We start from the raw sequence: 53,923 nt of genomic DNA, 5'->3' as shown, positions 1-53,923 counted from the left end.
TGTGTGTGTGTATGTTTTTTTTTATTGTTCTTATAAAATGTTGTGTAATTTCACAGTATGATTTAACATTAAATTCCAGTTGGGTATGAATAAATATTAAGATAAGTGTAATATTTAAAGTAGATTGTGTACTAGAAAAATGCAAACTGAAGAAGAACGAATAACATTAAAGGATAGAAGTGTGTCCAGGCAATGCAAAAGTTTAGGTTTTACTTATTCACAACACACACACACAAGTGCACATTACACCACTATTCCGCAGCCTGGTTTTGCAATTTGTAACGAAATGTATGTGTGTGTGTGTTTGTGTGTGTCTTTAAATGTAAGCATCATGTCTGCTACAATTAATGAATGTTGTTATGTCATCATGTAACATTATTAATGCAGTGTGAATCGAAGGTGGGGTGGGGGGATGATTTCCGGCGGCCGGACGCTTTGCACGTAGATGTGCGAAGTGATGCATCATGACAGACTGTATGTCGTGACAGATATATGATAAATGAGAAGTATGAATAAGTCTACTTGTACTTTTAATGGCAGTATAGATGAAACACAGCCATATACCACTGACAACTGCTAAAATATTTTTGCATTCCTGGAAATTATATATATATATATACTGTATATATCTATAGTTTTAGGGCAAAAGCTTTAAAAACGTCTTTTAAAAAATCTCCAAGCATCTTTAGATTCTGTTTATTCTGTTCATTGATTTTTTTTTTTATCTATGCAAACCTTGTATTTCCATTCTGTGTCAGTGTACAAAGGTGTTTCTTGTCAATTTTTCTTTTAAATTAAACCAGAAGAGATGTATTCTCGCTGTTTAGCATGCCTAGCAGCATTTTTTTTCCTTTTTATTTGAATGGTGAGTTTGTGTTGTGGTTTATATTTTATTAACTCATTAAATTAAAAGCATTTGCGGTGCAAACTTATGGTTTTGTCTTTTCGCCCTGTACAAGATCGTGTCTTATTCCACTCTAGGATTTTAGAGGATTTACATTTGGAATAAAAAAAAATGCAGATTTAACGTTCATGTAAAATACCATTGTCTTTAGATATTCTATTTTTATAGCAGACTGTTAACCCTTTCTTGCATTGTCTAGTAAATGCACATGTTGCAACTGCATATCAACATTACAGTGGACTCTGTTGCATCACTCCATACGTATCACTCCTAGTGGCCAGCAGTTGTAACTGCAACTAAGATTCATTTTAACCAACATGGCCGACAGACGGAAAAGTTTATCATGCCCTTAATTTCTAGCCATTGCTTCTTTTCTAAAAGACCCAAGGTTATATAAAAAAAAAGGCATGACATAAAATAACTTCTGATGATATTATTGTGTTTTATTTCAAGATTTAATTTTATGGAAGGAATACATTTGGGTTAAACATGAGTGACAAAGTGCATCACCAGCTAGAAGTCATTGTTGTAAATTTTTTGTTTTGGAAATACTTTGTTTTCAATATTTTTTTCGGTGTTGTTGTTGCTGTAAATCGTTTTAATTATGAAAAACGTTAGTTTTATTCGTGTAATAGTGTAGCCGTAGGCGCATTATACAAGTACTGCACGTGGAGATCTGATCAATGTAACACACGTAACGTGTGCATGACAATGTAACGTGTGCACGACAAACTTGTGTCCATGCCAAAACAATTTTTAAATCTGGCCACGACATCAAAGGAAATAAAGATCCTCCTAAAAAGTCATTCCTCACATACCCAAGATCAAGAATGAACTGGTCCTATGAGGAAGGACTTCATCTTGGTCTGATGGCAAATGCCATGCCTGTCAGGAGCCAGAAAATGCTCATTATTTCACAAAAAAATCAATGTTAAATACACTTGAAGTCTTCCATTCCGCAGTAGACCCTAAAGAATTGATGCTGCATGCACATGAAAGACCAAGTACACCTGCATACAATGTCTTGTGGCTTTGTGCTTTGGGGGCATTGCCAACTTTCACAGGATGTAAATATGACAACTGATATGAAGAGCCACTTAGACTAAAGATACTACTATATTGCTGAGTTTTATTTGAAAATGAGTATCTGGAGTCTCTTAATTTCTTGTTGATGAAAATAGATTTTGATCAGTTTTGAAATATGTTATAATTTTTGTTAAGCATTATTAAAACCCAATGATTGCCATGCCTTTTACATAATACACATTTCTATTGATTAGTTAACTTATACATTATCCTTTAAATAGAATTGTCAAGTGCTTGCAGTCAACCAGAGTGAACGTGTGACTTCCTGAATTTTTTTTTTAAATAAGTCCACAATTTATATTTTTTACATTACTCGAGAAGAATAAAAAAACATGAAAAATCTGGGAGTCAGAATGTCATAATTAATGCACAGGAGAAAAAAAAGAAGAAGAAGAAAAAAAAAAATATATATATATATATATACCGTATATATAGTGGTACCTCGGCATACAAATTTAATCCGTTCCGGGGGAATTTGGTATTGCGAAACGTACTTTCATACGAATAAATGCAAATAATCCGTTCCCGTCACCTAAAAATATTACAGATATTATCAATTTCCAAAACTATAATCAAATTTATGCATGAAAAAACAATTAAAACATTTAGAAAACACATATAAATGAAGTAAAATATGAAATGAATAGACATTAAACATAACGTAACCTTAATTTTTGATTCCTCTTGGCTCCGGCTGCTTTAAAAAACAAACTGAAAGTGCCTCCCTTTTCTTCTTGCTACCGTGCTTGATAACATTCTTGGGACCCATGAATGCAAAAAAAAAATTTAATTACTTCGCTTGGCTTTCCGCTGAAGCAAACAAACTTTAAACAGCGTATCTGCATCATCTTTAGTAACTGCCTGGTCAGGGTCCTGGTGGTTTAATTTAACCTACTGCTTGATTTTTTGGGAAACAGTACCAATTTTTTTTTATTATAAGAAATAGCACAAGCTTATACAAACTGTCTTGGTTAAAACATAGTATGAACTGGAGGCATTGTTCCAGTAGCAAGGTTGAAGAACTGTCTGCACCGAAAGTATGTGCACCCCAAGCATAGCTGTTGTAATGTGTGCCACTATTATCTTTTGCAAAGGCTTTCCACTAGATTTCGGAGCATACCTATGGGGATTTATGAAATTATGAGCTCAGGTGCTGATGTTTTGATGTTGAGGAGGCTTGAGTTCCACTCAGTTCATCTCACCGGTGATGGTCCAGAAAGGATGGGTTCAATCATGGCTTTGTGCTCTGCATGGACTCAAATTCCTCCTCTCTCACCTTAACACACCATGTCTGCACTGTACACTTTCGTCATGCTGGAACGTGAATGTTTTGGTCTCTTAGTTCGGGTAAAAGAAAATTATAATCATTATATACAATTATCTTCTGTTAACTTTGTTGTAGGAGTTGGGCAGGAACTCCAGGTGCACATTGGAACACAGCGGTACAGTGTAAACACCTAGGTAGACACCTAGTTTAGGCCATAACACGTCTAATTTCTGAACTACAGACTTTTTTTTTTTACAGTTCCTGGTTCCATCCTCTAAATAACATCCACAGTCTACCATCTAACTCTTGTTCATCTATACAAACAGCTTTGCCTGTTTCATTGTCATGTCTTCATTTTTTACAGCGTAAAGAATTACTGTCTAAATTGTAAATAGATTTACATTCGGAGTCGACTGTGACAAGACACAGCGATGACTTGATATTTAAATCTCCCTTCTGATTTTTGTAATTTTGTGGATCATAAACCCAGCATTGACCCCTGTTGCTGGTACTGGTGTTAATTAAACCGCCGAATGCCATCTGACAGATGTGATTTAAGACACGTCCTTGAATCGATTGCTCTCCTCTGTGAGGTCGTCGAGAGAGGGACTCGAGGGCCAGATTGTCTTTCCAAGCGAGACCTGTGCTAGAAAAGCAGACGTAAGAGAGAAATCCATTATAAATGATTGTCAAGATTATTGGACGCTGTTATCAGCTAAGCGTGCCTGGGTAAATTCCACAGTGTTGCAACTTCCTGCGTGTTGCACAGGGATTTTGTCATTTTAAAAAAAAAAAAAGAAAAGTCTAAAAATGCCCACCATGAGCTATGTTTATTATAGAAACCTCGAGGGACATTTGCTAAATTTGGTGAATAAAATGTCAGAATGAAAGCATCAGGGAAAGAAGGAATTTTTTTCCATTTTCAGCAATAAAACCAAGTTTCACACGAGTCCTTAAATACACTTAATGAGAGACGCTGACTCACAAAAAAAACATCAAAAGAGACTCATGTCTGGATTTCCTGCAAATCGAGCAACAACATCCTGAAGCTGACCAAACAAACGCTGGGACTTTTACAGACACTTACTGAGTTTTTTCATTACCACACACACACACACACACACACACATACACATACCAAGCCATTAAGCAAGCCAGTATTATCTAGGTCTGAATGTCTCCCTGTCTGAAAGTTTGCTTCGATTGTCTTTGCGATTCATCCACAGGTTGACATGTAATTGAGAACATTTTAGAAGAAGAACACAATGGTCACTGTGGTACTATGACCCAACACAAACACACACACACACACATGACTCTTCAAATTAAGTGGTACCATCAACACTACTTATTGTGCATTATATGCTGCTGATTTTTAGCTTGGGAAATGTTTTTCGATAAATCACTCGAGAGTTATTTACGAGAATTACGAAGACATGAAGAGACCAGAGAACACCTACAGTAGGCTATCATTTCCTCTAAAATCTGCCTCTGCACGTTATTGCAGCCTGGAGTCTCATGCCAGCAGACTGCATACTCAAGTCATTAAGTTTTACAACAGATTAAAGCCCTGAAGCTCTGGGAGCTGATGAAGGTTTCCAAAACAAACAAAAGAACAGCGAAGAGATTGAGCTTTAAAGGAGAGAACAAACAAAACCAGGCTCGTATCCTGATCCATGTTTTGTTATCATCTTGACAGGTCTGTAATTCAACACAATTTAAACATCTGTACAGGTGTTAAAGTATGCAAAGGAAGTATTCAATGAGGAAATACACTTGCCTGGACATAAAATAAAAAAGTCGCACGCAAATACATTAAGCTTTGGTTACAGAAAACACACCGCGGTGTTCAGTTCATCTGTGAAAATGATTCCTCATGCTCCCAGAACATGGAATATGCCAGGGAGAAAAAACTCCATCGATGTAATAACCTGGTGATTCAGTACATTCGGGTCGTCAGCTGACTTCATTTTATTGCCCCATAACATTGCTGAGTCTAGACCTGAGCGACTGATCAACCCCAGATCATAACACTGTCTCCAGAGGCTTGTACAGTGGACACTATGCATAATGGGAGCATCGCTTTATGTGTTTCCCTTCTTACCCTGACACGCCCATCACTCTGGCATAGGATCAATCTGGACTCATCAGGTCACATGACCTTTTTCCATCGCGTCAAAGTCCAATTTTTAAGCTCCCTAGCAAACTGAAGATTTTTTTCCTTATTAGTTTCACTAACAAGTGGTTCTCCTGTGAGTTCTTATCACATGGTGTGTCTTTATACAAATGCTTCTACTTACACTATTAAACATAGCTCTAAGCATAGTTTTCTACTGGTGATTTTTTTACCATTCAACTTTCGTCACCAGACGTTTAGGTGATCTACATTCCTCATTTTTTTACCAACCACATTTCCTCCATTAGATTGCGTGATGCAGCCCAATAATATAATTAAATTAGTTAGCTTTGGTCAAAATCTCCAGAACATCACCTGGTTTCAGCTCTACAGCGCTGTCTTTTGATTCACTTATTCAAACAGCTTTCAAAAAACATTTCTACCTATTAAAATGTTTTGTTTTACAGGCATTAAACCAAATCGAAACTGCAAAAATGAAGTTTTGTGATTTTAAAATGCAAATAAACATAAACACGGAATATAGCAGGAAATAATTCTCAAGTCATAATATGTTTTTTAGAGCTTTTTTTTGGAACTTGTCTTTACGATCATGGACACCAGTATGCTAAAATAATTGGAAATTGTTTTGGAGATATTACATTTCCTTACATCTGATTAGACAATTTTGATTCCGTCTTGGGTTCGTTGAATTAAATGCTCTCTGGAATGGTTATGTCTCATCCTGCCAGATGGTGCGAAGGTGTTCATTTGAAAGAGGCCAGAGTTTGGCAGATATAACAGAGTGTTTTACCCACTTGAAGCTGTTCAGTACATCAAATTGATAATTCTACTGCAGCTTCTCCATGTGTGAGGGTGAGTAATGTAATTGTTCAGAAGAGTCAGATGTCTCCTGATCATGACCCTGAAAATCTCCTTCACCATTAAGTTGCTCGACCTCAGCTCTAACACTTTTGCCATGACTCCAGAAAACACACACAGCGTCTTGTCATCTGGGATATCGTCCTGGATTACTGTAAGTGAGTGAGGAAATGTTTACACTTAAGAGAAAGGAGAGCTTCCACAGAAGAGAAACTACTAATACCCTGGAGCACTGTGAGGTTTAAAACATCTCTGGAAGCTTAAAAATGTAAACTCTGAACAAAAGGATAAATTATTATTTTAACATCTAAAGAACGACCAAAATGGCCTAAAAAGTCTCTACACTTTTACCAGCAATAAATATCTGTAAATATGCAGCCATAGACATGAGAATAAAAAAAATGTTTTAGTATAAACAAGCTAGTGATAAAAGTGTTTATCACTAGCTAGCTTAGTTTTATTATTTCTCTTTTTGCTATTATATTTTGGGGCTTTTATGAATTTGTTCTTTTTTAAATCAATGTGTGATTTTTGTGAATGTTTTTATTCCTTTCTATTTCTTTTTTTGTTGTTTTATTTGTAACATATTTCAGTAATTATTTTTATTACCATAAAAAGATGTACATTTGAATTTAAAAAAGTATTTAAAATAGTAATAATAATCTTTTAAAAAAATTACACACACACACACACACACACACATATATATATATTTTATTTTTTTTTACTTTTTGATTTTTAATTTGTAACACAGAAAAATATATATATATGCAGCTCGGTGCACTGTGGCCTCACACCTCCGGGGTTGAGGGTTCGATTTTGAGTTTGTTCTGCGCATGCTTCATGGGTTTCTCCCTGTGCTCTAGGTTTTCTGATTTTCTTGTCCAAAGACATGCATATTAGATTACTTGCCATTCCCACATTTTCAACAGTGTGTGCCCCGCCCAAAGTCTCCTGGGATGGACTCTGCCCCTGCACAGGATGATCGGGATAGAAGATGAATAAATGAATGGAAAAAACACATATAACAGAAAGAAGCCAGGCCAAACAGGGATCAAATGGAACTTGTGATTTTTAGTTTATTTCCCCAACAGCAGGTTTGATGATAGTAAACAAAATTACATTATCATCACAATCATCAACACCATTCCTCATTTCTCTTTGAGGATTTTTTTTTTCTTTGTGGTGTACAACAACATTATCCAAATTTATCCTGAAGAAGAGACTAAATTAGAATTGCTTATGTTTTTTAAATGATTATTTATTTATTTATTTATTTATTTATGTAATTAACAATAACTACAAGAGCAAAATCCAGGACTGTCTAAATTTTTAAATATGAACAATGACATATATCTCCACTGTGTCAGTTTCAACAGTGTCCCAGGCATTATTGTCCATTCTGGTTTTCCTTTGATTGAAGTGCTTTACATAAAAATCATAAATTAGTTTAGAATCCCAGCATTCAACTCTTTCTGTCCTGCCGGTGCAAAATGCTCCGCATCAGTGCTTCAGTAAACAGATCATTATTCACTCACAGAAACTCATTAATGGTGAGTGAGCTGGGCCCCTGCATTAGTGTTGAATGAAGAGTGGTAGTGCAGGAGTGCATTCTGGGAAATGTGTTGGTGAGAATCACTACCGATCATTACCGCTCTTTCGCAAGAGATCATTTCCTTGTTTGACATACAGTATCGTAATTCTTTAGTAATGGGACACCTGTAGTTTTAAATACACAAACAATTCTGATTACTGCAATCCCATACATTTAAGTTTTTTTGTGTTTTATGGCAATAAAAGTATTATATAGGTGTAATTTCTGAACTAATCATCTTTAAAACTAAATTTTATGAATACTTTATTAGTATAATATTTCCTCAAATCTGATATTTCCTGAATATTCCGGCTCAGGAAAAGTGGATTTGAATAAAATTTCTCATCTTTTACACGAGTCTCAGTGAAATCAGACAACCTGAAGATGATGGTGTCAAGGAAAAACTTTCCAAGACTACATGAAGAAGAACATTAACTCATATACAAACTTTATTTTTATAGCGCTTTTCACAATGGTCATTGTTGCAAAGCAGCTTTAATAAAATTATGAAAATGTGTCTGAAATGTGAGAAAATGTGTATGATCAACATTATTGATTAACAAGCCAAGGATGAGAGGGGTAAGGAAAAACTCCCTGAGATGGTAATAGGAAGAAACCTTGAGAGGAACCAGACTCAACAGGGAACCCATCCTCATCTGGGTGAAAACAGATAGCAGGGATTGTAGTGCAGTCATACGGTGTGTTAGGGGGGCTGGAAGTTCAGTATATCATCTGATGTCTTTAAGTTAAAATGTGGTTCAGTTTGTTATTAGAGGCTCAGGTAGACTGCAGTCACAAGTTCTCAGAGAACAGCTGTCTGCATTAACTGAACCTAGGACCGTCTTCATGGTAAAGTCAGGGGTAGCTCAGGTTCAGAAGATCCCAGGTTCAAACCCCACAACCACCAAGTTGCCACTGTTGGGTCTTTGAGCAAGGCCCTTAACCTTCTACTGCTCAGATGTGTAATGAGATAAAAAAATAATAAATAAATAAATGTAAGACGCTTTGAATAAGAGCATCTGCCTAAATGTAAATGTAAAGTGTAATTGTCCCCAGTCATCACACGCATTCCAAGCAGACCACACAGGGCCTCCATGCGACAAGATCTCCAGTCAGAAGTGGGGCACCAGAATAAATCAAACAGGTCCAGAGGGCAGAGGGGGACTGGATCACAGGCAGCTCAGAAGCGACATGTATAACTCAACAGAGAGAGACAGGGAGTGAGAAGAGAAGAGAAGAAAAGAGAAGAAGAGATAACAGTTATATATGGCAGGTCAGGAAGGTCCAGAAGGCAGAGAGAGTCAGGGAGATTACAGGGAGTCTTTGTGGATTCCAAATTCCCAAAGTTTCAACTTGTGCCGTTTTAGCAGTCTTGAAAATCATGCTAAAGCAATTCACATTATTTATTACATTATACAGTACATCTATTTATTTTAAATGCTATTTATGTGTACTTTAACATCTTTGATTCAGTTAAAACTCTCAATTAGGTCTACTGAAGGGTGGAGCCAATGGGTGGCCATGTCTAAAATATCATTGGACACAACACCAGTAAAATTGTTGTCTAGTTTATGACTACAATGCAAATCTTTTAATTCCCTTCAATAGCAATGAGTCATATTAAAAAAAGTAAGAAATCTGTCTTCTCAATAAGAATGATTTATCTAACATATATAGATAGCATGTTTGTCAATTAGCCTCAATATGTCAAGACATTCAGCTTTAAATTCAAGGGGGTTGACAAAAGTATGGCATTGAGAAATTACAGCTACTTTTAAACACACCCGTTTTTGTGGGCTCCTAAATATTGGAACTAGCTCACACATACACACATCGAGATTACCTTTAATATTTACATGAAAATCATTTGCAGTCGATGAAAATCGTTGGCAGTCTGGAACCCACTGTCATGACCAAATGCTGAGTTTCCTCCATATTGAAGCTTTGCCAGGGCTTTACTGCAGCTGCCTTCAGCTTCTGCTTGTTAGTCGGATTTTCTACCTTCAGTCTTGTTTTCATTAAGTTAAAAGCATGGTTTATTGGGTTGAGAGAAGGTGACTGACTTGGCCAGTGAAGAATATCCCAGTTCTTTGCGTCGGGCAGCTTTCACTGTATGATTTGTGTCATTATCCATCTGCAGTATGAAGTGGCATCCTATCAGTATTACAGCATTTATTTACAAACCCCAGTGACCTGGTTCCAGACGTACATTTATATTATAATACTGCATTTAACATGTTTGACAGATGATGTGGTTTGCTTTGTATTATGAGCTGTTGCTTTCTTTTCCCATAATTATCTTTTCCCATCAAATTTTGGTTTCATCAGTCCAAAGAATCTGGCAAAGTTTTCTGTCAAAGTCTAATCTGGCCTTTCAGTTCCTGAGTGTTACTGTATTTTGCACCAATTGTGAGCCATCTGTATGTACTTCATAAAGCCATGTCTTGACTGTAGACTTTGACAAAGATGCAGCTACCTCCTCAGGAGTGTTCTTGACATATCTAGATGTAGTGAAAGCGAGCTTCCTCAGCATGGACAGAATCCTGTGGTCATCCAGTTTACTTTCCTTCCAGGGTCTTCCAGGCCTTTTGCTGTTGCTGAGCTTCCTTTTAAGAAGGTTCCAGACTGTTGCATTGTCCACTCTCTCTCTGATTCATTTTGTTTTTTCAGTCTAATGAAGGCCACCATCACTCGCCCTAGACACCTCTTTGTTACTCATGTTGACAGTTTGAGTGAACAGCTACCACATGCAAAGGAACCACCTTCAGGCGTTTGATCAGCCTGATTAGTCACAAGTGATGAGGGAAGATCTCGCACCTGGCTGTGCAACTGCTTGTCAGCCATTTGTTCCATTATTTATGAGCCCCAGAACAGATATGTGTATTAAAATGGCTGTAATTTCCTGAATGGTTAAGGCCACACATTTGTCCAACTATTTGAATTAAAGCGGAAAGTTCTGACTTCGCTTAAGTCTTTCATTTTAAATGTGGTGGTGTACAGAGGCCAAAGGGCAAAAAATATCTTTGTTCCAAAATTTATTGACCCGACTCTACATACATTCAACAGCCATTTTATTAGGTATACATTGCTAGTAATGAGTTGGACCGGTTTTGCATTCAGAACTGCCTTAGTTCTCAATGGCATGGAGTCAACAACATGCTAGAAACATTCCTTAGAGATTTTGGTCCATATTGACAGGATAGAATCACACAGACGGCTGTGTCGGCTGCACATCCATGATGAGACTCGACCGTTCCACCAGATCCCAAAGGTGCTCTATTGGATTGGGATCTGGTGAATGTGCTGGCCATTTGAGTACAGTGACCTCACTCACATGTTCAAGTTCGAGATGATTTTCGCTTTGTGACCTGGCGTGTTATCCTGTGATAAAGGGATGGACATGATCAGCATCAACATTCAAGTAGGCTGTGGCGTTTAAACAATTCTCGATTGGTGCTAAACTCTCCCTCACACAATTACACCCCCCACCTCCAGGCTGAACCGTCGATAAAAGGCAGGATGGATCCATGCTTTTATGTTGTTTATGCCAATTCTGACCCAACTATTCAAATGTCACTGCAGAAAATCGAGACTCATCAGACCAGACAACATTTTTCCAATCTTCCGTTGTCCAATTTTGCTGAGTCCATGCAACCCTGGAAGTTTCCTGTTCCAAGCTGACAGGAGCGGCACTCGGTGTGATCTCCTGCTGCTGTAGCCAATCTGCTTTAAGGTTCGACGTGTTGCGTTTTCCGAGGCGTTCTTCAGCATACCTCAGTTGTAAAAAAACATTATTTGAGTTCTATCAGCTCGACCCAGTCCGGCGATTTTCCTTTGACCTCTGGCACCATCAAGGTTTTTTTTTTAGAGCATTCTCTGTAAACCCTAGAGATGGGTTTTTGTGAAAATTCCAGTAGATCAGCAGTTTCAGAAATCCTCAGAGCAGCACGCCTGGCACCAACAACCATGCCAAGGCACTTAAATCACCTTTCTTCTCTTATTTTGATGCTCAGTTTGAGTTTCAATCAGCAGATTGTCTTGGCCATGACTACACGCCTAAATGCATTGAGTTAAGTTGAGTGGCCATGTAAGTGGCTCATTGGATATTTGTGTTAACAATCAGTTGAACTGCGGTCGCTAATAAAGTGGATGGTAAGCGTGTATTTGATCACCCTGTGATTTTGTAAGTTCTCTTACTTAGAAATCATGAAGGGGTCTACAATTTTCAGCATAGATGTATCTCCACTGTGAGAGACAGAATCTAAAAATAAAAATTCGGAAATCACATTGTATGATTTTTTAACAATTTATTGGTGAATTACTGTGTCAAATAAGTATTTGATCACTTGCTTATCAGCCAGATTTCTGACCCTCAAGGACCAGTTACTTTGCTTTTAAATAGTCCATATGCTTCGTACGGAGTCACTCCTTGGTTTTCCTGGCTGTGTGCTTTGGGTCATCGTTCTGTTGGAAGACCCAGCCACGACCCATCTTTAATGCTCTGACTGACGGAAGGAGGTTTTTGCCCAATATTTCACAATACATGGCCCGGTTCATCCTTTTCCTAATACAGTGCAGTCGTCCTGTCTCCTGTGCGGAAAAACACCCCCAGAGCATGATGCTTCCAGCCCCATGCTTCACTGTAGTTATGGTATTATTGGGATGATAATCATCATTCTTCTTCCTCCAAACACGGCGAATGGAGTTAAGACCAAAACGTTCTACTGTGGTCTCATCTGACCACAGGACTTTCCCCCATGACTCCTCTGGATCATCCAGATGCGATGCAAGATTTTAAACCATGACGTCTTAGTGTATTACTGATAGTAGCCTTGTAAACGATGGTCCCAGCTCTCTTCATGGCATTGACCACCCCATGTATCTACTTAGACTTTGGCTGATTGTGGGGTGCACAGGTGTCTTTATGACAGCTAACGACCTTAAACAGGTGCTACTAATTTGGAATCATGAGCAGAGTGTAAATGGACTATTTAAAAGCAAAATAACTGGTCTTAGAAGGTCAGAAATCTGGCTGATAAGCAAGTGATCAAATACTTATTTGACACAAAAATTCACAAATAAATTGTTAGAAAAATCAAACAATGTGATTTCCGGATTTTTCTTTTTAGATTCTGTCTCTCACAGTGGAAATGCACCTATGCTGAAAATTGTAGACCCCCACATAATTTCTAAGTAAGGGAACTTACAAAATCACAGGGTGATCAAATACTTATTGATATAAAAGGATAGTTAGGAACACCTGTTCAATTTCTCATTAATGCAAGTATCTAATTAACCAATCACATGGCAGTTGCTTCAATGCGTTTATGGGTGTGGTCCTGGTCAAGACAATCTCCTAAACTCCAAACTGAATGTCAGAATGGGAAAGAAAGGTGATTTAAGCAATTTTGAGCGTGGCATGGTTGTTGGTGCCAGACGGGCCGGTCTGAGTATTTCACAATCTGCTCAGTTACTGGGATTTTCATGCACAACAATTTCTAGGGTTTACAAAGAATGGTGGGAAAAGGAAAAAACATCCAGTATGCGGCAGTCCTGTGGGAAAATGCCTTGTTGATGCTAGAGGTCAGAGGAGAATGGGCCGACTGATTCAAGCTGATAGAAGAGCAACTTTGACTGAAATAGCCACTCGTTACAACCGAGGTATGCAGCAAAGGGTTTGTAAAGCCACAACACGCACAACCTTGAGGCGGATGGGCTTCAACAGCAGAAGACCCCACCGGGTACCACTCATCTCCACTACAAAAAGGAAAAAGAGGCTACAATTTGCACGAGCTCACCAAAATTGGACAGTTAAAGACTAAAAAAATTTTGCCTGGTCTAATGAGTCTTGATTTCTGTTGAGACATTCAAATGGTAGAGTCAGAATTTAGGAACTTAGTTTGTAAAGCCACAACACGCACAACCTTGAGGCGGATGGGCTTCAACAGCAGAAGACCCCACCGGGTACCACTCATCTCCACTACAAAAAGGAAAAAGAGGCTACAATTTGCACGAGCTCACCAAAATTGGACAGTTAAAGACTAAAAAAATTTTGCCTGGTCTAATGAGTCTTGATTTCTGTTGAGACATTCAAATGGTAGAGTCAGAATTTGGCGTAAACAGAATGAGAACATGGATCCATCATGCCTTGTTACCACTGTGCAGGCTGGTGGTGGTGGTGTAATGGTGTGGGGGATGTTTTCTTGGCACACTTTAGGCCCCTTAATGCCAATTGGGCAACGTTTAAATGCCACAGGCTACCTGAGCATTGTTTCTGACCATGTCCATCCCTTTATGACCACCATGTACCCATCCTCTGATGGCTACTTCCAGCAGGATAATGCACCATGTCACAAAGCTCGAATCATTTCAAATTAGTTGGATGTGGTGGAACAGGAGCTTCGTGCCCTGGGTGTGCCTCCCACAAATCTCCATCAACTACATCGCCGCAAATATTGCAGGAGACCTACTGGAGCCTGCAGGGATCCGAGATTCACCCAGAAAACAGTGAAGTTTGGTGGTGGAAAAATCATGGTCTGGGGTTACATCCAGTATGGGGGTGTGCAAGAGATCTGCAGGGTGGAAAGAAACATTAATAGTCTAAAATATCAAGAAATCTTAACTACCTCTTATATTTCCAACTATAAAAGGGGCAAAATTCTGCAGCAGGATTGTGCTCCATCGCATATTTCTCCATATTAAAGTTCCTCAAGGCGAAGAAGATCAAGCTGCTCCAGGATTGGCCAGCCAAGTCACCAGACATGAACATCATTGAGAAAGTCTGGGGTAGGATGAAAGAGGAAGCATGGAAGACAAAACCAAAGAAGGTTGATAAACTCTGGGAGGAATGCAAGACTGCTTTTTTTTTGCTATTCCTGATGACCTTATCAATAAATTGTATGAATCCTTGCCGTACCACATGGATGCAGGCCTTCAAGCATGGAAGTCACACAAGATATTAAATTTCATTCGCTGATGATATGTTACACATTTTTGTATTAGAAGTAAATTATTTGTTCAATTTTAACATTACTTTCTGTAGGCGACAAAACTTTTGTGTTGCCAAAATTTTACCTTTCTGTATTCATTAAATGATAATTTTTTTAATTAAAACTAGATTATTTTAGTGCATTAAACATTATTTGGGAGGGTTTTAGCTTTCATATGAGCTATTTCTGAAACCAATTGATTAATTAAAAGTCAGGTTAATAGCAGGTGTTTCTACAAAATGGTTTATAAAACTATAATAATTAAATCTACTACTTAGGAATGACTCTGAGCCCTTAATTTAATATATCGTACAGTGTGGAAGTATACAGGTACACCACATGCTGAAGTTTCACAATTTTATTTCCTGGAAGTTACAAAATAAAAAGTACAGTCTGTTGCAATACAAACACACTGAGTGCAGATACACACATTTACACACATTTACACACATGACGTCTTTCACTTTTTCACTTTCAAATATAAAAAATAGTATAATAAACTATATTCTTTACGATCGTAAAGGAAAGTAATTTTCCTCTTAAATCATGCTATTCTTTTAATAAATTCTTCTTCTTGTTATTCTCTATTATAGAGTAGGATTTGAACTGATAAGCTTAAATGTAATCAGTCAATCAATATTATTTCAGGTTGAAGCCCACATACATGTCTGCCTGCAACAAAGATTAACACCTTAATTGTAATTTCCCCAAATCATGTTTGGTGTAATAGTATATGGTATAGGTTTCCACTAGATTGGTGGCCAAATATTAGGAAATTGTAAATAATGTACCTAGTTCACAGCAAGATTTTTAATCTACTGTCATTTCAACTTCAATAATTGGAAAAGGAGAAAATAGATAAGTTTATGTTTGCGTGTTGTTTACACTTAGTTGTACTTATTACCTCGTCAGACAAATACACTCCCTGTTCGGTAATCGGAGAGTGAATTACAGATGAGAAATGGAAAATGTAGATCTGATAAAGATGAAGTTTTGTCTTAAAATGACTCCAGTGCGTTCAAAATATGAACTAATCCCAGTAAAAATATTCACTTTATCTTTTCTAATTAATATCTATTGGTGCAGGTGTTTGTTTACATTGAGACAGTAGCGCATTAGTAGATTATTTTAAAGTAGATTATTAAATCCTCTACATAACGGTTCATAACATCGCTTTTACTCAACATTTTGATTTCACTTATGGTGCAGGTTAAACTACAGGCAGAGATCTGAGTAGTGCAAAAAATGTATGAAATTCTGTGCAGACAGTTTTGCTGTGACAAAATCGGTCTGGACAGACATACAGACATACAGACAGAACATTTTCTGAGAGTGGTTTCGGGTCCTCCGATGTATGAAACATACCTGTAGACATGTCATTGAAAGAGCGAGTTCTGACCGATTTACATTACTTATGTAAATTTTCCTATGAATTCTTTATGAATAAATTAATTTGCATCCAGTTTGATTAACAGAATAAGTCTGTGAATGAACTTATAATGCGCTTCTGTGTAATCTGACATCCCTGACTTTGTTGCGGAGAGAGACTTGTATACATAATGTTTATGTTCCTGTATAAGCTAAGAAAAGCAATATTAGCAATCGATCCGAGACGAAATAGGCCTCTCAGATCACGTTCCCCCTCTTCGTTTCCCTTCTTCACTACTTCCCTCTTCCTTTTTGTTTGCTCACATTCTCCCCTGTCTGTTTCTCTCCAGAGCATTGAGAGTGTAATATTCTCTTCTCTATGAGCTTCAGCATGTGTGTGTGTGTGTGTGTGTGTGTGTGTTCACTCTCTGATGTCATCAAGACCATCCCATCAGTGTGTCTGGAGCCCAAAGAAGAGGCCTGCACTATACACAGCCATAAATAACCCATGCACTCTGGCTCTCCTCCTCTTACTTTCCCGCAGGCCTCACAGAGATGCTTATTGCAAAAGTTTGTGCACCCTCTACATGGCTCTTTTTTAATCAAACACATATAATTATAATTTCATTTCTCATTTCATTAATTTACATTAATGTTTTTTTTACAAAGGAGGGAGTGAGATACAGAAAGAGGGAGACATAATTATTGGCACCCTTAGTTCACATTTAGTTTTCTTTTTTTCCCACGGAAAATCTTTTAATAGAACTGTAAGTAACAATAGATACAGAAGCTGTGTGTGTGTGTGTGTGTGTGTGTGTGTGTGTGTGTGTGTGTGTGTGTGTGTGTGTAGCAATGAATGGAACCCTGCTCCACTTCAGTCTGAATAAGCATTTTAAAGGTTATTTCTCTTTCATATGAAGCATCAAACAACTCTGCGTCCTTCTCCTGCATACAAATCCTTTCTTTGTTGGTGATCTCTCTCTTTCTCTATCTCCCCACCCTCATGTCTCCTCTCCTTGACTGTCCTCTCAGATTAATTTTCACACACAATCCCTGCACATATAATAACAGATCTCTCTCTCTCTCTCTCTCTCTCTCTCTCTCTCTCTCTCTATACCTACTGTCTCCTCTCCTTGACTGTCCTCTCAGATTAATTTCCACAATCTCGGAACATGTATGAGAAATCTGTCTCTCTTTAACTTATTTACTCACTCGCTAAATAACTCACTCAATCACTCACTCTCTAATTCATTTACTTTTTAACTAACTAACTCACTAACTCACTCATTTAATCTATAACTCACTCACTCACTCACTCACACGATCTATTACTCAATCACTCACCCACTTGCTCTTTCTCTCTCGCCCATTAAATAACTCACTCACTCTCTAACTCACTCATTCACTCACTAACTCACTCTCACTTACTCTCTTACTCACTCACTCACTAACTCACCCACACAATCTGTTACTCACTCACACTCTCTAACTCACTCTCTCACTCACTAACTCACTCACTCACTCTCTCACTCACTGACTCTCTCACTCACTCACTCACTCACTCACTCACTAACTCACCCACACAATCTATAACTCACTCACTCACCCACTTGCTCTTTCTTTCTCGCCCATTAAATAACTCACTCACTAACTCACTCACTCACTCTCTCACTCACTGACTCTCTCACTCACTCACTCACTCACTCACTCACTCACTCACTAACTCACCCACACAATCTATAACTCACTCACTCACCCACTTGCTCTTTCTTTCTCGCCCATTAAATAACTAACTCACTCTCTCACTCACTAACTCACTCACTTACTTTCTTACTCACAATAACTCACTCACTCTCTCACTCACTCTCTCACTCACTCTCTCACTAACTTCCAGCCTCCCTTAATGAATGTGTCACTTCATCTGACAATCCAATTAAGAAAAAAGAATCCTGAAGAAGTGACATACTCTCTCCAGCTGATTTTCTGTCTGTCTGTTTGTCTGTGCACCACTTTTCCTCTCCCCATGTTCTCTGTCAAACCTCTAAGTAGTCACTTAAAAAGTTATCTGCACCAGAGCTCATGCAGTCCATCTGGCTCCACTACCTGCTTTAATGGAGATTAATTTTTTATAATCACCAAACTAACAAACACCATTTTTCCTGTTATTACACCAGGGATGTGAAAATCAATTCTAAGGTACCTTGAAGACTGCAGTGCATTTGAAAGACACCACTGCAGTGTGGATACGGGTGCAAATACTGTACAGCATGTCCACAAAGTCTCTATACATACAGTTGGGGAAATTTACACTTTTTTTTTTTTTTTTAGCTAATTGTCCCCTTGTTCTCAATGTCAACAAATCTAGTGTTGTCCATGGAAGTGTTTAACTATGGTTACGTCCTCTATGTGTGTACGCATTTAGGACTCCATATACACTGATCAGCCATATCATTATGACCACCTGCCTAATTGAGTAGGAAAGAAGGAAAACCGGGGAACTGGCGACAGGGTGAGGCGTGGAGTGAAGGCTGGCCCGTGTAGTCCGATCCAGTAGACGCGCTAGTGTAGATCAAACTGAGGAAAAGGTTAATGCTGGTTGGGATAGAAAAATGTCAGAATACACAGTGTATCACTGTTTAAGTGGCAAAAGGGGAAACCTCCTTAATATTAGGCAGGTGGTCATAATGTTATGGCTGATTGTTCGATATTATACATCCATCCATCTAGAGGCATCTGTTGTCCCATGGTGATCATTATATTTATTTCTGTTTTACAACCATGGTAGGACTATTCACACACTATGGGTAATTTGGGAACGTCATTGAAGCCCAACCTTCATGTCTTTGGACTGTGGTAGAAAACTAGTTGCAAGGGAACTGCGCTAACCAATACTCCACCAGCTGCCTGTAGTGCATCTCTAAAGTTTCCTGTAATGTCAGAAACTTTGGTTGCCTTTTTTGCTGTGTAAGCAGGTCCGCTATTTTTGCATTTAGTCACCTCAATGCACCTGCTCACACAGACCCAGGTCTTTGCTGCAAAACAGTCAGATTAAAGTTCTAAAAGTTAAATGCAGATGAATGTACTTGATGAAGAACGTTTGGTCTGTTGGCTATCCTTCGATAAGCTCACCGACATCAGGAGAGCCATGGTCAAACATGCAAACATGTTGGGTGTCTGAAAGTTCTCTGTTCACTGACTGGAAAAGACTGCATTTTTATATGTTTGGTGTCATCTACATCTGTTTATTTTAAAGGACATAAACCATTCTAACATGTTCTGGTGACGTCCGCGAGAACAAAGAGTGGAAGTTGTATAGATGTTTGTCTGGAGACGAGTCAGGAAGTGTTAACGGAAGAGGAAAACGAGAGAGAAAGCGCGAGAGAGAGAGAGCATGGGAAAGTTAATAATTTGATATCAGATCCAAGTAAGAGAGGAGCATGGACGAGTTCAAATCATTCTCACTCATTTACTTACTCATCATCTGAGCTGAGGGCACGGGGAGGGGTACACCCTGGACAGGGTACCAATCCATAACACCAGTTCAAATCAACCAAGTTAAATATTTATTTATATAGCACCTTTTATCAGCGAGACATAACAAAGTGTTGTACAATAAAAAGTACTAATTAAAACAATAGAGCACTATTGCTGTACTGTTCACAACCATATATTGGTCAAGAAACAGCAGAAAATAACTGAAATTTAACATCCTTTAGGAATTAAAAGGCATCGGGGGAAAAATCCTTTTTAACAAAGATTTAACAATAGCCAGAGTTGAGGTTGACTGTACAGTACATTAATAGTTAGACTATACCACATCTTTAAAACAGCCTCTACAAAAGCTCTCTCACCTCTGTTCTTGTACTTAGTCCTTGGAATGTATAAAAGAAGCTGATGGGAGGATCTAAGTGAGCGTTATAAAGAACGGGGCTGTAGTCAATCAACAAGGCATTTGGGAGCTAAATTATTTAAAGCTTTATAGACAAACATAAGAACTTTGAAATCAACACTAAAAAGCCACGGCAGCAATGCCAAAAAGACAAGCAGCAGCATTTTGAGCCAGGGATGTTCAGGGATGATTATTGGAGACCAATGTACAACGCATTGCAGTAACCTAATATACCAATGTACAGCCTTTTCAAGATCCGAAATTAATATAAAAAGTCTTCGAATGTAATCTGAACACATTTTAAATCAGTGAATAAATTAATTCAGGAGTTCAGTTTAAGCGCACCAGCTTAAAGACCCATCAGATTTTCTTATACCTCGACCTCACTTTATTTCACTCCTTCTCCAGACACGCCACTACAGTGTCTATGTTAATGAGCTACTCCTGAGCCACGCCCCTCCAATGAACAGCAGAGCTGGGGAGGGGTATCGTTTTATATGGGGTCATAATTTGGGAACATTTTTAATAGAAAAATGACAAAATTAACAAGGAATGTGTCATGTTTTTGTTTGAACACATACAATGAAGAGTGTCATGAATGTCTGGAAATTAATAAAAGGTCCCTTTTCCATAATTTACATTGTGCACAAGCAACAAAAACCACGCAGTGTCGATCCAGCTTTAGGAGCCTCTTGGAATTAACTACCTACTCACTTGACACATGCTTTCTTCTAAATAGGAAAAAAGAAATAATACATTTTTTTGTTCAGGGGCACTTTGTGAACAGATGGTTCAATTTCGAATTCACTAAAGCCTTCTTCGGTTATAAAACGAGCTGTTTCTCATTCAGAGAGAGTTCCTGGTAGAAAAACATGTAAGGGAGAATGTGTTTGTAAGGAGGGCTACTTTCATCCTCAGGGATTTCTCTCAACAGCCAGTGCATACTTTATAATTGTAATTTTTTTTTTGTTTAGTTTTATCAAAACAGCAAGCAATGTCATGTGCCTTTTTACCTTCAGAACAATCAGATCGCAAGTTAGAGCAAAAAAATAAACTTGAAGGACAAAAAGGAAATTAGAAGTCTTGTTAACATGAGCAGATTTACAGGATGTTGTAACATCAATCTGTTTTTATAATGAATATTTATCGCTATAAGAATAAATACGGTGGCTTGGTAGTTAGCACTGTCGCCATGCACCTCCAGGGTTGGGGGTTCGATTTCCGCCTCGGGTCCGTGTGCATGGAGTTTGCATGTTCTCCCCGTAGTGTGTGAATGTGTGTGTGAATGCTCATCGAAGGTCCTATAATGGTTGTAAAAATGGGAATAAATACAATGGTAATCACCGCTGGCCTCCACGGTCCCTCGTTGTACTACAGAGTTACCTAGACTTCCCATTGTTATGGTTACAGTAGGTGTGTAAAAGTACAGTGCTTTAAAGAAAGTATTTGCCCCTTTCTGATTAATTTTTTTTAGCATATTTGTCACAATTAAATGAATCAGATCAGCAAAAAAAAAATTAATATTACAAAAAGACAACCCAAGTAAATACAAAATTCAGTTTTTAAATGATAATTTCATTCATCAAGGAAAACAAGCTGTCCAAACCTGTCTGGCCATATGTGAAAAAGTAAGTGCCCCCTAAACCTAACAACTGGACAACAAGATTGTGTGATAATTGACAGTCTTTCACGTCGCAGAATTTTGGCCCGCTCTTCTTTGCGAAATTGTTTTCATTCAGCCACATCAGAGGCTTTTCGTGCATGAATCGCCTGTTTAAGGTCATCTTAAATCTGGTTTAAGTCCGGACTATGACCGGGCCACTTCAAAATCTTGATTTATGTATTTATTTATTTATTTATTTTAAATCATGCAGGGGTGGACTTGCTGGTGTGTTTTAGATCATTGTTCTGCTGCATAATTCTTGTGTGCGCATGTGCTTGAGGTCATACTGATCAACATTGTCCTTCAGGATTTTCTTGTAGACCACAGACTTCATGATTCCATCAGTTATCACAAAAAAATTTTTTTATAAAAAAAATAGATTTTTCACAGCACTGTATTACTTACCATCATAAGAGTAAAATGTAGAGTAAATGTCTGTGTCTTTAAATACATAAATATTTTCCATCATGAAACTGTATTTTTTTATGATGTATAGAAAAATAAACTGAAAAAAAAAAAACAAAGAGAATGTATGAATATGCATTAAAAAGTCTTTTGATGATTTATTGTAATGCTCATGGAAAAGAAGATTGTCTTGAATGGAAGGGGAGATCCACTTTGCTACTGCACACGTCATTCCCATCCTCCATCCTGTCGCCCCCCCCCCCCCCCTTTTTGCCCCTGGGATCACGGACGAATGTGCAGAGGACACAATGGCTGCACACACCACTTCTCCTTGCCACCATGAGTGTGAACAGATGCGTCACAGGCATGACCCAGACACACACCGCTCCTGCTCTGAGCAAGCCTCTTTCGTTTTCCAATTCATCATCTTTTCATCACAGCCACATAGTCTGAGAGAGGATGAAGAGCAAGAATGGTGTGGGCTATAATTATATCACACATTAGCTCTGAGGCTGGCGTCAGTAATGACGTGCTTTGATCACAAGCAACCGAACTTACACCTCTGTCTGATATTACACACACTCTCACACAAACCTGTGTCCTTACCGGCTCTGCTGATTGGATCTGCGTCTGCTTGTTGTCTTTTGATTGGTTGTTCTGTGCATTTCCCTGTTTGGAATCCTTATAATGTTGTGCAGTGGATCTGGTCCCATGATGAATACATGATTAGCTCATAAAACATAAACATAAACAATTTGTGATGCACAAATAAACAGTGGAGTCAAAAAGCCAAACACTGGGAATTAGAGAGAAGGATAGAAGTTTGTATGTCAATTCAATGTCATAGCAGCAAGACAACACAATGCTCTCTATGTCGACACACTAATAATTACGTCGCTTTTCTCCAAAGCACAATGTTCAACTTTATGGACTATGCCTAATTATAGCTACATCCACTGTGATACCCTGCAGGTAATGTGTGGAAACGTCATTAAGTTATCATTATTAAGCACTTTCTCCTGCTCCAGGTCTTGGTGGATCCAAAGCTTTCCCCCGGAGCATGCAGCATTAGATGGGATTATATCTAGAAGAGGAAAAAATAATCACAAGGGCAATCTATATGCAGCTATCGACCTATGAGCAGTGTGAGCTGGGAACAACTGGGGGATTAAAAAGAAATCCATATATCCACAGAGGGAAAATGTGAAACTCTACACAGAAAGTAACCCGAGCTCAGGATGGGATCAGGAACCCCAAAGCTGTGAGGTGGTAGAGCTCGTTCCTGTGAACGTTCAGCTTCTGGAGCAACTGATTCCTGAAAATCAACATATAACTTGTCATCAGCTGGTGGACCAGACGCATCCGTCTGTGGGAACTGTACACACAATCATTCACCAACACCACTTACACAGTACAGGAACACATCCCCCATACAGTCCTGACCTTACCATTTCCACCTGTTTTAAGTCATTAAAGGAGTTCCTGGGAGGCCGGCGTTTCAGACATGACTCTGGTGTACTGAGAAAACTTATATCTTATATAGAGAAATGCAGGGAGTTTTTACTTTCATTACAGTATTCTGTTATTCTGCACAGTCAAAAGATTCTCTCCTCGGTGTAGATTGATTTTTTTCTTTCTTTCACAAAGCCCCAAAGCTCATCCATTTGTATTTGTTTCCATCTGTCGATTTACAAACTCATAAACAAGCTGCTAAATGAAACTGTGAGCAGTGTTTTTGTCCATTCGTATTAAGTTTCAGTACAGTCCCATTTACATGCAGTAATCGCTAAGTGCATTCCCACTGGACGGTAATTTTGACCGCAACAAAGGGATCCGTTATGAGATATTTCACTGTGAAGATTGGAACGTTCAGTGCAGTGCTGTAGAATAGCACCATGATCCGTATCTGGTAAACACTGCTGCCCTCTCCTGACTGAGGCTATCACATTGCTTTGGCTTGCAGCTTGGAGCTGTTTGCTCAAAATCACACTCAGTAAGCAGGAACACACCTGTTGAATAGTTAAAGTTCAGATTGTGATCAGAATGATTTATGTTGCCATCAAATTATAATAGATGCAGAGCTTTATCTCCATGCGCTTCAACCATTTAAGCAATATCACACACGGAAGTACTAAATATCAGTTCAGTCCAGGACCTAATCACAGCCGTGCGGATATAATTGTGCATAACTGCACAGTTGATTGAATTCAAGATTCAAGAATTCTATTTGTCACATACATGGTTGTAAATGCAGTTGCACCAAACTCCAGACTGTGCAGATTTTTTAAGAAAAGAAAAAAAAACACCAATAAAATTAAAAATAAAAGAATATGAACAAAATGAAAATAAGAATAAGAAGACTATGATATAAATTGTACACAATATAATGATACAGAATACGTTGTAATCCGTGATATGTCTGACTGTGTGTCTGTGTAACTGTCATCATTAATGAGGTTGCGCGTTTAATGCCCCTATAACGAAAATCATACATGATTCCAAACATTTTTTACAAATAAATAACTGCAAAGTGAGGTGTGCGTAATAATTCATCCCCCTTTGGTCTGAATGCAGTCAGTTGCCCATAAACATTGCCTGATGAGTGCTAATGACTAAATTACCTCTCTGCGCTAATTACACCATGCACTGCACCACGTTCCCTCCGATCCTCCAGCACTGCTTGCCTCATCCCACCATCTCTCAGGGATCGAGGGCGGCATTCATCCAGGCTCTTTTCTGTTCTAGAATGAACTTCCTCTAGATGTCCGTACATCAGAGACTTTGACTATCTTTAAACGACGACTCAAGATGCATCTGTTTCTCCAGTACTTGGACTAACCTACCCATTTAACCAAAACATACCCATGTGTTAGAATGGCCCAGTCAAAGTCCAGATCTAAATCCAATCGAGAATCTGTGGCAAGATCTGAAAACTAGTGTTTACAAACGCTGTCCATCTAATCTGACTGAGCTGGAGCTGTTTTCAAAGAAGAATGGACAAGGATTTCAGTCTCTAGATGTGCAAAGCTGGTAGAGACAGACCCTAAAAGACTGGCAGCTGTAACTGCAGCAAAAGGTGGTTCTACAAAGTATTGACTCAGGGGCCTGAATAATTACGCACACCCCACTTTGCAGTTATTTAATTGTACAGGAAAAATTTTTCTGGAATTATGTATGATTTTTGTTCCACTTCTCACGTGTACACCACTTTGTATTGGTCTTTCACGTGGAATTCCAATGAAATTGATTGATGTTTGTGGCTGTAATGTGACAAAATGTGGAAAAGTTCAAGAGGTCCGAATACTTTTGCAAGCCACTGAATTTAAATAGTGAAACGTTCCAGTGTGGATCACCGTGGAAACACTAGTTGGGTATTCAAATTAGTGGAGTGGAGCTATAGAGTATATACGAGGGGTGTTCAACTCAAACTGGGACTTGTGCTAAAATTTCTCATGAATGAAAGCATTGATATTTCAAACACATACTTTTGCATTTTGTAGGAATGGGGAAGAGGAACACATTTTTAAGTCTGGATTGTTATTTAAAGAAAGTTCTAAAGCTTTAAGTTATTAATTAATACAAACAGCCTACATACTGTATATCCCTTGAGAAAGAATTAACATCTCCTTCCTTAAACCATAGAACTGGGTTGCATTTTTATTGATACATAAAACTCTATTATTATACATCATTTTGGGTCTATTTATACTGGACAATACTATATTTACCAATTAAAGTACAGTACAGCTTTCAATATTGACTTTTATTATTATTATTATTATTATTATTATTATTATTAATAATAATAATACTAATAATAATAATAAGTTCTGATCCTTTACAACACTTATTTTATATTATTATTATTTATTATTATTATTTATTCTATAAAGTACACTATGTATCACATTATCACTGTTTTTTCTTTTCTTTTTTTACATCACACTCTTTTCACACACAAGACAAATTTATGAACTTTTCTTATTTCTGTCGGAGAGCTGTGGTATACTGAGCAGCGTAGGATTGTCTGAAAGTCTGTGGTTCCTCCACGTCATCCTCAGAGTAGTATCTCTCCTCTTCTTCCTCCTCTTCTTCTTCTTCCTCCTCCTCCTCCTCATAATCCTCCTCAACCTTCAACTGCCGTCTGCGAGAGCTTCTGTTCAGAGACTGTGAAAAAAAAACAGGTGAATGAAAAACATCTTTTGAGGTGAAAATAAGATCCCATAAGATACGGTACTATACATTGTAATAAAGTAATACCAGGCAATACTATGGCGTACCATAATGTACCACACTAATACGTAGTGTATATTACGATATGCCATAGACAATTCATAGTATGATATACATTGTACTGTATATTGTACTATAAATTATTTACTATACTATAGCATACTGTAATATACCATTATATTGCTTTTGTACTCTAGACATTACCATAATAGGTACCACAGAAGTCTATAGAGTACCAGGGTACATACTGTACTGTACCATGGTACTATTTAAAACCCCAAGGTACTAAAGTATATTCCATGATACAGGTACCATTGGACTCCCATGTTATATACCATGGTAAAATATCTTATGGAGCATGTTGGACAGGTAAATATAATAATAATAATAATAATAATAATAATAATAATAATAATAATAATAATATTATAAAATCTAAGCAGACCAGAGATTTCTTTAGAGTGATGCCAAGGAAACTACCATCAAGTATTTTCTCATGGAGGGTTTTTGTGGATGAAGATTTTGACTTGTTTTTCTATGTCACCCCTCTAAAGTAGCTTGGCGTGTACATTTTCTTTAACAAATTAACCTAAGATTAGATTGTCAACCATATAAAGTTAAATTATTCAAAAGAACCCTTGAGAAACCTTTTTTTTAAGTGAGAGTGTGGTATAAGAGCTTGTCCTTAAGGTCTGCTACTCCTCATTTATTATAGAAAGCAGTAATAAGTTCCCCTCTAACCCCAGTGGCTTTAATAAATTATTTATTCCACGCTTAAGTCACCTTTTTTGGCTGATCCAAGGTGCGGATGGGGTTAGAGGGGGCCGGCTGGTGTGTGAGACGGAGCATAGAATGAGTGGGACTCGAGTACTGAGGCACACTGGAGATTGGAGCTGTGTTTTCCAAAAGAGGATCAGAAGTCTGGATTTGGTTCCTGAAAAACTGTAGAACAGGTTTATGACATTGTCTAATGAGTTCTTTCACTGTTTTAAGATGATAAATTCAGCAATAATGTGTTTTTGAACCTTAGAAAGTTCTGCCTTTAAAATAGACCACCATTCTGCGACTACCTATCCATCTCTCCAACCAATCATCCATCAATTTATCCCATCTTCAACATGACATTTCATCTCTAACCACCTTTATCTGTCCATACTGTATCTAACCCTCCATCTGTTCATCAACCTGTCATCTCCATCTGTCTACTTACTCATCCATCCAGCAAACCAGCATTCCTCCTTCTATCTCTATCCATCCATCCATGTATGCATTCTTCCATCTACCATCCATCCAATCAATCTGTACAACTCTTCTCATCTTATCTTTAAATCACTATGGGTGATTGTGCAAGGGGAGAACATGCACACTCCATGCACACAGACCCCGAGATGGGAATCGAACCCAGACACATGCATCTATCCATCATTCATCCAACAAATTGTCTATCTATCTGTCCTGTCTTGCATATAGCATTTAATCTGTCTATACATTTATCTACCTATCTAACCATCCATCATGTCCATGGATTATTTCCATCAATCCATTTGTCTATTCATCCTTTTTTTTTTAAAAAAGGATAAATGGACAAATATACCACTTAATTTATCCATCCAATCCGCCATTTCTTCTTTCATCTCTGTCCATCTACCCATTCTTGCATGCATGCTTTCATCCACTTATTTCATTTGTCCATCCATTTACAGTATCCAGCCATTTATCCTTACATCCATCCCATCTATCTATCTATTGATCTATCAATCAATCTATTTTTCTGCCTATCTAAAGCAATCATTTTCCTTTTAATATAGTTTAATATTTCATTGTACAACATAAAGAAATGAAGAAGAGAGTTTAATGATACACTAAATATTCACCTCTAGATCCTTGTCAATGTCCATAGTTTCCAGGTTGTTGAAGGTGTGGGTATAAACTTCCAGAGCTTTGGAATGGAAGAGCATTTCCACCATCATAAACTCCATAAAGATCCTCTGAAATATTATCATTTTATTATGTTATGGTAAATGCACTGTATATCTCAGTTATACTGGTGGACCTGTATGTTTTATGTCTATTGTGCTGGAGTCTAAATTTACTGACCTTTACATCACATAGTTTCTGTCTCTGGAAATCAGTGATGGTCTCCTCCAATTGTCTGGAGCTCCTGATGGCACTGCTGCTGGCTTTCTGTACGTTTGTTTCAGCCTGGGCAGGATTAAGCAAATCAGGAAAACCACAACGGAGAATACAGAGACAATTAGAATTTCCATTATTGCTCACACTTACACAATTAAACATGTAGATAAAATAGTTTCAATAGGGATTTCTCAATCCTGAGAGGGCAAATACTTTTTACAGACTCAATGAATATTTTCCACATGGCGTAGATACTCCATTATATTTAAAGCATAACAACGACTGTATATTTTAAACTTTTTATTCTGTATATGTACATGTTTGCATATGGTTTTTCTATCATAACTAATTATGTTTAGAAGCGAATTTCAAATAAAATAAAGTGAAATAATACTATAAATAAGATGGGAGCATGGTTAGGGCAATTTTTTTGGGGGGAGGGGGTGTGCCATTAATTTTAAAACATTGTAATAAAATGTTTATTTTGATTATTTTTATTTTAAAAAATCATTTAACTCAATAAAAATTTAAATGTTATCTCTAATTTTAAATCAGACTGCATATACGGTACACATGGTAAGCTCCATAATTATTGGCACCCTACAGTAAGTAACATTAAGTTTGTGTGTAGTTCACTGAAAAATATTAACAATTTAAATGTGTTTGAAGTGAAATTATTATACAGATTTTTCTAACTTTTTTTTATTGATGAAATCATCATATTATTTATATAAAACATAAATTACAATATATTATTTATATATATTTTAAAAGCATTGTTTAAAATTTTGATCACGCTTGATTTATTTAAGTTTATTTTGTGGTACCCTTTGACCAGTTGTATTTTTTTGTTTAAATAAAAAAAAAAAAAAACTAAATTAAAAAATGTATGTAAAAATTGTCATTGTTTGACATTTGTACCTTAAAATTAAAAAAAACTTTAAAACTTGAAACATGTTTTCATGTTTTGCTGTAGGAATTGTTTTAAAATGTGTTTAGTTGTTCCATTATAACAGTAAAATCTAATTGCATAACAAAGGTAAAAGAAGCATGTGACAGAAGTAAAAGTCAAATCGCTGGAATTTTTCAGACATTTACACCCATGTAACTGTAAGATTGTTTACTTAATGCCATTATTAAAGGCCACATTATGAAAATGATATTTATAACAGAAAACCCGCAGTTTCTCCATGGTTACCTGTGTCTGAATAAATGGATTAAGGATAATAAGCAGCACTTTATTTATTGTTGAAAACATAACTCGTCAAGCTGTAATATCTATATTAATGTAAGACAGGATGAGAAACATGTGCACTGCTGCAGGATACGATGCTCTGTCTGTCTGCTGGGTTCTTCAGCCGGAGCTTTTCCAACCTCTGCAGTTCTTTTATCTCCCTGTTACGATCCACACTAAACCTCTTCAAGTCTGCCTGAAAAATCAAAAAGTTGCAGATTTGTGATTCACTTATAAGTCCTAGCAAAAGATAATATTATCATGTCTTTAAAAATTAAATTGATTGATATTTTATGTATTGACTTAGGATCAAAATTGACATAAAATATTACTTTTTCACTGACAGACCCCTAATACACCATGTGCATACACAATACACATTAATACACATTAAGTTTGTGTGTAGTTCACTGAAAAATATTAACAATTTAAATGTGTTTGAAGTGAAATTATTATACAAACTTTTTTTATTTATGAAATCATCAATTATATAAAACGTAAATTACAATATATTATTATTTATATATATTTTTAAAGCATTGTTTAAAATGTTGATCAAACTTGATTTATTTAGTTTTATTTTGTGGTACCTTTTGACCAGTTGTGGTTATAATGTAAAAAAAAAACCTAAATCAAAAACTGTATGTAAAACCATTGTTTAGTTATAATGTAAAAAAAAAAAATAATAATTATAATTTTATTTTATTTTTGATTTCCAGACATTTTGGAACTTTTGGCTATAGTTCCAGTGATGAAAATATTACAATGCAGCTAAGAACATATTATGGTAAACAGAATAAGCAGCTCATCTCTAATATCTTCTGGCCAGAATCGTTCGTTCTTTTGTCATGTGACACGCATAGATGTGTCCATGGGGGTCACATGACAAAATAACAAACGACTCGGACTAGAAGACTTATGAGATAAACGCTCAATTCTGTTTCCTGTACATAATTTACAGAGGTTTTGCGATGCTTTTCGCATGTGCGCCCAGTAAAAAATTCACTATGTTCATTCTGGGTTCTGGGGTTAAATACCCAAAGATTGTTAAGTGGAAAGCTAGTGCGCTACAGTATGTAGGGTGTACAATCCCTTGTCCCACAATCCAATTAGTCCACTTTATCAGTGATTAGAGAGGGATTTGGGATTCAGCCTTGTGTTGGAAGCTAGTTAGCTTCGTAGCTTGTGTTAGCTGTGAACAGAAAAACATGTGCGGTTCAGAAGCGATTCAAAACGACTTAGAAGCAATTATTAGGGAGATGGCATGTTGTTTAAGATGACATAACGTTATCAGATGTGTGTTCTTGCTGGAAGTGCTTCTGTAACTGGGTGTGAATGTGGGTTTTGTCAGGCGGCTGCTCTCTCCTCAGTACTGTGGACCATACAGACCTACGCAGTTTGATTAAATGTACATATTGTACAAAAACTTATCTGAGATCAGCTTATTTCTTTAACACATAAAATTGTACTTCTCTTGCATCTTTTAATGACATGTTTTGACTGAATAAATAGGGGTTTTAGTCAAAGAAGCAACCAAAAGTCCAACAATAAGTGCCAACTTGATGCTACCGCCACCGTGCTTCACTGTGGGATAGTGTTCTCAGGGTGATGAGCTCTAACAGAGTGCTTGGTTTAAGGATAAACATTTCATAACTATTCCACTGCATATTATAAAGTGCAAGTGACAACAATTTTTTATTTGAAATTTTAGATGCTAAAAATTTAACATAATGTGAAACCAAATATAACTCACTCTTTTAGTTTTCACAATGTTCCCATATGCCTTTAAAGGGGAGACCACGCGTGTTTCCAGCCTCTCAACCTACATAGAAACAACATCAAATAAATACAAAATTTTAATTACACACATTTTGAAATACCAATATATACTTAATATTTAATCTACAATTTACGTTAAATCAAATAATTTATTGGCGTTGCACTTTTACATAAAAATAGTTTTTTTAAAAATCACTTAAAATATCATATACATACGACTCCTAGAAATTGCATATAAATGCCTATTTTTACAGTTTAAACCCTAAATATGCCCCCAAAACACTTTGATTTCATTTTAAACTCAGCTTAATACATTACCCTTAAAAAACAAAAAGAATGTAAAGGAAAACCCGTATACTGTACAGTACTGTACTGCTGAGTTCCGCGGTGCTGGAATGTAAAATACCCTTATTACCTTTATTCTATACTATATGTACTATAATTTACCGTCCCAAGCAACGTTTCCTCTATGGTCACTTTGTGTTCTCTCTACAGTGATAAAAAAAAAAAAAATATATATATATATATATATATATATATATATATATATATATATACTGTATTGTATATGGAAATTTAGCTGAATTTATGTTAATAATTATGTTACAAAATTTATAAATTATATCGTTCCTAATAGTTTAGATTTAAAACAAATGAAAAATTTGATATTGCCATGGAAACGATATATAAAGGAAGCAAACTGTACAAAGAAACAGTATTTTTTTTTATATTTGAAATGTGACTTAGCCAACATCAGGCATATACACTCCTGGACATGGTTATACACTATATAACATTTTGACAGAAATCTTATTTTTAACGTTACTTGCTTTGATAAGAGAAAAAAGAGCTTTAGTTTGTTTAAAGATAACCTAACATACATCTTAAGGGACACCGTGCACGATATATGCCATGTGATTATGTCCAGCTGTTGTGTCCTTGTATCAAAAGTAAGGAAAACATTCTGACTGTCCATTGTGTCTTCACACTACTGTATCTACACAATTCTGTCACAGAGAGGGCCATCAAAATGCTTCAACCTGGTGTAAAGCAGGCAGACGTTGCCAGACAGTTTGGTGTTGCCAGGAATACCATTTCCAGTCTTAGGAAGGCCAAGACTGCCAAGACAAGACAGACTAATTCGATGGCGTCATTTGAGAAATCATTAAGAAAATGCTGCCACTACTGCTGCTGGTATTCCAGGGTTACACACCATGTGTATGGAATATTCAATGATGTTCGGCTGCAGACGTGTAAGGAGCCGATGTAGACTCTAGGCCTACGTTCACTTTGCTACAAACATTTTGTGAAAATTTTTGTTCAGATCAGATTTACAGTGTACTGTATATATCAGAGGAAATATAATTAACCAATTATATTCACAATCATGACTAAATGTTACATTAGTATAACAACATACTCAGGTATCTAGGAAAAAAATCCAAATACAAAGTATTAGCACAATTATATTTTGAAATGTGTTTTGATATATGAATACATGATCATTTTAATATCACACCAGACATTTCTGTGACACGTGAACAGATCGTAACTTCCCCTCACCTCGGCCTGTCTGTAATCCTGCACCATGGCTAAATCTTCTGAGAGGTTCTTCAGGCATATTCGAAGCTCAGGGCCTTCAGCGTTGGCGTATTCGTTAATCTGCTGGGCGAGGGCGTCGGCTTTGTCTCTCAGTTTGGCCGTCTTGCGAGTGTATGCGGCGAACAGCGTGCAGAACTGACCCATGTACTTCTCAGCATTGCTTATGGTCAACTCCATACTCTTCAACTGTGCATCTCTGGGAAAAGGGGGGGGGGAAGACGTAATTACAATTAGACATGTGACATGTGAATGCAAATATTAGGGCAGAATAAAGAAGACATGTGATGTGATGTGATGTGATGTGATGTGATGTGATTTTCCTGTAACCACAAATTCCCCATTTATTAATTTAATTTTTTTTTTGCTTTAACAATTTGTCATGTTTCTAAAAACCCATAAACCATAAACTCCTCTGTACTGAATACTTTACCTAAGTGGAAAACTAATTGACTGAGACTGAAGACGTTTTTAATAAGAGCTCCTAACAGTATATTTCACTCTATTACCTGTTACTGTAGATTCTACATGTACTTAGAGATCAAGCTGTAAATGCAAGTTTTATTTTCAGAACAAAGGATTATACTTTTTGGTGGTTTCTTGTTACAGACAAAACATAGTATTTGTGCTAAAAATGGACTCATCTAGGTGTAGTGTTTAAATCTTTTAATTATCTTAACTGTCATTCAGATGAAACCTGGCCAATTTTTGTCTTGAAAAGACAAAAACCTGAAAAAGTATATTATTCTAAAATGCTAAATTGTTAAAATATCGCAACATGAACTTGGCATGGTTACGGACACTACAGATCTTTTAGGGAAAAAATCTGTAATTTAAGTAACAATTTTTACAGGTCATATGTTTCTAGAAGCTTACACCAATTTTAGTCTTAATACTAAAGAATTATGAATAATTAGCATTTTATTTGATTATTGTTGTTTAGAATAATGCTGAAAAATCACCATTTTTGGGGCACGTATAAAATCAGCTCTCCAACATGGTTGAACTTATCAATGTGAAATTTTTAGGAAAACGAGATCGGTCACTTCCAATATTGCATTAACTTCAAAGGAAGCTTCTTGTATTATATGTATAAAAAAAAAAAAAAAAAAAAAATCAGCACCAGTACTGTGTCTTGGCTGTTAACAAACTATGTTGTTTTTGTGTTATTAACTTAAAGAAAAAAACGACATGTTATAACTACGAGCAAGTGAGAGCAGGAATTAAATTTGTTCAGAGACAAATAATTACAGAATATATTTCTATTCATATCCACAAATCGTATCTTTAAACTTTTATACATTTTGTTTTGTTAATATAAACTTCCTAGTATAATTACACTTTAAATTACAATTCTGGTAATTTATCAATTTTATATATTGCTAATTTAATTATGTTTTATTGTAACTTTAGTAAATCTGTAAATTTGCAGATTTGTACATTTCATTCCATATTTTTTTTCTTAGTGCAATTTTCATTTTATTGCAATAAAATCTTTTTATCTTTTGATTCTATCCTATCTTTCCAACAATTTAACAAACACTTAATAACAGTTTCAATACATATTATACTGTGTATGATAGTGTACATGACAAATGAAATTACAATTTGTATTTGAGTTCTTCAATTTAAAAAGAGCGCTAAGAGACTTGAGGACATGCTGTGACAGAAAAATCATCAACTCCAGTGTGGTAACAGTAACACTGCTTTGTTACACCACCTGTCTTGGATTAGTATCCTATAACAGCACAACATGGCGTGCTTTACTGCTCATATCACTCCGGTCTAATAGATAACCAAAGACATTAAAATAAATAACAATTCATGTGGCTTGTCAAGTTTTTTATTTTATTTGATGTTGAATTGCAGATGTTGCAGAAATTGCAGTATTGCAGATGTTAAGAAGCTGGTGTCAGACTTCAGACATATTAAACTGATCATTTATGTGTACAAGATGAAATTAAATATTAATACACTAACACTACAGTTGTATATCATGCAGAGTATTATCCTAATAAAATAATAATCATGCCTAAAACATCCTACTTAAAACATTCAGCCTGCTTGTCCTTCATGAATGTGAATGTGCTGGTAAGGTAGTAAAATATATGATGCATATTTAATCATCAAATCTTATCATTATATATAATTCAGATTTAGCCGTACCTGGAAAAGGCTGAGGAGTTCATGGTTGAGATGAAAACTCGATTCTTCTCTTCCCTTTGGTGCTTCTTTAGTTCTTTTCTGAACGAAGAACAGGTAAGAAATTACCTGTAAGCTGTTGCCGTGGAGATGACAACAAACCACTTCTTCATGTTGCACCACAAGGGGGCAGCAGTGTCATTGTTGTGGAGTTTGTAACTGTAATGAAATAGACTAGAGAAAATGTTCAAGGGATTGGTTTGCAATTTTGGTGATTTTGTGATTCTTTTTGGTGTATGATTGTGTTTATTTGTATCGGTGTGTAATACTGATATTCGCAGTGTGGTGTTATTCCCAGGGTCTGATGTTTCAGCTGAGTGTTTTGTGATAAACACGTCAGACTAGAACCAACAGAGCTTTCCCAAGGTGCAAATTAATCATGTATTGTTCATGAAAGAGTCGGGTCTAAAGAAGAAAAAAATATTTCATTTACACCTAACTAGTGTAAGTACCCAGCCTTAATAGGAAAAAAAAATTATAGAAATAATCCAAAGGTTAAAACTAAAAATAAGCTGATCAGCTTTAATGTAATCAGTTATATTATTATTTTAGGTTAAAGCCCACGTACATGTCTGTCTGCAATAAACATTAACACCTTTTTTTTTTTAAACTGTAATTTTGCAAAATGTATTTTATTCTATGCTGTTGGCTTCCACTGGATTGGTGGTTAAATATTAGGAAATTTTACAAAATGTACCTCGTTCACAGCAAGATTTTGAATCTACTGTCATTTCATCTTATAACAATCAATGGAAAAGAAAGGAAATAGAAAAGTTAATGTTTACGCAAAGTTGTACTTTTTTTCTCGTCAGCCAAATACACTCGCTGTTTGAAAATCAGAATTGAAAAAGTAGATCGGATAAAGATTACATTTTGTCTTAAATAGATTCCACTGCATTAAAAATCACTTATAGGGTACAACTTCAGTGCTGTTATTTCAGCTGTAAAATGTTTTTATAAAATAATAATAAAATATGATAATAATTTTTTTTTAAATGTTACTTATTTGAAAGTAGATTATTAAATCCAGCACATAACTGTTCATAACATCACTTTTACTGAACATTTTGATTTCACTTATGGTGCCGGTTAAACTTCAGGCAGATACTGTATCTACTGTAAGTACTGCAAAAGCTTCATTACGTTCTGTATGTCAGTCTCAACATTATATAAATGTAAACACCTAAACTGTAAGTCAGTATAAATTTTGTGGAATGTGAACCGTATTTTGTCTATTTAGAAAAAAAAAATGCCCAAAAACCTCACCTCATTAAAAACAGCCAGACATCCCATCACTACTCCAAGAGTTTGCATTGGATCTAAATGTACTGGCTGAAAAGTCACCATTTTAAAAAAGATCACATTATTGGACTGCATCAAGTAAACAAAACATGACTGAAATTGTGTTAAGAACTGTCCAATACATGATTAAAACCTGGAGGGGTAGAGCTGAATCCTCAGCTTCCCCAAAGAAACCAGAGCTACAGCATGTTTAATAATAGTGAAAGTCAGAGCATTTTTGGATGAGACTAAACATCTGTGAGTCCAGAATAAAACCACTTGTTAGTGAGACAGATCAGAATAAAACAATTCAGTGTGCTACTGTAGGTACCATAAAGACTGGACTTTGGAGCGATGGAAAAGGGTCATGTGATCTCCTGAGGCCAGATTGAGTGTGTTCCAGAGTGATGGGAGTGTCAGGGTAAGAGGGGAAGCTGATGAAGCGATGCTCCCATCATGCATAGTGTCCACTGTACAAGCCTCTGGAGACAGTGTTATGATCTGGGGTTGATCAGTTACTCAGGTCTAGACTCAGCAACGTTATGGGACGTATAATAAAATGAAGTCAGCTGACGACCTGAATGGACTGAATCACCAGGTTATCACATCTATGGAGTTTTTCTTCTTCCCCGATGGCACAGACATATTCCAGGACTCTGGGAGAATAAGAATTTATTTTCATATATGAATAAAACTAAAGGTGGTCCAATGTGTGTATGACAGTCTTTTATGAAACTTCTACAAACAAAAGATGTTTTATGTTGATCCAAAATCTTTTTTTGTTGCAAAAAACAGTAAATGAAATTAGAACTTCTTATTAAGGAATCTGAGTCCTTATTGTAAAACAACCAATGGATTCTTTAGCAATTCGCCATTTTGTCTGTGACAGCTTTATCATGATGCAAAACGTTCCTTGCCGGAGTTCAGTAAAAGCTTCTTTTTAAATTCCTTGAAGACGTACAGACTTCATAATAACCCTTCCTCGAATTAGAAATGTTCAAACCGGCATCAGATTATAATTCACGCATATCTTGTTTCCTTTTCTTTCCCTTGCAAGCGCGGCATTAATTCCAAAGCCAGAGCTTGGCCTCTGTGGAATCTTTATTTGCTGTTAGTCCCTCCAATCAGCGCGTTCACCTTCACCCTGACACACAAGACAGAATTACAGATCGTAATTCATCACTGGCGTCTCGGCGTGGCTTGTTTTCTGTTCTTTCCTGTCCGTCTCTCTGATTCCGTCCTCTCCCGTGTCGCTCTCGGGGATGTGATGAGGTCAGAGAGCTTCCTGACGTGAGGACAGCGGCTCTCTGATGGCTGTGATGGAGGAGGTGTGTGTTTACAAATGAGGAGAGAGCGAATGCCTGCCAGACCAAAACCATAATACAAGGCTGAGGCTGTCCTTGGACACACACACACACACACACACACACATTCACATGCATGATCAGAGCAGGCCAAAACCTCAGGGCTATTCTAAGAGACAGAAACATGCAAACACACACTGCGGTGATGATGTCAGGGAAAGAGGCGCTACAAAAAATGCAGTTACTGTATGGTTTGGATTGTCTTTAATGTTTGGAAAGAAATAATTAGGTCTGAGCTCCATCAGTCGAGACACTTGAGTCAGGAGTTATAGTTTAGTTGTTTTTCACTTTTCTGTTCCACCTTTATCGCTACAACATTCTGCTCAACTTTATGGTAGCACATATTTTGAGAAAACGGTGCTGAACTTGATTGAACCTGATTGAGCCATCTCCACCATACGGTTGAGGTATTATCAGGGATTATCACCAGAGCAGGTCAAACATAGCTGATTCAACTCATCTATTAATTACTAGGTTTTAATTGGTGTGGTTAAGTGTTGGTGAATAACAAACAGTGCTGGACACAATGACCCTCCAGGACTGGAGCTGAAGATCGCTCATGGCATGAAGAAATGCCATGACAAAATTTTCATGGTAACATTTTCTAGATTTTTTTTTTTGTCTGTTTATGACTTTCTTGATTTATTAATACTTTTACCATAAAGGGCCATCTCAACCGTTTGGTAGAGGTCTTTAAGCCTAAAAAAAACATTGATTGTTGTTATTATTGACACAGGGTAGTGTAAATATAGGTTCTCTTAGTTATTTTTAAAAGTTATTTTTTAAATACATAAATTTTTATCAAAACAAAAGCAAACAAAAGAACAAACATGACGCAAGCGCTGTTAATTTAAAAAGTATGTAAAGCAACATGTAAAAGAATTAATCACTCAGTGTTGCACTGTTTGAGGAAAATAGTTAACAACGGAGTGGTACGATGAAGTGGTACGATGGCAGAAAACCCTGGAGTGTTTTATTTGTGTTGATTTGACAATATTGACAAATTGTATTTCTTAGAGAATGACTTTTATCAGTTTGTAGTTGTGTTTAATGCCGTAGAACATAAGTTAGTCCATATGTCTTAAGGAGCCGTAATCATCCTTGTCTTCACCTCCGTATTTTCTTTTCTCTACCATGAAGGTCCTCATGTTACTGAGAAACTACAAACCCGAAACTCTTCTGCGTTGAGAATTTTCCCCGTGCCGTAAAACTTACTGACTGCTACGAAGTGCCGCTTTTGATTAATGACGATGTCAGGCGACGTTTATTTTTATTTCTGTCTGCTTCAAAAAAAGAAGCCGAAATTCACGATCATGAGCGATGGCCTTCCCATCAAGAACAGGAGTGTGTGAGCAGGGAAGAGCCGCTGGGATTTATGTAAGAGGTAATAAGGATTTAGTCGGCCGAAAGTGGAGAGACAGACAGAGAGCAAGTCAGAGAGTCTGTGCGATGATCCAGCGGGAGCGATTATTCCGTCAGGAAGCCGTGTGTAATCCATTACAAAGTGAGAGAGATGTGTTTGATGTGAGTGCTGATCAGTAAAACATGCAGCCGCATTACGCTCATGAATAAAAAGCTGAAGTGTAGAACATTACATCTCACAGACTGTAGTCTGGCTGCGACCTTTACGACCACTCGTGTCTTCTTATATGACTCTGTGTGTGTGTGTGTGTGAGAGAGAGAGAGAAAGAGAGAGAGAGAGAGAGAGAGAGAGAGAGAGTACATGGATGAGTTTCCATGTAGACATATGACTAGAGAAGTGTGTGTGTGTGGTTGTGTGTGGGTGTAAGCATGTGTGTGTGTACATGCAGGTGTGAGTGTGCGTTTGTGTACAGTGGAACCTCGAATTACGAGCATAATTCCTTTCGGTAGTGGGCTCGTATTCCAAAACGCTCGTAAACCAAATTTAATTTTCCCATAAGAAATAATGGAAACTTAGCGTTATACATAATACTCGGCGCTCGTAAACCACGACAATGCTTGCTTTTTAAGTCAAAATTTATTAAAAATCTTTGCTCGTCTTCCGGAACACTCGTAAACCACGTTACTCGTAATCCAAGGTTACACTGTATATGGTTTCATGTGTATGTGTGTGTCAATGTGTGCATGTGTGTGTGAGTGTGTACGTAAATAAGTCGTTACTATAGAAACAATAATGTATTGGAACAAGTGCATCAATTCGAATTAACTTGTGATTTGCTGCTGAACTACTGTCTGGGCTGCTGACATAGAGAATTAATCAGGACCTTCTGACCAATTACTGAGCTCTGTAATGAAGACGCCCTTGATTCCACTGGTGCCTGTCCCAATCAGTTCTTAAAAATGTAAAACTGATTAGGACGCTTATAGTTCTCTTAGTTTTTGTTAGGCCCAGGTGTTGTTTTGGTACGTGTGTGTGTGTGTGTCAGGGCATGCAGCAACTTTGTGGTCAATATGTGGGTCTCTGGAAGAGATCCTGTGAGTGTATGCCTGAATATGTATGCGTGTCCAGGTTGGCGTCAGGGTAGGGCGTTGCGGTCAGCCTCCCTGTGCCAACATTAACACACTCTAAGAGTGTGTGTGAAAGAGCGCTTTTCACAGGTCACTGACACACCGAACGATTTCATTTGCCTCCTCATATCCTCCGTCTGTCAGCCGCTCATGGGTTCTCTTCTCAAATTCAGCTCTACTTAATACTTGCACAGGAACTTCATTTTTTTTTTTTTTTTTACAAAAATTACAAGTAAGCAAATCTAGAAACATTGAAATGTGAGGTTTCCATTCATTACTTATCTATACACATGGTCCTGTTTGTGGTTTTGGGGGCCTGAAGCCTATCCTGGGTAACTGAGTGAACAAGGTGGGGTACACTCAAGTTGAACCCATCACGCTATGGGAAATTTGGAAATACCAATTGGCCTCCTCTGCATGTCTTTGGACTGTTGGAGATAACTAGGTCCTGCAGAGTAAACGCATTTGAAAAAAAACATTATAATATGAGCATTTCATTTATTCATTTTGGGGTTGGTTAACAAGGCAGGGTACACCATGGGGGGGGGGCAACCCATTGCAGGGCACAATAACACACCTCTACATTATATCATATTACAGTCAATGCCCTTATCCAGCGTGACTTACAATTTTATCATTAGCAGGTTGAGAGCCTTGGTTAAGCGCCCAACAATTGCCCTCCAATCAGTAGTCCAGTGCCTTTACCACTGAGCTATCCCATCAGAGTATGCTGAAAAATCCCATCCCACACTTATCCACCTTTTCCACCAAAGTGATCCAGGTGCTGGTTCATGTCTAGTGCCAGTTCAAAGTCAGTTCAATAGCAACCCACCCCCAAAAAAAAATGGCTTTGTTTTTTGATGGGCTTGAGAATCATGTCATTACATGACTGTATGCTGTACATCTGTGTGGCAAGCACCGCGACAACGATAATGAACTTCAACATGGCTTTGTGTGTATACTTTGGGATCATTTGAGCATTTGATCTGCCCGTTGCATTTTGAGTATATTTTTTAAAGATGGCGATCACAAACCTTCAGTTGATCACGATTACCCCGCCCTAGCACCTCTGGTTTCTCTGGTAACTAGCTTTAAAAGCGCTTTGGTGGAAAAGGGGTATCAGATCCAAGCCAAGACTCAAGCCCTCCACCCAAAAAGTGTAAGGCCACAGTGCCAACCACTAGTGAAGGGCCGTTCATGAACGATTCGTTCATTTTGACTCAGAAGATCCAAGTAATCTTAGAGAGTGATACGCTCATTTTCTACTCAAAACCTCCATGGATTATATACAGAAAACAGAAATGAGCGGTTCATCTCATGAGTCTTCTAGTCCGATTCGTTCGGGTTTTTTTTTTTGGTCACGTGACTCCCATAGACACTATGCAATGCAATAATATAAGGAAAGAACGATTCGGACCAGAAGATATGAGAGGTGAACTGCTTATTCTGTTTATCATTTGTCCTTAGCTGCATTGTAATATTTTCATTACTGGAACTATAGCCAAAATTTGTGTATGTAATTTATGTGTATGTAGATGTGTTGTGGGTCTGTTTATTGAAAATGTAAAAAAATATATACATATATTTCTGATTGAAAGAATGGAATAAACTAATTGACTAAAAAAGAAATTTGTTCATTGTAATGAATGAGATTTAAATAACCGAGTCACTAAAATGATCCAAACTTCCCATTACTACCAACCACTACGCCACTGTTCCACCCTGGAGAAGTATTGCAGATATTTCAGACGTATATAGGCCCTCCATGTGATTCATGAATTTATTAACAAACATGAAATTTTTACATTTAATGTGTATTTTTATATTGGTGCAGTTTTTTTTTAAACATGATTAATTCTTATATCTTTTTTATATGCAATATCTTTACTATTCTCATCATTGTATCATGTTAATGTTACAGTATCGTACACGTTTATGGCATACAGTGGTGAAATGCATCCTCACATGTTGGTCACATGATCACATAGAGGTGCTGTAAAGGGTGGTGGGTAACTAAAGACCCCAGCAGCCCCTGAGTGCCTGAGACCCCCTAAAAATGCTATGCTAAGTGTTAGCATGATAATGGTTGGGGGCCGAGTTACTGTATCAGGCTTTAAAGGGACCAGGAATCTCTAGAGGCGCCACATAAGTAAGAAACATATGTCTCTTTTTTCATGGGATCCTTTAACTAAGCTAAGAACGCTTATCTATCCAAGGAACCCATTATCAAAACTGTTTTTGTTAAAGTGCACGCTGTAGTCTCAGGCCATGTTTACATTAAATGGATTTCGTTCGAAAAACCCTGGTGTGTTTACTTCCACGGCAAAATCACACAGTAACTGCACTTGGACCGAGACCCATGAAGAGAGCTGCTGATCCAGTAAGACTGATGAGTTTAAGGTGGTCTCGTTCTGCTTAGAAACAAACCCAAGAGCGGTTCTACTGCAGTGAGAACAGATTGGCCCGACCACAGGAGTTTTACCAAATACATTAGGGCTGTATTGCTCCTCTTAAAAAAAAATAATAAAATGCATGCTGACACAAGAGATGCAGGCTCTTTTTTAGTTAAGTAAAGTTGTGTGTAAGTGTGCTTGAGTACGTCATAAGTTTTATTCCTTTTCCTTTACACAACGTGAGTAGAAAGCAACGCATCACACTTTTTTCTGTCACATTTAATGCTGGGGAGCGTCCAAGACAAAAGTTTCTGATATCAGTACAAAACAATACATTACAGCATTTAAAAAGATGTTCACTCAACGACTGACCTTTCTGTTTTCTCTCTTTTAAGCACTGTAACACAATACTGACGCTGTAGACCCCTTTCTTGTTTGTGCCATTTAAGGAGTTCCTGGGAGGCCAGCGTTTCAGGCGTCAAGCAGGCAGTCCGATCATGGCTCCAGCTTCCTAAGAAATCTTGATGACATCCAAGCACTAGTGAAACACTGGGATGAGTGTGTTAGCGTAGCAGAGGATTATATATAAGAAAAAAAAACTGTTCTGTTATTCTGCACAATCAAAAGTCCTGGTTTGACTTAAACAGCCCATGTACATTAAATCAGTGAATTTCGCTAAATCAACAATCATATATTTGTTTTTTGATGTTAAATGATAACTTTTTTGTTATTATATAATCTGTCATAGAGCTTTTTGTGAATGAGCTGTTACCATAGAAACAATGATGTATTAGAGCCAACACCTTCTGACCAATCAGATTTAAGAATTTAACAGCGCTGTTGTTATAAACTGTGGCGACATTACACTCTTTGTTATAACTCGGTGTATTGACCTTTAATATCTTAGGCTCTTTCTTCTTGTTCTGTTACTCCTGCTGTGAAATGGCCTCGACTTCCCTGCTTCATTTTCGTCCACTTCCTACACCCCTCTAATAATCTCCCCTTGTCTCTGACTCTGCTGCCAAACCAACCTTACAAGTGTGTGTGTGTGTGTGTGTGTGTGAGGGGATGGGAATCCGGCATGATGTTTCCACTGCTACTCAGATGAAAAGTTTCCCTTCGCCCAGGAGCCCCCGCGACCTAAATAAACACTCCTAATTGGCTGTGGAGCCCCGGTAGTCTGGCATTTCGGAAAGTCTTGCAGGGAAAGAAAGAGAGAGAGAGAGAGAGACCTGGTCCAGAAGTGTCCTGTTAGTTTGGCATAGTTGGTCAATGAGTGTGTGTGTGCTCTGTGGTTTAAATGAAATCTCCAGCATGCATTAAATAAGAGGTTTTGTTTAGTCATGCTTAAGCCTGTTTTAGACTCCGTGGTCTTTTAAGATGCTTACCAGTCACACTGAACAACACAACTCTAATAAAAGTCTTGGATTAATTCCACGATGCACTGTACGGTAAACTGTGATTGCTGTTTCAGATTATGATTACGTCCTCTAACAACATGCCTGCATTTTCTGTTTTTATGCCATGAATCACTGGGAATCACTATCAAGGTATTTTTATAAGATCTAATCGAAAAACCTTGGACACCATTGTCCGATGCTACCTGGCCGTTGGAGGCTTTTATACAAGTGTCATGTTAGAACTGTAATATTTTTAAAAAAAAATTTTTAAAAACCACTGATAACTTGAGCGGATCAAGAATTATGCATGAAAAGATCTCCTGTTTCATCTCACATCCAAGGAAATGGTTAACATCACACCAATGCTGCATTTTAACTATTACATTGCCTGGCCATTCAACAACCTTTAGTTTTGATCACAGCACACACCGTGGTGTCCAGTTCATGCGTGAAAATGATTCCTCATGCTCTCTTTCCTGGAATACGGCCGTCCCATGATTGAAGAACTCACTAAGAAATGGTTTTCTTATGGACACACAGCTGTTTAGTCCCAATCCTAATGAGATCTCATCACAATGTGGATCACTATTTGTTTTACCATGCAACTTCACCAAGCATTTAAATGATCTCCATTTATCATTCATTTTTTAACAACATTTCTTCCACAAAGTTGACAATTCCGCACTAACCTTCCAAGTTTTGATGATGTTTTGAAGGGTTTATGTTAATGCAGTTCCAATCATTTATCCAATCATAAAATTGTCGAAATCAATGTCGAAGGTCAAGAATTACAAATTACAACATTTGTTCTAATGCAGCATAACTTTCTTCCTAAGGGTCGCCGCAGTGAACCATCCGATCCGCACACAACTTGGCACAGGTTTTACACTACGCCTGATGCCCTTCCTGACACAACACTCCTATTTTATCGCGATGGGACCGGCTCTGCATGCAGTGGTTGGCTAGTATGGGATTGATGCTGATGCTGTTTATGGTTGTCTCAAATTTGTCCTGAAGACCTAACTGTCAGTTTCTATGTAAACAATTTGGTCTCTGTTTCTGTAGTTAGCCATACAGGCTCCAGGAGAGAAAGGTTGGAGAAGAAGTCTTCGTTCTGAGGAAGTGCAGACAAACAGTTGACGAGAAATAAAACTAGAGACTCTGGCAAGAACCACTGCTGTTCATTTTATCTCTTCTTTTTATAAGCCTGGTTTTATTGGCTTCATACAGCCACATGAGTCAGATGGAGCAAGATAGAGAGGGTGTGTGTGTGTGTGTGTGTGTTAGAGAGAAAAAGAAGCCAAGGTAAGTTGAAAACCATGGTACGGAATTTGAAACTAATTGCACAGGATGTCAGTCTTCTAAAGCCATCATAGGGGCTTGTCTGAATCTTTGTTCATATTGGAGAGAGACAGATTTAACGAGGTGTGAGGAAAGAAGAGATTTAAGAGGATGAAAGGCTTCACTGTGTATTTCATTACCAAAGAATAAAAAGAGTGGTTTTGTGCTCGCATAGGGTGCAGTTATCCCACTGAACACAAGTTAAAATGACAACATTGAACTTTCTGTACACGCCGTCACAGCCGACAGTGTAAAGGTATACATGTGTGGTGCTGTACCTAGTAGCTTGAGGTGGCAGGATGAAGCACTTTTGAGCCTCTGGATGGAAAATCTAAGCTTGTAGTGCTTAATATGGTCTGGAAATGACGAAAAATTACAGGAGTCAGTGGAGTAGCAGAGGTTGAAGATTGTATTTAGTTCTTAGAGGTTGTGAGCTTTTGTCAAGTGTAGGATCTTAAAATAACAAGAAGCTTTTCTGGCTTCAGGTTCACAGGAGTAGGTGGTGTAGACCTCAAGGTGGCAGGGGTAGAAACTTATTCACCCCAGATTGGTCAGCTTGTAGATCTTAGGCTGGCAAGAATAGATGCTGGTGGGTCTTAGGTTGGCAGGGGTAGGAGGTGGTGTGGATTTTTAGATCGCAGGAGTAGGTGGTGTGTACCTCAGGATGACATGAGTAGGAGGTGATTCACCTAATGATAGCCAACACAGCTAGTAGACCTCAGTATAGCAGAACTAGGAGACTGTGGATCTCAGGGTGATAAAGTTAAAAGCTTGAGGGACATGATAGCAAGAGTAGTAGCTTGTGGTTGGCAGAATGGCAGAAGTAGGTGTTTCTGCCCCATAGAATTGCAGAAGTAGATCTTTGTGGGTCAGGATGGCAAAAGTAGGAGTTTGTGATGCTTGTGATTGCAAAAGTAGATGTTTGTGGATCAGGATGGCAGGAGTAGGAGTTTCTGACCTTCACGATTGCAGAAGTAGATGTTTGTGGATCAAGATGGCAGGTGTAGGAGTTGGTGGACCTCAGGATTCCTCGAGAAGGGTGGTGTGGACCTCAGAGATGCAGGAGTAGAAGTTGATGTGCTTCAGGTTGGTAGCATTAGGAACTTGTTGACTTTAGGATAGTAGAAATAGTTTGTATAGAGTAGATGCAAGTCGAATTCAGTAAAGCAGGAGCTGGTTGCTTTTAGGGTTACGGAGGCTTCTGGACCACATAGATATGAGCGGATACCTTAGGATGGTCCAACTAGCAGGCCTTAAGATTGAATAAGAAAGTAATATTAGAAACTTGTGAGTCTCTTATTGGTGGGAAAATGAGCTTGTGGAGCACAGGATAGGACCATATGACCTTAATGAAAACAACATAGCAAACGACACAGAGCTAGTTGACCTTTTCAAGGCAGCAGTAGGAGCTTGTAGGCATACTGTACAAAAATAGGATGTTTTGGCCTCCAGAATATGTGAAGTAGCAACTTGCAGGTCTCAACACATAATACATAAGAAAGCATTCATCTTCCTGTTCTGTTAGATATAACCCTGTGTTGGCCAGAGACAGAACTCATGAGGGCAGTGTGTTTCTACTGATGTCACTACATTTGACTAAACTTGGCTGAGTGGCCTTTCCCAGCTGGCCTTGTCTTCTCTCTCTCTTTCCCGCCCTCCCTCCCACGTCTCCTATGAGAAGCTCAGCCTGGCAGCTCTTGTCTTTTGTGTCCTGCTATGAGGACAGCCCTGAATAGAGCACGGAGACTGAAAAAGAACCTAAACTGCAGCCAAATGTTTTTTTTTTTTCCTACATCAAGTGGGTTTTGGGGTTAGCTCTTAAACTTATAGCCCCATGGCTGCTGCTTTAGATTCTGTCATGAAAGTGAGGGAGAGAAAGAGAGAGAGAGTTTGGAGCTCAGCCTTGGGAAGTTTTTTTTTTTGTACATGTGTGTGGGTGAAGGTTTGGACGGGCATGGCTGCAGGGAAAGTGTTGACATTGTGGGGATGTGTGAGTGGTTTGTAATGGGCCAGGAACTGGCAGGTCATGAGGCCACAACTTTGCTTCCTCACCAAGCAAAAAAAAGATAGGAATGATATAATGAGGGTAAATTTTTTTGAATTAAATGTAACAGATGTCCATGGTAAGGGCGATTTAAAATGTATGACGTAGGAATGACAAGATGCAATGGACCTAAATTATGATGATGATGATGATGATATACTTGTCAATAGCTAACAGAAACCTTTATCCAAGTATATTCACAAAAACAAAAAGTAAGTAAATAAAATAACATGTATACAGTATACATACATTTTATATACAGTACAATAGTTATAACAGACTTTTTAAATATAATTTGTAGAGTATGATCAAATATCTATATTATCCAAATAATATAGCCAAGTTCATAGTCTGTGTTATTGACCAAGAACCCATTTCTATTTAAACTTATATAAAATAAATAATATATTAGATGAAGTCAGGAGAGGTGGAAGGTAACTTTATTTATTTTTATTTTTTTTACTTGAGTAGCTTTATTAGTGGCTTAGTGGGTAGCACTTGGAACACCTTGTACCCCCGGGTTCTATTTCCGCTTTGGATCTGTGTGCATGAAGTTTGCATAGTCTCCCAGTGCTTAGTGGGTTTTCTCCAGATTAGGCTAACTGGTTTTCGCAAAATTGGCCACAGTGTGTGAATGAGCATGTGAATGTGTGTGTAATCCTGCGATAGATTAGCACCCTGTCCTCCCTTTACTTTAAACACAAACTTGAGCGGTATAGACAATGAATAAGAGAAAGTGAATAAGTTTTATCAGTGGATGCTTTTTGCTTTTACTTCACTACATGCTACAGCAAATACTGTACTTTCACTACATTTGTGCATGACATTGCGGGACATCACCACAGCGGTGTGAATTATTTGTACTGTAAAATCGTCACCTGCTGATTATTGTACCTAATTGGCTGGTTTCATACAATGATGAAAACAGCATGTTTACAGTCCAAGAGAGAAAGAGAGATTTTTTGTATCACTTAAAGGCATCACTTGAGGTAATACATGCTCTGTAATTTCAATACGTACTTTAAGTAAATTTGAAGTACTTTTTGTTCTTTAAAAATGTAAACGTAGAACATCTTTTGCTTGAGTAATATTTGACCTAGGACATCTTTGCTTTTACTCAGGTACAGGAATTGTGTAATTGCCCACCAATGGAAGTCAGTAAAATGTTATGAATTCCACAGTAAAAGAGAACTGCCTCTAGATTCCTTCTAGAGAGACGTAAAAGTTTATGTGTGCATTATATCATATTCGCATCATGAAAAGAAATCCACAGAGACTCTAACAGTGGATATACTCCTCCCAATCTGCTATATAATGCCAAGAGCGTTTGTGGCTTCCATATTTCACTCTCTTGCCTTCTTATCTTCCCTGTTTAAAGTCTGGGTTCATATACATCCATGTTTAAGTGTTGGCAGTTACTACGTTAACAGCTTTTTTTGTCTCTTTTTCACACAGAAGAAATGAAAAGAAAAAGTATTCCAGATGATGAAAGGAAACATGTCAGATTAGATTAAAGCTGATTTAAGGCAGCATTGCTTTGGAAGTATATCAAAGCATCATTGTGACACTCTTCCGTATTTGATTACTTGTGATGTGTACATCTTGTGGTGGCCTTCCAGTGACTTCGGATTTTAGTTACAGCTCACTTCTTTTTTAACTTAGACATTCAGAATGTTTTGCAAAGGGAATCGATGCGAAAAACCTATTTGAACCTCGCACATCTTTATCTGCTTTGACTTAGGGCATTTGTTCTCCATTTGAGTTCACTCTGTTTTTTTTAATAGAGGTGTCCCTCATGGTTCAGTATTAAGCCCTATTAAGTTGTTTTAACATTACTCAACTGTGGATTTTTTTTACCATACTTGTGTCAGCACCCAGGACTGTTTCTAGGTCCATTTGGGAGAAGGGCAGATAATCATAAGTTTGCTTTGAAGTATAGGAATTTATTTGGAATTATGGTTTGATTACGCAATTCCAAATTTCACTATTCCGCCCACAGATTTTCAAGGTAGTTTACAGGAAACTGACATTGCTCTGGTGATGCAGAGTGCCCTCACACGTTTGGATAAAAAAAAAAAAAAACACTTATATGAGAATGCAGTTTATTAACTAGAGGTCAAACTTTAACACTATAATTCTAGTCAAAATCATTGCTGAACTCACATAGGAATGAACACTATGTAACTGGATCTTTGACCTTCTGACTGACAGACCTTAAGTGGTAAAATCAGTGACTGCATCTCCTCCACATTGTCTTTGAACACAGGAACTCTACAGGGATGCGTGCTCAACTCTCTCTGGTACTTCCTTTTCACTCTTGACTGTGTCAACAGTTTCACAAGTTACAAGTCTGCTGATGACACCCCCATTGTTGGTCAGATGGAGATGGCAGAGTCTACAGAGATTAGGGCAGAGTGTTATTAGACTGACAGGAACCTCTTCTTCAACACCAACACAACTAAGCCAATGTGGATTTTCACGAGATGTGTATGCAGCAGGATGTCCATACCCCTTATACATTTGTGTATACTGTTGGTTAATATGCACCTTGCAGGCAACCTGACCTGGTCTGTTCACACCAAAGCAGCTGTGAAATCTGCTTGTAAGTGAAGCTACGTCTTATGGGGTCCCCCAAAATCTTGAACAACTTCTGCAGATGCACCATAGACAGCGTCCTTACTGGGTGCACAACTGTCTGGTCTGGTTTTGCAGCTGTTCCCTTTGTGACTGCAAGACCCTCCAGAGAATCATAAGAACAGTTGAACTCATTATTGGCAGCAAAGTCCCAGCATTACAGGACATCTTCCATACACAATGTCTGAGGAAGCCTTATAAGTTATCATGGACTACAATAACCCACCACAGTCTGTTTAGCAAGCTGAAGAACAGTTTCACCTGTTCTCCTTCACTTCACTTCTTCACTTCTTTATGTGCTCATATACCCATGCCTCCACTACCTCCCCCACACTGGTCACCATGGATTTAAATCAAGGACACTCATGGGCTACTTCTTCTTCACATGCCACATTTTGGGGCATGCTGCAGTATTTCAACGGGCGGCATTGACGAAGTTCTATCAACAGGACAGGCTGGCATTTGGTCCCCCTATTGGTGGTGTTGATGGCTAAGAGTTCTGCAGATTACCTGAGCCTTCGTTTTTATGGCTAAGAGTTCTGTAGAGTACCTGAGTCTTACAACATTTAAGTGTAAATGACACTGGCGTTTTGTGCACATAAAAACGTAAAACCTGTTTGTAGGTCTAGTGCACTGTGCATTTTTTATAATGCTAAGTACACTAGTCCTACACTTAACCCACCTTCAGGAAACTTGAAATATAAAATAACATGACAAATGTAACCAATCTTGTAACTCTGTATGCAGTACTGAGAGCTTCAATACCAAATGGTTCTGTCCAAGCAAGACCACCATTTTTAAAAGAAACAGATCACCAGATCACTTCTCTGGTCTGCTTTTGATCTCAGAAACAACTTCCATATTTCACCAAATGTACTGAATGCTCCAGAAAAGAAGTGTAAAAACCACATAAAAATGTTTAACTTAATTTAGCAAGAAGTCACTAGGAAATTATCGATCAAAAAAAGGATCTAGTGCCTTTTACTTTTGCATTGCCTGACATCTTAATAATGCTTTTTTTTCTGTTGCATTGTTAGCATCATAATTGTTCAAATTATCTCTCTGAAAGCCTACTTAAATATTCTGGGTAAAGCCTTACAACAGATAGTTATTTCTTGGAAAGGATTCCAAGTGAAACCCATTAACCATCTTTTGAAGAGTGTAGGTGCACGTAAATATTATAATGTTATATACTATAGAATGTTATATCTCCATGAGACTAGGTTTTACAGTACTTAAATGTGTGCATGAGGGAGTGATTAGTTATGAATCTAATGTGATAAAAAGACTACAAAGTTGATTGTGCTACACCTCGAACTCTCATGGAGTAAAGTATTTGTTGTGGTATAGGATAGAAATCACCCCTCGTCTGAGGTCTGTCCCGTGCCTTTTTGTTAATTCAACGCTGTCCAATCCAAAAATCCTTCACACATTGTCCCTGAAGTTGTGCACTTGAGATCTTACTGAAATCAACCTGTCACTTTATGGAAACTTAAGAAGCACGGTCTAGGGTTTGTAAATGTTTTTTTTTCATGTGTATAGAAATGTTGATCTAAGCTTGGGGGGACCGACTAAAGGACGCTGGGATTTTTTTCCACAGACAGCATCAAGTCGTCAGTATTTACCCCGGCAACTGACTGTGAGAGAGGGAGAACGAACAGAGAATGGAAGGAGGGAACAGTGCGAGCTTCTTCCGAAAGGGGCACGCGGCCAACATCAACAGCCGACTCCAGTAGGTCGGCACAGGAAGAGAGAAAGAAAGCTAGAGGGGGAGAGGGAGAACGAGTGTGGGCCCAGAGCCTGATTTGTGTGCCTGCTTTTTTGTGTGTTGCGGTTTTGTTCAGGCTCCATGGAGCTCCTCCAGCACCGGCACACATTCCTTTCCCATTATCCCTCGCTCTTTATGGACACGCACACAATCACACATTCCAGCCTCTCTTCTTCTGGCCACAGTTTGGCTACAGGGAGGGGATAAATTTGCGAAACATTGTTGGAAATTTATTGGTATGCGTAATGATGCCACAGAACAACAAATTTATGTGCATCTTTATTAGCACAGCATGTACTACATATCTTTATTAAGGTCATGTGGGTCAACGGAGCATCTTTGTATCTTTGTAATTGGTAAATATCTTAGACTCAATAAAGTATTTGCTCAGAGAGAGCACTTTGATTTCTGGTTTCTGTTTAGGCCCAGGCTCTATAAAACAAATGACTAGGTGGACCACCAGCATCCAACCAATCAAGACGTGAAGGATCCCTGTGGATTGTGTTCCTTGTCAAGAAATCCCAAACTTTTGGAATTGTAGTGTTGAAGGGTCCGCTTTTTGATTGTTTGTTAACATCCCCTTAAAAGTACTGACTGTACTTTCAATTGTTCATCTGATAAACCTGTACAGAGAAGGAAACAGGTTCCTGCAAAGGGGGTGTTCAGCTGCCTGAGAACAAACCTAAGAATTATATATATATTTTCTCATAATTCATTATCTTCAAGAATCCATTACATTATACAAAGTCTGTAGTACATGCATGCAGAAACAGTCATGCTTAACCCACAAACATGAGAAAACAGTCAAGGGTCAGAACCAGGAAGTAATTTCTTAGAATAATGGCAAACACATGAACTTGACAATAATGATGAATTAACAGACAATAAAACTGGGAAGGTGTTTGGAGATGCCACTGGGTAGAGAAATGGAGGCGATCTTGGGAGCTTGGCATCTGCCCCAAATAAAGGCTATAGTGAAGTGCATCCACCTTGGTAGGTTAACCAAGCAAGCACTTTGTATCTTCTTTAGGATTGGATGGTCTAAAAAGTGCTGTATAGTGTGTACCAGTTGAAACAGCGGGTGCTCTGTAGGGTCACATTCAGAAATGCTGCACATTTGGGTCAGACAGTCCAGACAGGCTTATAAGAGCAGCACCAGGGGCTAGATACCATGCTAGTCTCCTATAAAATATAGGCTTGATTCTTCATTGAAATGTAATCCATGGTAATTTGAGTGGAATTAACAGAACATTAGTACGGTCTTGCACCAGCTTCTACCTCTAAGGGCTGCTTCATTCCGAAGTCCTTTCCTGAACAGCTAGGAATCAGAATTTAGGTTGTGATTCTTTCTTAAGGAGGCTAGACAGATCTCTTTAGTGGTTTCCTGCCTATTATCCCAAATGAACAGAGTCTTCCTGCAAATAGTGAAAAACCAAGGACTTGCAGGTAGAAATTCTAACTGGGAAAAAGGAAAAAAAAGTAACAAGAACAGCTCTAACAACAATTGCAATAACACCACCACCAGCAGCAGCCCAAATTGTATTTGTTTCACAAGATCAATGTATAAAAATATACTCACTGTGGCAAATTACATAAGATGAATTGCTCTTTGCTTTGACCATAATCACAAAATGCTAGGTTGACAGTTCTTTATCCTTCGTGGTTAATGTAAATGCTGATTTACAATACACCTTTTTGAAACTTTGGGAGTGTAGGTGTTGTGCCAAACTCTAGCTTTAGGTTTTGTTCCATGTTCTTTTCTAAATAAACGTTCGACAGGGGCTTCTGATCATGCTCCCCATATTGAGCAGAAGCACTTCCTCGACTGCAACAGGGAAAATAATCAATTTTTTTGATGGCCGAGGTCC

General features: G+C 37.8%; 1 protein-coding gene across 1 annotated transcript; it reads right to left on the bottom strand.

The window, feature by feature from the left end:
- Positions 1–25,950: 25,950 nt before the first annotated feature.
- On the bottom strand, positions 25,951–35,381 carry LOC128528259 (CBY1-interacting BAR domain-containing protein 2-like). The gene is made up of 9 exons (XM_053501019.1): positions 35,305–35,381; positions 33,103–33,337; positions 31,514–31,582; positions 29,855–29,956; positions 29,725–29,730; positions 28,491–28,595; positions 28,268–28,381; positions 27,177–27,335; positions 25,951–26,327 (listed from the first exon to the last, which is right to left on the bottom strand). Exons 1-9 carry the CDS (start codon positions 35,325–35,327, stop codon positions 26,142–26,144), a joined length of 999 nt encoding a protein of 332 aa, XP_053356994.1. The 5' UTR covers positions 35,328–35,381; the 3' UTR covers positions 25,951–26,141.
- Between the last annotated feature and the right edge of the window lie 18,542 nt (positions 35,382–53,923).

Source organism: Clarias gariepinus, chromosome 7 (genome assembly GCF_024256425.1).
Source record: "Clarias gariepinus isolate MV-2021 ecotype Netherlands chromosome 7, CGAR_prim_01v2, whole genome shotgun sequence".
NCBI lineage: Eukaryota > Metazoa > Chordata > Actinopteri > Siluriformes > Clariidae > Clarias > Clarias gariepinus.
This window is presented reverse-complemented; position numbering and strand designations above follow the sequence as displayed.

Bases quoted from the DNA above. Each gene is read 5' to 3' on its own strand.
- LOC128528259 (XM_053501019.1), bottom strand. From the start codon at position 35,327: ATGAACTCCTCAGCCTTTTCCAG. The intron at 31,583-33,102 runs GTGAGGGGAAGT...GTTTCTATGTAG, and splicing joins AGGATTACAGACAGGCCGAG to GTTGAGAGGCTGGAAACACG. The intron at 26,328-27,176 runs GTGACTTAAGCG...TTTTTTTCACAG, and splicing joins CCTTGGATCAGCCAAAAAAG to TCTCTGAACAGAAGCTCTCG.